The 72,089-nt window shown below is 36.4% G+C and overlaps 2 protein-coding genes and 1 long non-coding RNA gene across 3 annotated transcripts; 2 read left to right on the plus strand and 1 right to left on the minus strand.

Annotated features, from left to right (window-relative positions):
- Window positions 1-493: 493 nt before the first annotated feature.
- LOC127097155 (uncharacterized) lies at window positions 494-8,060 on the minus strand. Its single transcript, XM_051035665.1, has 13 exons — window positions 7,853-8,060; window positions 3,420-3,704; window positions 3,028-3,333; window positions 2,820-2,936; window positions 2,379-2,684; window positions 2,027-2,284; window positions 1,866-1,937; window positions 1,538-1,785; window positions 1,258-1,446; window positions 1,057-1,167; window positions 891-972; window positions 707-802; window positions 494-607 (listed from the first exon to the last, which is right to left on the minus strand). The coding sequence occupies exons 2-13, from the start codon at window positions 3,702-3,704 to the stop codon at window positions 509-511; spliced, it is 2,169 nt and encodes a 722-aa protein (XP_050891622.1). The 5' UTR covers window positions 7,853-8,060; the 3' UTR covers window positions 494-508.
- A 41,602-nt stretch (window positions 8,061-49,662) lies between these two features.
- LOC127097510 (uncharacterized) lies at window positions 49,663-51,254 on the plus strand. Its single transcript, XR_007793056.1, has 2 exons — window positions 49,663-50,523; window positions 51,064-51,254. It is a non-coding gene; the product is annotated as an uncharacterized LOC127097510 (long non-coding RNA).
- A 3,740-nt stretch (window positions 51,255-54,994) lies between these two features.
- LOC127096989 (UTP--glucose-1-phosphate uridylyltransferase-like) lies at window positions 54,995-56,533 on the plus strand. The gene is made up of 4 exons (XM_051035510.1): window positions 54,995-55,101; window positions 56,023-56,075; window positions 56,160-56,235; window positions 56,382-56,533. Exons 1-4 carry the CDS (start codon window positions 55,033-55,035, stop codon window positions 56,460-56,462), a joined length of 279 nt encoding a protein of 92 aa, XP_050891467.1. The 5' UTR covers window positions 54,995-55,032; the 3' UTR covers window positions 56,463-56,533.
- The last annotated feature ends 15,556 nt before the right edge of the window (window positions 56,534-72,089 follow it).

A 72,089-nucleotide genomic window follows, 5' to 3' on the forward strand; every position in this document is an offset into this window, starting at 1 on the left:
AAAATTAAAATGCCTTTACCAGCGCTTTTTGCCTAGAAGCGCTGTCTAAGACTCCAAATTTTGGAGGATCTTTTTATACGTTTTCACCACATTATTTAGCACCTGTAAATTGCAAATTTCAGCAGATTTTCATAAATTGGAGCTTGAATCCAATCTATATGCACCTTATAGTTCAACACATTGTAGTTCTATCTTCTGAATATGCACATATACTTGAAAATCTATATGCATTATAAACACATTATAGTTCAACACAATATACTTCTAATTTCAGCAGTTTTTTGAGTATTTATATATATACTTGAAAATGTTTGCCTTTACAAAAAATCTACACATTTCTAATAACCTCCAAAAATGCTAATCAAAATGTATTTCAACACATTCTAGTTCTATCTTCTAAATATGATATATAACCTGAAACAACACCAAATAAAGATTGTAGTAAGCAAATGGAATTCACTCAAAGTTATTCAAATCACATTCAAAATTAAAGTAAGAGTTCAATACCTCACAAAACCTGTAGCTCGATAATGAATTGACACAATTCCTCTTTAATTTCATCCAACTGATCTTTTGAGTAATAAGCACATCTATATTCATCAAAGTACTACATAATAATATAACATAGTATGATTTAGTTAAATCTATTTAATTATGAGAAATATGTGTTAAATATGAAAATAACTCATAAGTTAGAAATCCATACATCAGATGGAATATCTGTTCGATCCATAAGAAGAGTTTCTTTCATAAACCTCAACGTGTAATATCCACAATCTATATTATTACGCTGTCGAGGACACTACACATGGAAAAACAATATGGATAAATATCCTAAGTTTTATCATGTGTCATCACTAATATAATCAAAATTGTGATAATTAATATACCTCCACTCTATTCCATGTAATGTTATTGGCTTTTCTCTTTGGTACTTGAATTTTTCTTTGTGCTCGAACAGTTTGTATAATGCTATAATGAAATATAAACGAATATTTAGAACAATTCACATAAATAAATAAGTATACACACGAATATTGGGTTATTTGCACTTACGTGTCAACTATCGTCTTCATAGCAGGGTATGTTGTCCAATCCTTGTGTAAAGAATCCAAATAATACACAATTTCTTTAAAAGGATTTATCGCGACCAACAACCAATGTCCACTGTAATAAAACAAATGTTAGATGGAAACTTTCTACACGACGTCAAAATATGAAAAATTATAACAGATGAATTTAGATTGAAGAACTAACCCGTCGCCGGTATTAAACGGTAAAAAGAACAACTTTTCTCTATCTGTGTCGGCCATAAAGCGCTCGACTACATACGTCCTGACTTCATCTGGTTTTCTTATCATTTCGGTTAAGTTCGTTTTCATGGGATTTAAGAATGAGAATCTTTGCTCCAACCCACGCGGACCCATCAATTTGTCATATAAATACCTTATATAAAAACATCATTAACATTTAGACTATTCATATGAAACGAGTAAATAACTTGTTCAAGAATTTAAACAAAGTAGATCGGATATACCTCATGTATGTGTTGATAACACCAACGCTTAATTGCGTATGATACAAAATTTGATCAAAATCCTCTTTACCCAATGGCTCTGCATACTCAAAACCAAAAATAGCTCCATCCATAGGTATTAAACGAACACATCCATCCGAAATATCTGTCGTTTCTAAATATGTATGGAGGCACGCTCTATACTTGGAAGGATTTTTCTTTTTAGCCCCGGTCCTCTTGGAAATTTCAGTCTTCTTAGCAACAGGAATCTAAATATCATATAATTAGTAAGGTGAAGTGTAAGATGACGAATTAACAGGAATCTAAATAGCATATAATTGTGATGTACCTCTTTTTGCGATGCAACTGACTCGATTTCCCGCGCAATCCCCTTATCTTTTGCTTTGGATTTTGTGGGAGTCTAATTAACATTAACATGTAAAAAATGTGTACGTAAAATGCGCGTAAAAAATTTGAATACCTAAAGGTTCATAATGGTTTTAAGCATACCTCATATCCTACGATAATGAGGTCTGTCGGCCATGCAACAAATGAACCTATGGCATCTCCCAATAAAGTTGCATCCGAAACATCGTCAGGATGTGGTAATAACGCATCCTTCTCCAAAGCAATATCAACCGAGACTTTCAAAGATCCAGTAGGGAGCGGTTTAGTGTGAAGTAATTCACCCAAATTGTTATGAACTTTCCCCTTGCCAACCATCCGATAAGTCGGTCTCGCTAAGTAGAGGTGACAAGGTGAAATGCCCTAAAACCAATAATAAATATGACATTTTTAATGTGTATATATGACAATTAAATAAATTAAGCTAATTTAATTTCATAATAAGATATATAATTACCTCTGGAATAGTCGGTTGAAAATTACAATTGATACTATCTTTGTCACTAGTATCTTTAAAACCCGCTGCTCGATCTCTTTCTCTTTCCTTTCTTAATTCAAGAACTTCAGCTTTTAATGCTTCCAAAGTTTGCTGCAGTTCTTTATTGCTAGGAGTCTTTTGTTTTTTAATATTCAAGGATTTTTGAGTGATCCCAAATCCCTTGCCCCTCACCCGACCAGAATACTCGGGAACATCTAATGCTCGACTCAGTATGCTCCTGCAATCAGTGTCTTCATATGGAACTATAGATTGAGATAGAGTCTCCTGAAAATCATATGAACATACACACAATAGTAATGTTATTGTCTTAAGTAAGTGTCAAAGTCAAAGTGTTCGAAATTGGACGATTCAAAAGTGTCAAAGTCAAAGTGTTATTGTCTTAAATAATGCTATACTTACACATTTCTCAAATATTTGTTGAACGTCTTCTTTAATCTTTCCATCCTTACCGACACGGGCTTCCTTCCACAAAACATGTGCCGGAAGAGATGTTTCAGAACTATTCTCCTTTGTTAACTACACATTAAGCATAATATGATCAAATATAACTCATGACAAAATATGATCAAATATAACAAGTATATCAATGCAATTTATAGATACTTACTATAGACTGCTCTAAGCGTCCATATCCAACACGCCCTTTTCTATAGGGATACGCCGGACTTGATGCTCTTTGCCGGTTTGTTTCACTTACACTCTTAAATTCTTGGGTTTTTCGTTTGGATTTAAACGTTTCCCATTCTTTAGGTGAAATCAAACTTGCATATTTAGATGGAAGCTCTGCATCAACAAAAGTACCTTCCGTATCCCTAAGAAAGGTGGTTGATAAAAAGGTTCTAAACCCTCTTAGTAACTTTCCGGCCAATTTGAGACAATGATCTCTTCTGTTTTCTTCGATGTCGAAACACCTCTACGAAAAACATACACACATTGCGTTAGTACAATTAATTTAAAGACATAATCGTCATTAAAAACAAATAACATCACATATGGTACCTTTATCTCACTCCATATTTTGTCTTTAGCTTCGTTCAATTGTTTATTTCTCCAATTATCACAAGTAATTGGAACTTCATTCCTTACCAATGCACCAATAAAACTTGTCAATGTTGAACCGTTAGGCTCAATTAGTTGTCCACCTTCGTTCCAATGCACTTTTATTAAAACGCCTCGATCTCTATCTCGAATAACTTTCTTCATAATCGTTATTCCACGTTTAATTTCCCTTTCCGCACCACCAACGGTCTCATCACCATGTGGGTGATCCTCGTTACTAGCCATCTGTAATAAAGAAAAACATAAACACAATATTAAGCAAATATGAATACAATTCAAGTAAGTGTCAAAGTCAAAGTGTATTGAATTGGACGAAAATTACATGGTAGCCTACAAACGGGCCAAAGGACTCAAAAATGAACTCGATTCGTCCAAATTCCGAGTGGAAGCATGTTTTTTGTAACAGTACAGCAACAGTAAAATCAGGGAAAAAGTTGTCCGAATCGAAAAACAAAGTATACCATTGGCTCCGGAATCGTGGAGAAAGTCTATTTTCATTAATCACATGCATTAAAACTCATCACGATTCAAAAATATAAAGAAATCATGCATTATCAGATATAACTTATAATCAAAGCAATTGAAAACAAAAATATAATGAAATCATGCATTATCAGATATAACTTATAATCAAAGCAATTGAAAACAAAAGAATAAAGAAACCATGGATAATTTACCTAAGTCACTAACATCTCTTTCTTTTCTTTGTTGGAATATTAATCACTTGTTTCTTAGCAATGCGTACGGATGAATTGATCCAAATTCCCTCATTATGATCGTTTCTTATATATGACTCATCCGGTATAAGATCATCAACTTCATCATTTCTATTCAACTCATTCCGTCTAATGCATGACTCATTCTCAACATCAATATCACATTGATCGACACCGCTATCATCAGTGACTTTGTTAGAGAAAAGCACTATAGACCATTTTGTACTCTTCGGGTCATTCACATAGAACACTTGTTTAGCTTGAGATGCTAGAATAAAAGGTTCATCTTTGTACCCCACCCTAGTAAGATCAACTTGCAAAAATCCAGACTTATCCATTCGTATGCCACTACTATTCACCCACTTGCAACCAAAGATGGGAATCTGAAACTTCTCGTAATCAAACACCCAAATGTGCTCAATAACTCCAAAATATGACAAATTTGCATATTTGGGGTTTAAGTCCTTCATACTTGATATATGCATTGCTTCAGCTAGCACGGTGACACCACTATTTTGCATAGTACTCTTATCATCTTGTTCTTTGGTATAAAATGTGTATCCATTAATTGAATATGCGCTATGAGAAAACACATGCAAACTTGGACCATATGCCAAACATCTCAACCTTTCTGTTACCGAAGAAGGATCTGAAGAGCGCTTCAAATAAATATGATCCTTCAACCATTGTATGAAACTTTGATTGTGCTCTATAACTATCCAATTTTCATTTCTGTTCGGATTTAACCTTCGGAGTACATCCTTGTGCATTTCAACATATGGCTCAACCTCATTATTATTGTGCAGAACATACAAATGAACTTGATCCCGTTCATCCCTTGATATTGTCACAATTTTATTCCCAATTAATTTTTTACCTTCCATTTTGTCGAAAATCTGAGCTCTAGGGAGTCCAATCGATTGAACGTTAGACAAATATTCAGTACAAAACTCAACAGCTTCTTCAACAATGTATCGTTCAACAATACAACCCTCTGGTCGACTTCGGGATTTCACGTACCCTTTTAATATTTTCATATACCGTTCAGCAGGGTACATCCATCTCATATAAGCTGGTCCACACAACTGTGTCTCTTTCACAAGATGAACAACTAAATGAACCATTATGTCAAAAAAAGACGGAGGAAAATACATTTCAAGCTCACACAAGGTAATTACAATCTCTTTTTGTAGTGTTGGTAAGATCTCGGGATCGATCACCTTACTACAAATTGACCTAAAGAAAAAACACAATTTAGTTATGGCACTTCTTACTTTTTCTGGCAAAATAGAACGTATACCTATCGGTAGAAAATGTTCCATTATAACATGGCAATCATGTGTCTTCAAATTCTTCAACTTGAGGTCTTTCATAGAAACAAGTCTTCTGATATCAGATGAGTAACCTTCTGGAACCTTAACTTCACTCAGAGACTTACACAAATTTTTTTTCTCCTTTCTAGATAAAGTAAAAGCGGCAGGTGGTAGATATGTTCGTCTTCCTTTCTTCACGGGTGCTAATTCAGTTCTCATTCCCATTTTTAACATGTCCTGCCTTGCTTTAAGGCCATCCTTAGACTTGCCTTTTATATTGAGTAATGTACCGATAACACTTTCAAATACGTTTTTTTCAATATGCATAACATCGAGAAAATGTCTCACGTACAAAGACTTCCAATATGGCAATTCAAAAAATATCGACCTTTTCTTCCACCCACCTTTCACAATCTTATGTGCAAAAGGCTTGCCAAACTCAGTACGCACATCTTTCACCTTTTCAAAAACTTGTTCACCTGACAATGCGGGTGGAGCTCTACGATGTTCGGTGTCTCCATTGAATGCTTTTCTCCACCCACGGTAGTGATGTTTAGAATGTAAGAATCTACGATGACCGAGAAACACATTCTTCTGGCAAAGTTCCAATCGAATCGTATCGGTTCCGTCTTCACAAACAGGACACGCACGTTGACCTTTAATGCTATACCCAGATAGATTCCCGTATGCTGGAAAATCATTAATTGTGCCAAACAACATCGCCCTCAAATTGAAACTTTCTTTCCTATATCCATCATAAACCTCCACACCGTTCTCCCACAAAATCTTTAAATCTTCGATCAGAGGTGTCAAGTATACGTCTATGTCATTCCCTGGTTGTTTAGGCCCAGAGATTAACATAGATAACATCATGTACTTACGCTTCATACATAGCCACGGAGGTAGGTTATAAATCATAAGAATCACAGGCCATGTGGTATGTGAGATACTTTGAAGACCATGTGGGTTCATTCCATCAGTAGATAATGCCAATCGAAGGTTTCTTGCTTCTGATCCAAACTCAGGATAATCATTATCAATCTTCGACCACTGTGGTGAATCAGCCGGATGCCGATACTTTCCATCAATAATTCTTTCATCTGCATGCCAAGTAAGATGTCTTGCATCGGTTTCACTACGAAACATGCGCCTAAATCTCGGAATTATCGGAAAATACCATAAGACTTTTGCGGGAGATAATCTTTTCTTATATCGAGACAAACCGCATTTAGGGCACTCAGTTAACATTGCATATTCGTTACGAAACAAAATGCAATCGTTAGGACAAGCATGTATCTTATCATAGCTCATGCCAATAGAGCACAACATTTTTTTTGCCTCATAGGTTCGATTAGGAAGAACATTATCATCCGGTAGCATTTCTCTCATAAGGGCCAACAACTCTGTGAAACTTTTATCCGACCATCCATTGCCCGCCTTTAAGTTGTACAACTTTAATACCGCAGAAAGTCTTGAGAATTTAGTGCAACCTTTGTACAACGGTTTCTCTGCATCGCTTACCATCCTCTCAAACATTTCAGGACAATCATGAAGATCTTCATCCAGTGCTTCTACAATCTCTTCAACTCGATCACAATCGTATGTTTCCGTGTCTTTGTCGTATGAAGCATAGGTCGTATTACTTTTCTCCCTCTGTTCAACATTCTCGTTAATTTTCTCACCATGAAATATCCAACACGTATAACTTCGATCAATTCCACGCATCAGTAAATGCGATTTCAATCCATCTGCGTCAACCCGACCCATATAACAACAACCCAAGCAAGGACATTTCATTCGACTGGGGTCTTTGACATGTTCAACAGCAAACTTAACGAATTCCAATACCCCATTCTCGTACTCTTTCGACAATCGATCGGCAGACATCCATTTTTTATCCATGGTTTTCCTAAATTATTCACGCAACTATTTCAAAACAACATAAAAGAAGAATTTCCTAAGATAAACACTTTCGCGTCACAAAAAGAAGATTATTACAAACTAATAAATTATATATATATATATATATATATATATATATATATATATATATATATATATATATATATATATATATATATATATATATATATATATATATATATATATATATATCTATTCTTCTACTAACTATGAAGTGAAGTAACTATAACTATGTTGTAGTTATGCTATTAAAATCATGACAATTTGGATATTTATTATGATTGAATGTCAAATGATTGGAAATAATTTAGAGGACTAACACCCTATATGAATAAACAACTTATTTCCGCGTTTATCATATAATTGCTTATATTATAAGTCATTTCTATGAAAAAAAGAAGAAGAGGCAATAAGTTACTACCTTTTAATTGTGGATGTCAACAAAGCTTGTTAGCAATAGTCCTCAATTGAGTCCTAAGGAAATGAACACCCTATAAAATAAACAACAGCTTATTAGACATTAAACAGATCAAGCAATGTATCAATCAGTCAGTAAAGTAATCAACTAAAGTACAAGCAATTCAAGTAGGGTAATATGTCAATCCAAAACTAGTTCAGCATTGTCAAAAACCAATTTAATACCAATCCAACTTAGCAAAATATTTTCCAAACCAGTCCAACACATTCAAGCAAATAACAAGCGTAGTTCAAATGTGCAATATTTTCCAAACCAGTCCAACACCATCTCCCTTTAACAGTTCTATCTAATCCTATCCAACTTACACGCCAATGCTAACAATCACATTTAACACTTGCTACAATTCATCATCAGTATAATAGAAACCTAATGGAAGCTAACACAAACCATCTCCCTTTGACATGGTGATTAATATCAAAAATATATACATTTGTTAACATACCACAAAAGAATCAACTGCCCTAACACACAAAAGAATCAACTGCCCTAACACAAGAGAATCAACTGCCCTAACACATGAACCACAAAAGAATCAACCCAGAAGCAAACCTTTATCACTAATAAACTGCCCTAAATAAAGAAAGATGAAACGAACAGAAAATGCACTTACAAAAATGTAAACGGTGATGAACGAAGTGAGTGATGAACGCAGGAATCAAGAATGGAGGTTTTGGGAGAAGCAGTGATGATGAACGCAACGAGTATGAACGCAGTGAGAAGAAGGTTGTGGGAGCGAGGGAAACAAAATGGGTCTTAACGTACTGAATGAATTCATATATTATAATTTACTAAAAAAAAAATTTGGTAAATAAGGCCTTAGACAGCGCTTTTATGAAAAGCGCTGGCTAAGCTCACAAATTAAAATGGCCTTAGACAGCGCTTTGAAGGAAAGCGCTGGCACAGGAGGGGTCAATAGCAGCGCTTCTAAAAGCGCTGTATAAGGTAGGCCTTATACAGCGCTTTTTTTAAAAATTTAAAAGGCCTTAGACAGCGCTTTTGGGAGAAGCGCTGTATAAGGTGACCTTGTCAAAAGCGCTGTATAAGGTAGGCCTTATACAGCGCTTTTGTTGTGATTAATTTAAATAATTTTAAGGCCTTATACAGCGCTTCTCCCAAAAGCGCTGTCTAAGGTGACCTTCTAAAAAGCGCTGTATAAGGTAGGCCTTAGACAGCGCTTTTGTTGTGATTAATTTAAATAATTTTAAGGCCTTAGACAGCGCTTTTGGGAGAAGCGCTGTATAAGGTGGACCTTCTCAAAAGTGCTGTCTAAGGTAGGCCATTTAGCAGCGCTTTTAAAAAGTGATGTCTAAGACCATCCATTTAGCAGCGCTTTAAGCCATCTACGTATTCAGTTTCCTTATTTTTATTTTTTTTTACCGTGTAGCAGCGCTTTTGGAGAAAAGCGCTGTCTAAGGGGCGCTGCCAAAAACCTGTTTTGGCGTAGTGTTGACTGCATATGAATTCACAAGACGAGTGAAATACTCCCCATCCATAGTCGTAAGTATCAAAGCACCTCCTGAAAAGGCTCTCTTAACAACATATGGACCTTCATAGTTTGGAGTCCACTTGCCCCTGGAATCGGGAGCGAAGGACAAGACTTTCTTGAGCACAAGGTCACCTTCTCAGAACACACGAGGCTTGACCTTCTTATCAAAGGCTTTCTTCATCCTTTGCTGATATAACTGGCCATGGCACATGGCAGTCAATCTCTTCTCTTCTATTAAATTCAGCTGGTCATAACGACTCTGAACCCATTTAGCCTCAGTCAACTTGGCTTCCATCAAGACTCTCATTGATGGGATCTCCACCTCTACTGGGAGCACAACCTCCATGCCATATACAAGGGAGAAAGGGGTTGCCCCTGTTGAAGTGCGGACGGATGTACGATAGCCATGCAAAGCAAATGGCAGCATCTCATGCCAATCTTTGTATGTAACAACCATCTTCTGGATAATCATCTTGATGTTCTTATTAGCAGCTTCAACAGTCCCATTCATCTTGGGTCTATAAGGAGAAGAATTATGGTGTGCAATCTTGAACTCGCTACACAGCTCTTTCATCATCTTGTTGTTCAAGTTAGATCCATTATCAGTAATGATCTGATTCGGCACACCATAACTGCATATGAGATGATTCCTAATAAACTTCACAACCACCTTCCTGGTCACATTCGCCTACGATGCCGCTTCAACCCACTTGGTGAAGTAATCAATTGCTACGAGAATAAATCTGTGACCATTGGACGCTTTCGGCTCTATCATGCCAATCATGTCGATTCCCCACATGGAGAAAGGCCATGGTGATGAAATCACATTCAGAAGTGTCGGGGGAATATGAATCTTATCCGCATAAATCTGACACTCGTGGCATTTCTTCACGTATTTGCAGCAGTCAGACTCCATTGTCAGCCAATAGTAGCCTGCTCTCAACATCTTCAGCCAATAGTAGCCATGTCAAAATTCCTCTTATACAACACATCACCATTGAGGTAGAAACTTCCAGATAATCTCCTCAAAGTCTTCCTATCTTTGACAGATGCCCCAGGTGGGTAAATCTGACTCTGAAGAAAACATTTGATGTCATAATACCATGGCTTATAATCTTTTACTTCTTCTACTGCAAATACATGAGCTGGTCTATCCAAGCGCATCATAATAATATTGGGGACTTCATTCCAGAACTTCACCATAATCGTCGAAGCAAGCGTAGCAAGTGCATCTGCCATCCGATTCTCATCTCGAGGAATATGATGAAAGTCAACCTCAGTAAAGAAAGTTGAAATCCTCCTTGCATAATCTCTGTTTGGGATGAGGCCAGGCTGATTCGTTTCCCATTCACCCTTAATCTGATTAACAACAAGGGCCGAATCACCATAAACATCAAGATGTTTGATCCTAAGATCAATACACTCTTCCAAACCCATAACACATGCCTCATACTCTGCCATATTATTCGTGAACTTGAAAGTTAGCCTCGCTGTAAAAGGAAAAGGTGTGCCCTGAGGAGTAATAATCACTGCCCCATTACCATTTCCATATTGATTTACAACGCCATTAAACACCATGCTCCATCAGGAACCGGGCTCTGGCCCTTCATCGAGCGTAGGCTCATCGCAATCTTTCATTTTCAAATACAGAATCTCCTCATCGGGGAAGTCGTATTGAACTGACTGATAATCCTCAATTGGTTGATGTGCCAAGTGGTCAGCCAAGACACTACCTTTAATAGCTTTCTGAGCTCGATACTCAATATCATACTCAGACAACAACATCTGCCAATGGGCAATCCTCCCAGTTAAAGCAGGCTTCTCAAGATATACTTGATTGGATCCATTTTGGATATCAACCAAGTCGTATGATTCAACATATACTGGCGCAAGCGCTTAGCAGCTCAAGCCAAAACACATCATGTTTTCTCAAGCATTGAGTATCGAGACTCACAATCAGTGAACTTCTTACTCAGGTATTAGATTGCATATTCTTTCTTCCTTGATTCATTTTGCTGACCAAGGACACAACCCATAGAGTCTTCAAGAACAGTCAGATACATAATTAAGGGTCTCCCTTCCACAAGCGGAGACAGAATCGGAGGCTCGGACAGATACTCTTTAATACTATCAAAGGCCTTCTGGCAATCCTCAATCCAATCATGACGTTGATCTTTCCGGAGGATCTTGAATATAGGCGCACATGTGGCAGTCATGTGGGATATAAATCTGGAAATATAATTCAAGCGGCCAAGAAAACCTCGGACTTGCTTTTCAGTTTCGGGCGCAGGCATCTCTTGTATTGCTTTGACCTTGGCAGGATCAACCTCAATACCTATCTCACTGACAATAAAGCCCAATAACTTGCCGGAACGGACTCAAAATGTACACTTCTTAGGATTCAGACGAAGCTTATACTTCCTCAAACGCTGAAAAAGCTTCAACAAGTGCTCAACATGTTCAATTTCCATTCTCGACTTTGCAATCATATCATCAACATATACTTCGATCTCCTTGTGCATCATATCGTGAAACAAGGTAGTCATAGCTCGTTGATACGTGGCTCCGGCGTTCTTCAAACCGAAGGGCATCACTCGATAACAGAATGTTCCCCAAGGTGTGATGAATGTTGTCTTCTCCATATCCTTGGGTGCCATTTTGATCTGATTATATCCGGAAAATCCATCCATAAATGAAATGACATTGAACATAGATGTATTATCTACCAACATATTAATGTGTGGTAGAGGAAAATCATCCTTCGAACTAGCTTTATTCAAGTCTCTATAGTCCACACACATTCGGACTTTTCCATCTTTCTTAGGCACGGGCACAATATTGGCCACCCATTGAGGATATGTAGAAGTCACCAGAAACCCCGCATAAATTTGCTTCTGAACTTCTTCTTTAATCTTCACTACCATATCTGGATGAGTTCTTCTGAGCTTCTGCTTCACATGCACGCACTCAGGCTTCAAAGGCAGGAAATGTTGCACGATATCAGTATCCAGACTAGGCATGTCTTCGTATGACCAGGCAAAGACGTCGACATATTCTCGTAGCAACTCAATCAACCCCTTCTTCAAAGATTCTTCCAGGAGTGCCCCAATCTTCAGCTCACGAACACAATCCTCAGACCCCAAGTTGACTATTTCCAGATTCTCAAGATGCGGCTGAATAATCTTCTCTTCGTGCTCAAGTAGATAGGTAATCTCATCTGGAATCTCTTCAACATCATCTTCTTCGGTCTCAAATACAGGGAACTCAAAGTTGGGAGATGGTGTTGGATCATTATGTTCAATGAGTTTGATCAACCTGCATAATGATTTTGGATAAAAAAAGAGATTTTAGAATTCAAACAAGGCAAATCATTATGCAGATAAAAAGATTGATTTTATTTTATTTTTAGGGTTTTATGTGATCACCAATTTCATGCAAAAAGCAAAAAAGTGAAAATAATTTGGAAAAAACAAACATTTAACATGAATTTATTGAATGAAATATCATTGTATTTATGTGCCAACAATGTCATCACTTCTCCTTTTGGCATGAGAGAAAGGTTTTTAAACAGAAATGAACATTACGTTGACTTATTGTCGCAACCTGAAAAATACTGTATGCGAAAAAACAACCGGCGAAAGAGGAATGACAGAAGAGTCTCCACCGTGCGTTATTTATCCCAAAGGAGGGAAAGGAAACGCTCGAAGTAAACCTGGAGAAAGGAAAGGAAAAGACAAGGTCTCGCAACCAAATCTTGGGTTCGGGAGTCGATTATGCGAAGGGAAGGTATTAGCACCCCTACACATCCGTAGTACTCTACGGGATCCACTCTTGTTGTTCTCGTCTAAAGGGTGTGTGTTTATCTAATGTATTATTTACTAAAAGAAAGGGTCAAAGAAAATGACTCGCACGGATGTCGCATCCACTGCATACGTATCTCATCTGAATATGAGAATCAGAGTCTTCGTAGCTCGGCTACCTAAGGGTTAAGGATAAGTGTGCTCGCTAAGACATCGCGTCTTATGCCTACGTATCTCATCTGGAATGAGAATCAGAGCAAAACGTAGTTCAGCTAACTACGGGAGTAAGGGTCTCGATTGCAACTAGGGCAAGAGAAAGGGAATGTCTCGATCGCAACGAGGGCGAGAGAAAGGATCGCAACAAGGGCGAAAGCAAACAAGGATTAGTTGTTAGTTGTTAGTCAAACTCGACAAGACATCGCATCTTGTGCCTACGTATCTCATCTGAACATGAGAATCAGAGTTGCCGTAGTTCGGCTACATAGGGATTGCCATCTGAACATGGACTTACAAAGGAGGACACTAGTTGTGTCAAAGGAGAGTGGGCAATGTGTTCACGTCCTAGCAGTAGGTGTCGCAGCTCGCTGAATCGAGTCTTAGGCAGTTACCTCTTTGCAATAGGACGGACTACATGCCACGAGATCGGAGACGCACGGAAGGTCTAAAAGAATGGGGGAAGCTCTGCCCTAGAGTTGTCATGCAATATGTACTTAAGTGTTAGGATTTACAAATGGGAATATTTACCTAATGTTAGCATGCAAAGAATATGGGAATTCTAACTATGTTATCATACAAAAGAATATGGGAATTCTAACTATGTTATCATACAAAAGGATATGGGAAACCTACCTATGTTATCATACAAAAGGATATGGGAAACCTACCTATGTTATCATACAAAAGGATATGGGAAACCTACCTATGTTATCATACAAAAGGATATGGGAAACCTACCTATGTTATCATACAAAAGGATATGAGAATCCTACCTATGTTATCATACAAAGGGTTCTATCTAATGGGTGCTACCTAATCGGAACAAGAATTGACGAGTGGAGCAAGGAGAAGTGTTAGGGATAAGGGTAGATGGCGATGCATGAAGCAATCGACTTACAAGGTTGATGGCGATGCATAAAGCAATCGACTTACAAAAGGGTGGATGAATACGTGCTGGTTCTGTTAGGTTTTGAAAAATGATTACTCGACGTTGGATCGAGGTTTTGATCTTGCTTTGAAATGGTTATCGAATGTTCATTTTAATTCTTGTATTAACAGATGAATAAAGAATGAAAGAATAAATATTATAAATTTCATGGGAGAGGGATACATTTGTTATGAATGGGGGTTGTCAAAAATCATGAAATAATTAAATCGGGCCCAAACAACAAAATGATACGAAATATGAGTGTAAGTGCAAGAGAACCGGCTCATTGTAAGAAAGCCCAAGAGTAAGCTATGTGAGGTTGATGGCGATGCTTAAAAAGCAATCGACTTACAAGGGTGTGGAAAAATGGGCTCGATATTAAATCGAGAAAAATATGATTTTTATAGTTTAAAAATGGTTTTGAATGAATGATGAAATTAAAAGACAACAAATCTATGTTATGATAATGAAACTATGAAAATAATAAAGCATAAACATAACAAAAAAATGTTAAAAGAAATAAAATACTAAAAGAAAATAAAATGCTAAAAGAAAAATAAAATACTAAAAAAATGCTACACATGAGTATTGAACCCACCCCGCTCAAGACTATGATACTACCCTTCTCCACCAGACCACTCATGGTTATTTATTATTTTGATGTTACTTTAAATATATAAACTAAGATAAATTAAAAAAGGAATTAAAATAAAGAAACTAATAAAAAAAAGAATCTGTTGGACTATCCTAATAAATGATGGGGAACCAAAAATTAAAACCCAGCCGCCTGGCTGTTGGGTTCTTCAACAGAATATGCATTGAAAATGTGTAAACATTTACTAACTAAAATTTAGGAAGCTTAAACAAATTTTTTAATATTTTCAAAAGGACTTAATCTGTTTAAAATGAATTAAATAAAAAACAAATTGGAACAGTAACAGAGTCATTCTCTCCCAATCTCACTCACACTCTCAACCTCACGTCTTCAACCTCTCGTCTCTCTCACACTCTCACGAGCTCCTCTCACAAACTCCCAAACACCAAACCTCTCTCTCTCAAAAAACGCTCATCAACGCTCACCCATCTCTCTCACACTCTCACGAACTCCTCTCACAAACTCGTTTCTTACAAACTCACGAATCCCTTTCAAACTCTCAGTGAAGCTCGCTCAATCGCTCTCAACCTCACTCAATCGTCCTCAACCTCACCCAATCGTCTCTCTCGCGGACGAGACTCTCTCTACTCTCATCACCCTCAACGAATCTCTCAATCGCATCTCAACGAAGTCTCTATCAACAAACAATATGAAAATGATAAAAGGAAAAAGGAAAAATTCTCACAAAGTGTCACGGCGGTGGTGAAAGGCGTGAAGAAGTTGGCCTCCCAATCCAGGTATTCGATTTTGGGATTTTAGGGTTTCGTTTGAGATTTTCGCCTCCAAGTTTTTTTTTTCGTCCCTCACTGATTTCTTTTTCTCCTTTTATGCTCACAGATTAGGGTTTTCGGATTTGGTACTCAAAAGCTCAAAGAAGAAAATTTCCAGAAGTCTTTTTGATGCTCAGAATTGGACTACCTTCTTTGATGCTTGGCCTTGGAAAGGTAATCTGAACCATGCTTTCTCCAATTGTTTTGTCTGGATGCCAAATTGGGAATTCTTTGAAATTTTACTGCTTGGTAATTATTTTGCAGCTTTGGTTGTCACAGGGGTTCTGGATCGGTGAGGATGAGAAGACGGGGCTCACTGTTGAAGTTCCGCATCCCTCGACCACCATTGTTCCAAACCATGAGCCTCGAGAAATTTCTGTTTTTCCTTCGACACAACTAACAGTTTTGCCGTAATTTGTCCGCCAATATTCTCTTTGTCAACAACTTTCTCTGCTGTGCCGGTAGGATCATTGTAATAGCAACATATGATTAACTGCAAGCCAAAACGGGAAGCGCCAGAAGAAATTTGAAGTGCAGCTTGAGCCAAGTGGCCAAACACTCAACGGAGACACAAGAGCCAAAAGTTTCCACCAAAGCTCAAGTACAAGCTAGCAAAACGCAGAGACTCAAGCCACAATGCCGGCATAAACGATTAACTGCAAGCCAACAAAAACCAGCTAATACAAGCTAAAACAGCTACCACAAGAGCTGCTACACAAGCTACTGCAGAACACCAACAAAGCTTAAATCACAACATACACACCACCAGCTATCCAAATGCCATGCTAAAACCAATTACAACTTCAAAACGACGATAGCCAACGGCAAAGCGGTAAAGTCACAGCAGCAACAACGAAGTTGCGATGCATTCGAACCAACTCACAACAACTGCATAGACAAACAACGTTTCCAACCGCAGCCGGCACCGTGAGCCAAGCTGCAACTTACATCATTAAGCCACAATCCAAACTCCACGCTAGTGCATAAAAGCTAATGAAGCAAGCATGGTAAGGAGCCGAGCCAAAGTCAGAAGACAAGGCAAGGTATGCGCCACGACCTATTGTGCAGAATCAGTAGAAGCCAACAACTGCATCAAGCTGAATGACAAGTGAACCACATTCTTCTAGCGAAACCAACCATATCCAATCAAACCAAAGGGAGCATGAACAAAAGCAAGGAAATGTAAGGAAAGCTGAGACAGCAAGGACCATGGTCACCTCACTAAAGCACAAGCCAGCCGAACCTTAACAAAGAACCAAGACCGACGTTCATTACTAGAGTTTCTAACAAGCCTGACTTTGAACCAAGGAAGACCGACAACCAGCCGAGACAAACCTCAAGCACACCTACAATTCGACATCCTTTTAGAGCAAATTCAAGCTTGTAAGTCAGAACCTGCCAGGAAACTGCGTAAATAGTTCGAAATAGTCCCAATGGCCGATGACAACTCTTCACCATGACAAGTCAAGAAATCCAATGAAAGTTGTGCAAGTCTCAAGTAGTCCTATTGCAATCCATGGTGTACATGACAACTCTGCATATTCCTCAATGAAGCCAATGGTCTTTCCCTTTGGACAACAGTATTCATCCATGAGCAACTTGCAGCAAGGCGTTCATCAATTATGTATCATAGCAGGTCATGTTTGGCAATTGAAGCAAATACAGCCTACTTGTAATGATAATGCCATCCCTATTGATGAGGACACCAAGGAACCATCACTTAGTGTTAATAAGTTTGAACCAGTTTGTAATGAAGAGGAACGCGAGTTTGCTAAATCAAAAAAACAATCATGGTTCTCTGGTTATGACAAATGCAACACATAGAAAATATCCCACTTGTAAATGAATGTAGAAACATTCTATTGGTCATAATCGGGAAAGGATTCCATGACTGTTGAGTGAATGCTCATACCTTTGGTGTAATTTGGATATTGTATGGAAATGGTTCTGTATTGATTTGTATGGAAAGTTATGAATGAAAATGTAGTTGATTGTATGGAATGTATAACTATTTGGATGGTTATGGTTTAAATTGGTTCCAAATGGATAATGACAATGGATATGGATTTTGGATATGGAATTAAAAATAGAGTTAGGTTATTGGATTGGAAAAAATGGATTTAATTGTGGGTTCAAGGAATTTGGATATTTGATTATAAAAATGGATATGGATTTTTTAGGAATAATCCAAGACTAATCTAAATATCAATTTAAATAATAATAACAAATCAGCATAAACCAAATTAAAATCAAATTAATCTATAATTCGTTAAAACTACTTTGATATCAACTCCAACATTCATTTGGAAATTAAAATCAATTAGAGTTTGAATCATTAGTAAAATAAACAATTAAGATTAAATTGAAATTTGGAATAAAACTTAATTCGAAATTAAAATCAAATTGAAAATTAAAAAAAAGTCAAATAATTAAAATCCATTTTATAATCAAAAAACACCATGATCAAGAAGCTAGATAATGACCAATGTCTATCAATAAAAAAAATGGATTTGGGAATGAATGTATGCAAATGAATTTTAGGCCAAGTGCCAAATAAAAATGAAAAAATGGAAAGAAAATCAGGACCAAAGTCGGGGTATGACACTTATGGACAACTGTTGGAACATCAACAGCGACCCAGTTATTGCAGACCCCTCCAGGGATGACAAAGTTGCCAGAATCTTCCTCTGCATCATCTTCCACAACAGCAGCAGCTTCCTCGTCTTCGATAGTATGGATGAAACCACCACTCTGAAACAGCCCATGCTTGTTGAAAGTGCCTGAAGAGTACCCTATGCCAGCTCGGGATTTATTGTCTTCCAGCTTAATCATTTGTCCTAAACCAGTAGTTGCGCCATGCTCAATGGCCAACTTCGCATCATTGTAGGACGCAAATGAAGAAGTTTCTTTCTTAGAAGGCTCGGCAATAGACAAAGCTTGGAACGGCATCCCAACTTCGTCCTCAGCATCAATATAAGAAAAGGAAGACAGATGGCTAACCAAGAGAGCCTTCTCTCCCCCTACCACCACCAACTTTTTGTTCTTAACGAACTTCAACTTTTGGTGTAGGGTGGATGTCACGACGCCTGCCTCGTGAATCCATGGTCTGCCCATCAAACAGCTATATGAAGGGTGGATATCCATGACCTGAAAAGTGATATAGAAATCACTAGGTCCTATCTTGACTGGGAGCTCAACCTCGCCAATCACAGTCTTGCAGGATCCATCAAAAGCCTTTACGACCACTCCACTCTGCCTCATGGGAGGCCCCTGGTATGAAAGTCTGGCGAGAGTGGATTTTGGCAACACATTCAGTGATGATCCAGTGTCTACCAACACATTAGACATGGCATCATCCTTGCAATTCATGGAGAAGTGAAGTGCCAAATTGTGGTTCCTTCCCTCCTCGGGGAGATCAGCATCACAAAAACTCAGATTGTTACAAGCAGTAATGTTTGCAACAATACTATCAAATTGCTCTATTGTGACGTCATGATCTACATATGCCACGTCCAACACCTTCTGCAGAGCTTCACGGTGTGGCTCAGAGTTCATTAACAAAGATAGCACAAATATCTTTGAAGGCGTTTGTAGAAGCTGATCTACAACGTTGTACTCACTCCTCTTGATGAGCCTCATCATCTCATCACATTCCTCTTTCATCATGCCATTCTAGCCAGCAGGGACAAGAGTTTTAGCAACAGCGGCGGCAGGTCTATTAACAGCATGTGCCGGATTCAGAGAAGAAGAAGAATTCCCAACCGGACGGGTAGCACTATCAGCAACATCATCTCTTCTGGTGTTAGCTTGGGGTTTCGGCGGCGCCGAAAAAACACGACCACTACGGGTCAAACCGCTGACACCAGCAATGTTCGCAACAGAAGTAGAGGGTAGGGGCACCTCCTTCCCATCTTCCAATGTCACAACATTATTACGATAGGGAACAACTTTGTCAGAAGAATATGGCACAGGGCCAACTAGCTTGATTATGAGAGTAGGAGAAGCCTTCTGCTTGCTGCCATCGTATCAAATGACAACAGGCTCAGGTATCCTAAATACAAGTGATATCACATTAACTTCATCATCCTCATCACGATTATGAAGTATCTCTATTACACCTTGATCCATCATTTCTTGGATGTCTTTTCTAACTTGACGATATCCCCTCTCATTGACAATGCAAACACGGCAACTGTCATGGTCATGCTCATAGTGACTGTATTCACACAACAGTCAGTGCATCTCGACCAAAGATTGTCGGATATGGCTGACATATCAGACCTTATATTTACCAGGGCAACCCTGGACCATGTTGACAGCAGATTTCCCATGCTCAGGCAATGGGTTCTTCTTCACGTTAGGACCTACGTCCTTGAAAAACAATATACCGGTTCTAACAAGGTCTTGAACCTTGGTCTTCAACGGATATCAGTTCCCCACATCATGTCCGGGAGCACCGGAATGATAAACATAATGAAGCTCAGGCTTATACCACCACTGAGGGTTGGTAGGTATAGCAGGTGGGTCACGTGGAGTGATCAGTTTCCTTTCAATTAAAGAAGGATATAGCTTTGCGTAGGTCATGGGAATAGGATCAAAAGTGACCATTTTCCTATCATAGCTTGTACTGGTCTGATTGTTGTTTCGAGGCTGGTAGGCCTGCTATTGAGGACGGTGTTGTTGTTGCTGATATTGTTGATGTTGTTGTTGCTGGTTCTGATTATGATGTTGATATTGTTGATTTTATCTAAAAACAGGTGCTATATGAGCCGCCTGGTGCAGATTACCGGCGGGACGCACGGTCTTCCTCTTCATAGAAGGTCTTCTAGATATTATATGGGAGGTCACAACATGTGCCTCACCATCTTTCTTCTTGGCAAAGGCCCCATAATGTTTGGCAGAAGAGACTTCTTCTCTAGCCAGGCGCCCTTCCCAGACTCCTTCCTCTAGACGCATCCCCATATTCACCATCTCGGTGAAGTCAAAAGGAGCGCTAGTAAACATCCGCTCATAATAGAATGAACTCAAGGTCTTCAGAAAGATCTTGGTCATTTCTTTCTCTTCCAACGGAGGCATAATTTGTGCGGCCAATTCTCGCCACCTCTGGGCGTACTCCTTAAAAGTTTCCTTGTCCTTCTGGGACATGGCCCTCAGTTGGTCCCTATTGGGAGCCATATCAACATTATATTTGTATTGCTTGACGAAGGCTTCGCCAAGGTCGTTGAAGGAGCGGATGTTCACGCTGTCCAAACCCATGTACCATCTCAGGGCGGCACCGGATAGGCTGTCCTGGAAATAGTGGATTAGGAGCTGATCATTGTCGGTATGAGTCACATATTTCGTGCATACATAACCAAGTGGCTGAGTGGGAAAGTGTTTCTTTATACTTTTCAAAGTCAGGCACTTTGAATTTGACAGGAATCTTGACATTAGGAACAAGGCAAAGCTCAGCAGCAGATTTGCCAAAGAGGTCCTTCCCTCTGAGAGTTTTGAGTTCCTTGCGAAGCTCAAGGAAGTGATCGTTCATAGCATCCATCTTCTCATACACGTCTGGGCCCTCAGATGACTCAGAGTGGTAAATGGTGTTATCTACTCTCGACAAAGTATGCACGACCGGAGGTGGCACAACAAGGACCGGGCTAGATGCAGACAAAGAAGAAAACGTTGGGGCGAGACCCTCAGGAACAAAGTTAGCGGGCATCCCCCAGGGAAACCCGGTTGGCATAGGAGTAGGCGCGAAGTGAGCGCTGGCAGCAGGCACTGCTGAGGAAGCAATCTCAGAAATGACTGTCCTCTAGGGAGGAGTTGAAGGCGTTGGAGAAGACTGGCTTTGGGCGGCCAAGAAAGACTCCATCAGGGCAGTCAATCTTTCCACTTCCTCCTTCAGTTCCTTGTTCTCTTGCTCTAGGTGATCCATTAGTCTTGAAGAGTTGGCTCTGGTGTAGTACCAGTGCGTCAACTTGTCTTCAAAATAAATGAAGAACACAGAGTTAGACCACTGAACAAGAAGCCCTGGAGCAAAACTTGCTTATGCACATGATGCATGCAATGCTTGTGCATATGATTTTATTTTATTTTAATCAGAGGAACTTTAGAGTTCTATTTGCAAATATTGAAAATATTAATCATTTAGGCATATATGGAAATATCATATCAATAATATCTGGAAAAAAAATTTACACCAAAGAAGTACAGTCTTGGTAACCAAAATACAATACAAGAGAGAAGGAAAATGAACATCCTATGGAACCCTAGAAACAATCGTCCAAAGCTCTCGAGACTGGAGGTAAGCTTCACGAAGCCTCTTCACTTCTCTCTCATAGGCTGCCTCCATATCTGCCTTCTCTTTGGCGAGTGGATCGTACTTCCTCTTCCAAAACTTGGAAGACTGAGGAAGAAGAGAAGTCACCACATCATCAGGCTCGTCGATAACCTAATGCTCAAGAAACTCTATCAACGCATCCTTATCTCTAAGCTGCTGAAGTAGCTCCTCTCGCTCACGAACCCAAGCACACGAACGGTCTTCATCTCTCAACTCCTCTACTCCTTGGTTAGGGAGGGTTGAAGGCCCAGCCACAACCATAGGTGTAGGTCTCGGATATTCATAAGGCATAAGGTATTCATAAGCTCTCCTCCTCACCCATGAGGTATAGGGTTCCAAAGCAATATAATTCTTCGTACCAAGCTCTTTCCTTCCCTTCCTATGAATCTTGCGCCAAGCACGGACCATCCCGTCCTTCAAGTTTTGGGGATCTTTACCCTCCTGAAAGAACACACCTTCTAAAAAAAATGTTATTAGGTTTATCCTTTAAGGGGAACCCAAGCTGACGACGTGCCAAAACAAAGTTGTAGTTAATCCCACCACATGTACCAAGAAGAGGCACATTGGAGAATTCACCACAAGAAATCAAGTTGTGCAAGCTCAAGAACATGAAGATGGAAGTGGCAAATTAATCAAGATCTAGTTCGTTTCAAGCTTCAATTTCTACATCAAACTTCATAACAAGGTTGATAGAGCAGATTTGAACACTTGCCAGGCTTTGAATCCACAGTTTCCATTGACTTCTCTTCAAGAGGTGTGAAATTTGAACCTCTTAATTCTCTTTTTTATGCAAATGTTTAAATAGATCTTTCCATGCTGATCATCCTGATGCTTTTAGAATTTGAATTGGTTGAATATTGCATGAGATACGATGACTTGAAGTTTTATGGATCAAACTGTTTTGCTTCGATCTGCTTGATACGTGATGAATTAGACTTAATTAAAACTGGATTCGTGTTGTGCTTGATGAGAGCTTTCCAAATATATATATATTGCCTATTTCTGGAAAAAAAATTGGAGCTTGCTACTGTAGCGCCACCGTCTTCATGAAGAAGACGGTGGAAACCACCGTAGACTGCCGCGCCTGTACAGGACTTAGGGTTTGTCTGGTTCATGCATTTGAATTCACTGTGCAAGCGCCTTTCACACGATGAACCTGCGTTCGATTCTTGCATTTGGCATTTGTTTGTTTAATTCTTTTCCTTGCTGGCGCTTGCGTGTGCGCTCCGTTGGCACATCCATTGGACCTCGCTTCTTTGACCATTCCACGCATGCATTGACCGGTGATGTGGCTTGCCACATCAATTAATGGAACACTGCGTTTTGTACGCGCTTCCTTGAGCCTTGAAGCTCCAGTTCGATCCTGGCCTTGTGCAATCTCCATTTTCTCATTTCATTTTCATTATTATTTCATGTTTTCACATTTTATTTCATTATTTCATGCCAATTTCAAAAATCATAATAAATTGAAAATTAATCCAAATCACCTCCAATTTTTTGCTATATGATCATGTGTTTGTCTATTATTCTGTGGTTATGATTTCATGATTTTATCATTTTTGGAATTTTAAATGTGATTGATTCTTTGAACATGTATGCAAATGTGACATGCTTCATTCATTCTATTGTGAAATGCTCATACATTGGCCAATTGATTTGAAATTTGGTATGTGGATTCCTAACATGTTGCATGATTTTTTAGGCTTGGTTGTGCATTTTTAGCATTTTTCATCTCTGTTTTGGATACATGATTGTATGGTGTGACAATGTGTGTCACACAATTTGATGTCATACTTGTTCATTTTCATTTCTATGTCAATTGAGCTCTGTTGATTCTAATTTTTGGCATGATGATTGTGTTTGACATGTTGTGTGCACATAAAAATTTTCATGATTGTTTGATTCATTTCTGTTTTAATATAGAATTTTCATTCTTGTTATCCAATTGTGTGCTTTGTAATTGCCTTTGCCTTCTCTTGCTCATGTAATGACTTTGCTTAATGCTTTTGACTTGGTCCTTTTTAGGACATGTTCTTGCTTGAATAAATGAGCTTCATGTTGAATATTGGTTGCTGTTTTGACTTTTTGATTTACCTTTGACCATAGGCTTTGCCCTAGGGGTTTGAACTCACAATTTGAGCTTTGTATTTCAGGATCAAGCATTTAGCTCCATGGTTGATGTTGCCTCATCATTTGAGCTTTGCTATTTGCTTTGTTTGCTAACCTTTGGTTATTTTGTAGGTCCTTTGGTAGTGAATCACTTGAGTGTTTGCCTCTTATGGCTTACATGTTGTACATATTGGGATTGTCTGACTGTTGTTAACTATTGGTTGTTTGTCTGAACATAATACTGATTGTTTAGCTTTTCATACAGGTACCTTAGCTGCTTTAAGTTCATTATTTGAAATTTGCTTTGCTTGTGGTTGGCATACCACTTAGGTAACCTCTCTAACTCCATGTAGTCTGGAAGCCCTGTCGTTTATGTTTGACAGGCATTTGGCTGAAGTCCTCCTTAAGAGGCAATATCTGTGATTGTTTATATTTGTGCCATGCAGCTTAAGTCCTTCTAAGTGAAGAGGCAATTGGCAGATAGAAGGGATTTGCAATCAATCCCTTGCTAATCATTTGAGTCATTCATTATGCTCGCACTACGTGCTGAGGCTTTTGAACCTAACCCCAAAATCTTGTATATAGAGTCAGTCATATGGAGTAGAGTTCCTCATTCTGGACTCCCACACCTTCTTTGATTCAAGCTCACCCCGGCCAGGGTTAAGAGCTATGAGGCATAACCCTCATTCCCTTTCATCTGCTCACCCTGACGGTCAATGTTAGAGGTTAAGATCCTGAACACCCAAAACAGTATTGGCTTGTTTGTCAAGGTCGATATGACCCCTTGACTAAAGCCCAACTTTGATTGAGCCTCTTGATTGTGTATAGAGTGTGCTAATTGATTGCTTGATTGCTTAATTGTGCATCTTTCATGTTTGCTTTTGCATATCTGTTTGCATACTGTTTTTGCATTTGTTATGTTGCTTTGTGGAGTTGGACGTAAGACCATTGATTGGCCATCTGTTTCCTGTTCCTTTTGGGGAGCTGGATATAAGACCATTAATTGGCACTCCATTTCCTATTCTGTTTTCTTTAGTGGAGTCAAATGTAAGACCATTGATTGGCTATCTATTTCCTATCTGTTTTCTTTAGTGGAGTCAGATGTAAGACCCTTGATTGGCTATCTGTTTCCTATCTGTTTTCTTTGTGGAGTCAGATGTAAGACCATTGATTGGCTATCTGTTTCCTATCTGTTGCTTTGTGGAGTTGGACATAAGACCATTGATTGGCACTCCATTTCCAGTTTTGGTGCTCCTTTGAGCTTGTTTATTTGCTTATTGTTTTTTGTTGCTAATTCCAAAGGAACTTACTTGAATCATTTCTATGATTTTGAGAAAGCAATCCTGCCTGTGGCTTTATCCCTTAACCCTCACCCTTTTGTGCTTAACCCTGATCCATGTTTTCCATCTTTAACCCAAACCAGAAAACTTTTGTGCAAACAGTTTCACTTGTTTTCAAAACTAGAAACCTAGGCCTTAGGCCTTTGATTTTCAAACTTCATTTTCCTAATACTTCTTCTGAATTGAACTTAATGTCACACTTTGACTTCATTTTGTGAATACTCTAATTGGTTAATTCAACCCACTCAATTGCTTTTTGTGGCCCTTGTCCACTTCTTAATCATGTTTTCATGCATTAGCCATAGATCTGAATTATCATAGTGGTTGATGTAAATCTCACCGCATCGTTAGTGATCGAATCGTAAGTCTTCCATACTGATAACAGGGTTAACCCCTCTAGTATGTCGAAGCTATTTCTCACATGGTGATTGTTGGTTCAGGTCGAGTGTTCTCCCTTTGATAATGAAAGACCTTAAGGCTTTTGTTTAAAATCAATCCACTCACTTTTGGAAATCTTTTAGCCGAACTACGGTGTTTTGATCCTTATCTTTCATGAAAGGTACGTAGGCAATGGATTCATCCATCCAAACACAAAAATAATAAAACTTGTATATTCTCTTCTCACCTCTTCCCTCATGTTTGCACAATTAATATTTTCATAAACAATAACCTGATACAACGAGTTGTGAAAAGGGTTCCCTAGGAGTACCTAGGATGTTGTGGGTGTCTAACACCTTCCCACAACATAATTACCCCCTTACCCAGATCTCTGTACCCTTTTTATTAGTTTTCTTTGTAAAACTTCTTAGGCTTCTGTTCGCTTTCTAGCCATTCCTTTGGATAAATAGAAGTGCGGTGGCGACTCTATCTTTGTATGCTTTGCTTTTGATTTAGTCAATAAATCTAAAGGAGATGAATACACCGCTACACCAATGAAATAGCTACTAATAAAATTCTGAGATGTCTTAGCAGGGAATGGCAACCTAAAGTAACAGCTATTAAGGAAGCCAACGATCTAACGACACTTATGATTACAACTCTGTTTGGAAAGCTGGAAGAACATCAGCAAGCATTAGAAAGTCTTGAAAAGTTTGAGAACAAAAGTAAGAAGGAAAAGGAGAAGAAGAGAGACAAAGAGGGAGAGAAGAAGCCAATAGCTCTTGTGGCCTCTAGCTCTAAGTCCTCACGAAAAGAGCAAAGTGACAATGATTCTAGTAGTGACAAAGATTCGGATGATGAGGAAATGGGACTTTTTGTAAGGAGATATAATAGATTCATTCGAAAGAATGGAGTCAAGCATTCCGACAAAAACCTCATGAAGTTTCGAAGACAATCTATAGATTCAAAACAGGAAGAGAATAAGAAGAGTAGAGGAAAAGGATCTTGTTTCAATTATGGTAAATCTGGACATTATAAAACAGATTGTCCTATGAAGTATAAGGATCAAGGAAAAGCTCCACCAAAAGGGTACAGCAAACAAAGAAGAGCTTACATTGCATGGGAAAGTGATAGTGATTCATCAAGCACACAAAGTTCAAGTGGTAGTGATGAAACCGCAAATCTGTGCCTTATGGCTCACACCAAAAATCTGTCCTACCACAAGAAGAAAATCAATGATAAAAAGGTAAAACAAGCCTATTATAATAATTTCTCTTCTATGTCCTTTTCTGAACTGAAAATAGCTTTTGAAAAACTGCATAACGAAGCTGTAGATGCTTTTAAAAGATTATCTTCCGATAAACAATTTTTTTCATTTCTGGAAGGTAAAGTATACAAAGCTGAAAAAGATTTAGAATGGTTAAAAGCTAGTATTGCAGAAAATTCAAAAAATATTGACATTGATGGATGTAGTAAAGTTGGGTATTGTGAAGCTTGTCATATTTGGCAACAAGAGGTAAACACTCTCAAGGTCAAATTGGAAAAAGCTTTACAACCTAAGGTTACTTATGCCGTTGACTCTAGGTTGTTTAAGAAGTCATTAAATCCACCATATGCAAAATACTCTTTTATTACAAAGGATTTAATGAACAAGAATAAACAAACACATCATCATGGTTTATGTCATTATTGTTGTCGTGCTGGCCATACCATTGCGAAATACAAGTTTAGGAGATTTCTTGTTCCTAAAGGTATTTATCAATGGAAGCCAAAAGGCAACCATGTTAGCACTTACCCACTTGGACCCAATGAAAATTGGGTACCAACTTCTCTCTTTTGATATTGTAGGATGAGTGCCTTGCTTCCGTAGATAGGAGATGGTTTCTTGACAGCGGTTGCTCAAGGCACATGACCGGTGACATATCGCTTTTTATAGACTTCAAAGCAAAGAAGAAGGGATATGTTACTTATGGAGACAATAACAAAGGAGCTATACTTGGCAAAGGTAGTGTAGGTAATCCCTCTACCACTACTATTTCTGATGTCCATTTAGTAGAGGGGCTTTAACACAATTTGTTAAGCATAAGTCAATTGTGTGACAAGGGTTATAAAGTTTCTTTCACAAAAACTTGTTGCATAATTGAACATGCTGAACAGAACGTTGTGTTTAAGGGTGTAAGAGTAAACAATATCTATATGCTTGACCTTTTTGATGTATCTTTAACAAGTACTAAATGTCTAGTTACCTTGAATGATGATTCTTGGCTTTGGCATAGACGTTTAGCGCATGTTAATTTCGATTTGCTTAATAAGGTTGTATCTAAGGATCTAGTAGTCGGTCTTCCAAAAATAAAATTTTCAAAAGACCACCTATGTGACGCGTGCCAAATGGGAAAACAAACGCGGGTCTCTTTTAAATCTAAAAATGTAATTTCAACTTCACGACCCCTTGAGCTTCTCCATATGGATCTCTTTGGACCTTCTAGGACAAAGAGCTTAGGTGGAAATTATTATGGTTTTGTAATCGTTGATGACTATTCTAGATTTACTTGGACTATATTCCTTCATAGCAAAGATGAAACTTTTTCTGCTTTTAAGAATTTTGCAAATCTGTCCCAAAACAAAATGAATTCCAAAATAGTTACAATTCGTAGCGATCATGGTGGTGAATTTCAAAACTATCACTTTGATAAGTACTGTGACAAGTATGGTATTGAGCATAACTTTTCAGCTCCTCGAACTCCACAACAAAATGGCGTTGTGGAGCGTAAAAATCGTGTTTTAGAGGAGTTGGCAAGAACAATGCTAAATGAGGGTGGGTTACCAAAATATTTTTGGGCTGATGCAGTTAGCACAGCTTGTTATGTTTTAAATAGGATCTTAATTCGTCCTATTTTAAATAAAACTCCTTATGAGCTTTTAAAAGGAAGAAAGCCAAACTTGTCACATCTTCACGTATTCGGTTGTAAGTGTTTTGTTTTGAATAATGGTAAGGAAAATATTGGGAAGTTTGATCCAAAAGCGGATGAAGGTATCTTTCTTGGATACTCACAATCAAGTAAAGCATATAGAGTATATAATAAGCGTTTACTTACTGTTGAAGAATCTGTCCATGTTTCTTTTGATGAGTCTTATCCGAAAAGTGTCGGAAAAGGTATTTCTTTTGATGACGCAGGTGTATCTACAGAAGACATACTCAAGGAAGCTGTTACAGAAACTGATCAGTCCAGAACAGTTGCCCATGAGAAGGAGGAAGATACTAGTCATGAAGAAGATGAGGAAGAAAGGACAGCTGAAGTGAATGACCTTCCACCAGCTTGGAAATCTTCAAAAGACCATCCTATTGACAACATCTTGGGAGATATTTCAAAGGGAGTAATGACTCGTTCTAAGATAAGTAATTTTTGTTCTCACTTCGCTTTTGTCTCACAAGTAGAACCTAAAAATGCCAGAGAGGCCTTGATTGATGAATGTTGGCTAATGGCCATGCAAGAAGAGCTTAATCAATTTAAAAGAAATGACGTTTGGGAACTTGTCCCTCGTCCGCGAGATCATCAAATCATAGGTACTAAATGGGTTTTTAGAAATAAGCTTGATGAAAATGGAGTGATAACTAGGAACAAGGCACGTTTAGTAGCACAAGGGTATAACCAAGAGGAGGGCATAGACTATGAGGAAACTTATGCTCCAGTTGCTCGCCTTGAAGCTATACGTCTCTTGCTTGCCTATGCGTGTTCTAATAATTTTAAGCTTTACCAAATGGACGTAAAGAGTGCGTTTCTAAATGGTGTCATAAATGAAGAGGTATATGTCTCACAACCTCCTGGTTTTGAGAATGCTGAAAATCCAGATTATGTTTACAAATTAAAACGAGCTTTGTATGGTCTTAAACAAGCCCCTCGGGTTTGGTATGAAAGGCTTAGCAAATTTCTAATTGATCATGGATATTCAAGAGGTAAAGTGGATAATACTCTCTTTATTAAACACAAGGGAAAGCACATTCTTTTAGTTCAAGTTTATGTAGACGATATAATTTTTGGTTCAACTAACACACACTTGGTCGAAGAATTTTCTAAGGTTATATAGGGTGAATTTGAGATGAGTCTTATGGGGGAGCTGAATTACTTCCTAGGTCTTCAGATAAAGCAACTTGATGAGGGTATAACAGTATGTCAAACAAAGTACTGCAGAGAACTACTCAAGCGCTTTGGAATGAACGACTCAAAATCAATTGACACCCCTATGCCTACCAACGGAAATCTAGATAAAGATGAGCATGGTAAGAGTGTAGATGTCAAAAAGTTTAGAGGTATGATTGGGTCTCTTCTGTATCTTTCTGCTTCTAGACCTGACATCATGTTTAGTGTTTGTATGTGTGCACGATATCAATCAAATCCTAAGGAATCACACCTGAAAGCTGTTAAGTGTATATTTAGATATCTTCATGGAACATCTAAATATGGGCTTTGGTATTCCAAAGGAAGTGATTGTAGCTTAGTAGGTTACTCTGACTCTGATTTTGCTGGCTGCAAATCAGATAGGAAAAGCACGAGTGGTACATGTCACTTGTTTTCAAACTCCTTGGTAAGTTGGCATAGCAAAAAGCAGGTATCTGTGGCTTTGTCAACTGCAGAGGCTGAGTACGTTGCAGCCGGTAGTTGTTGCGCTCAGATTTTGTGGCTAAAGCAACAACTACAAGACTTTAACATTCAACTCAAACGTATTCCAATAAAATGTGACAACACTAGTGCCATAAACCTTACTAAAAATCCTGTTTTACACTCACGCACTAAACACATAGAGATTAGACATCACTTTCTTCGTGATCATGTTGAAAAAGAAGACGTTGTATTTGAGCATGTTGATACTAAAAACCAGCTTGCTGACATTTTCACTAAACCTTTGGCAACGGAACCGTTCTTCAACATTCGTCGTGAATTAGGGATCTTAGATCTCTCTCCATTGTTGTCTTAAGCATGTTTGTTCTTATTTATATTATGCCTCACCTTGGTTGATGAGATTTGTTTTAGATTTCATTTATACCTCACAAGGTTACATCAACAGAGGTAATATCACTCCTTTCTATATCTCTTTTAGAACTATGTGATTGTGCATGTTAGAACAAAATTCCTTATTTTCGTTTATGTGAATTTCTTTGTGAAGGTGAGAAAAACAAGAAAGGGGGGGTTTGAATTGTTTGGAAAAATAAGCGCTTTTCAAAATGAAAACCACACAATGATTTTATACTGGTTCGCTTATAACACAAAGCTACTCCAGTCCACCCAGCCAAGGTGATTTCGCCTTCAACAAGGACTTAATCCACTAATCTTGAAAGATTACAAACAACGTCTAAGATAAAAATCTCTTAGCCCTCTCAAGTATACAGACTACACAGAGTCACTTGAGGAAATAAACAAACAATAGATAAAAGATTTATGTAATCTAGAGTGCTTCTAAGATAAGCAAGTATTACAATAGTATGAACAAAGTGATTCACGTTATAAGCAAAAGCTTCGTGAAGATTTAGAGAGCAAGAAGGTTTTCTTGTGTTGATGTTTCAGTAATTTTCCTTGTATGTGTAGTTGTTTTTGAATGTTGATTTGCAATCCTTTATATAGATCAATGAGGTAGTAGTTGAAACTGATGAGTAATAAGATGAATTTACGCCATAACATAAACAGCTTCTGCAGGATAACTTTTTCTCCTTGAAATGACTACTTACCACAAGTAGTATCTTCTTTATTGAAATTGGAGATTAACGTCTCTTTCTTAATTAGGAAAACCATTTGCAAATCTTTACTTGACTTTAACGTTACTCTTTCATGATTAGCAATTCCATGCTCAGAGTATTTGTGTTTCTGGAGAGTCTTAGAATTTTGCTTCTGACGTTTAATCTCTTGTGAGTTCAGATAGTTTCTTCAGATAGCGCTGATAACTTCTGGAGCTTTAGAGATAGCGTTGTTCAGAGTCAGAACTTCTAGAGCTACTTCTTGTTCAGATGCTTCTAATACTTGTTGTTTTGCTCAGAGTTAGACTTTCTTGAACTTGTTTTCACTTCAGATGCTTCTGATCATTTGATGATTTGTATCTGATCTGGTTTTGTATCTGATGACATCATCAGATTTCTTCCTTCTTTCTTTAGAACCCTGCACACTTAGAAACTTTTCGTTAGGGTGCCATTTTTGGTTTCATCCTTTGTTATCATCAAAATCAAGGAATCTGTTGTAGAACAATTTTTGTTCTTACAATCTCCCCCTTTTTGATGATGACAAAACAACCTTAATTAGCAGATGAAACATGAATAATATTAGATCAGATAGACAGAAGCTCCCCCTGAGATAATGCTAGGGAGTTCACAAGTTCTTACCAGAGTTTCTTAAGTACAGAGGTTTCTGAAACTTTCTGCAATTTCTTAAGTCCAGGTTAGATAAATTTATTTTTAAGAAAAATATGTTGCAGAATGCTTAAGGTATTAGACAATGTTTTCATCAGAGCTATTAATGACTTCTCCCCCTTTTTGTCAGAATCAAAAAGACATAGTAAAAAAAAAAATAAGTAAAGAGAAAAACTTGTATTCAGATAAAAGCACAAAGGCAACAAGAAAACATCAGATTCAGAGAAAAGCAAAAAGAAACAAAACAACAGTCAAGCAAAATAAATCCTAAGTGCCTAAGGGTTCGGAGGCGGAGGCATTCTATGAAGCAACATTGCAAGCATGTTCTGGATGTTGTCGTTGACAGTATCTTGCTTGTCCATTCTGGCCCGGAGTTCATTCTGATCTTGCTTAAGTTCTTTCAGAGTCTGAAGAACCATAGGGATCACAGAAGAGGACTCCCCCAGAGTCAGAGCCTGCTGAGCTTCAGCTTCAGCAGCAGCTTGTGCTTCTGCATCTGCCAGAGCCTTAGCTTCAGCTTCCTTTTCCCTTAGGATTTCAGCTTGACGAGCTTTTTCTTCTTCTTCTAGTCTTCTTGCTTCTTCTTCAGCTTCCTTGGCCAATCTCTCTTCCTCTAGCCTTCTGGCTTCAGCTTCTCTGGCAAGTCTCTCCTGGAGTCTTGCCTCAGCATCTCTGATGTAGCCATTTCTGACTTGTTCAAATATGCTCTTCAGTCTAAAAGACTCAGAGGTCATCCAGCCAATGACTCTGTTCCAGTGTGTCCTTACAGATTCAGGATCATCACTGACTTCAGAGTTAGTGGTCAGAGACTTGACCTTTTGTACTGAAGCTTCTGCTACCTGCATGATGGCTTCCTCAAGGGTAGGTGTAGAAAGTTCAGGTTCAGGTTCAGGTTCAGAGGTATGAGGTGGAGAGTTTGGAGGGCTGAGATTTAATGTGTGAGGTTCAGATTCTGATTCAGGTTGGGGTTCAGATTCTGCTTCTAGTTGAGGTTCAGATGTTTGGGGTGAAGCGTAAAGAGGGTTTAAATCTAAGGGTTCAGTTTCAGCTTCAGGTGCTGCGGAGATGTTTGGTGGGGTGATATCAGAGGTGTGGGGTTCAGAGGGTTGAGTTTCAGAAGGTATGGTGGTTGTTTGTTGTGGTGGAGGTGAAGTTGCTTCAGATTGTGTTTGTGTTTGTTGTGAAGCAAGTTTATGAGCATAAATTGTGGCTATGGTTGGGGAATCAGGGTCAGGATATTCTGGGTCAGAAGAGATGGAAACATATGGGGGTGATTCTGGTTCTGAGGATGATGAAGAGGAAGTGCTTTGGTGGGTTTGTGCAGGTTTAGAGGGAGGTATGAATGTACGGGCTACATTTAGAACTGGTGAAGGTTGGGAGGTTCTGGTGGTTGAAGGTGGGATTTCAGAAGTAGTAAAAATAGGTTGTGAAGAGAGAGGATTAGAAGAAGCCATCAGAGGATTAGTGGTAACAGAAGGAACAGACGTACCAGTAGATATATTCAGAGGAGCTGAAGATCTGCTTCCAGAAGCTTCTTCAATTCTTGCCTTCTTTGCCGGAGGTGCTATCTTCTTCTCAGAGAGACCTCTCTTGTATCTGACGAAATCTGCTTCTGAATCTAGACAATCGTCGAGGCTGAAGTCAGAGATATCAACACCTTTATCCAGCAGACGATTAAGATAGATGGCCACCGCATCTCTGGGTTCGTTCTTGAAGAACCTGGCAAGGCCATGAGGCATCTTCCTCTGATCTTTCAAACAATCCCAGGATGTGTCCAGAGTGGGTCTGACTTGAATCTTCTTAATTATCCCCAAACTCTTGAGATTTCTGGCATTCAGAGGATTCCCAACATCTATTGCCAGATCTAGCATCAGCTTGGTCTTCTCCAGATGATCCACCAGCCCATTCTCAATGAAGACATCAGATAGCAATCTTCCCAGAGGAATGTAGGATCTGGGCTTCATATTGTTTCTGGTTTCTCTGACAGAATCTCTCAGATATCTGAAAAGGAGAGCAGGGAGGCAGATCTTCACACCCTTCTGAATGCAATACAGAATGCATTTCTGGTCTGCATTAATGTAGTCAGAGGAGTTAGAGGCTGGACGGTGGTGAATAGTTCCCAGAATAATCTTCAACCACACTCTGAGGTTCTGGTGCAGCTCTTTGTTCTTTGAAGGATTTCCTTCAGTGTTGGGTTTGAAGATTGTTGGGTTGATTACATCAGTGATGCGCTTTGACCTAGGAGGGATGTTGTAAATCCTTTTTCCTCCACTTCTTTCCATGTTTAGTAGAGAGGCTATTGACCCTTCAGTGATAACAATCTTCACCCCCAGAACATATGAGACGATGAAGTGGTCATCTGCATCTGCAAACCTCCAGAACTCCTTGATGAGAAGAGGGTAAACAGGACCATAAAGCCTTTGGAAATAGTTTTCCCATCCTTGTTTACGAAGCTCTTCAGTAAGATCAACGCCATTTCTCTTCAAGTTGTCGAAATCAACTAGTGATTCACACAACACGTCCAGTCCTTCAAAAGGGGTTGAAAGGTTAATATGGCGTTCACGGTCAAGAATATGGGGTTCTTTGTAAACAGGGGTTATGGTGACGCCTGTAACCGTTGGTGTTGGAATGCTTGAGGTTTGAGCAGTAGAACTTGATTCCATTTCTTGAGAGAAGTTAAAGACTTGTTGTTGTTGAGCGTCCATGGTGAAAGAGAAGATGAAGATTGATGAAGATGAAGAACTTGCAGAGAATGCTTCAGAGAGGGTTTAGGGTTTTAGAGTGAGTGAGAGTGATAAGTGTGTGAAATGTGAGAAAAGTGTTTATATACTCTAAGTGAAACACATGCAAAACGACACATAAAATTGCGTTAGCACAACGCTCAAGTAAGCACGCTTGGGGGGAAAAATGATTACAGCTAATTAATGAATGTCTAATCCCACAGTACGCACACTGCTCAAGGAGATTTCAAACGTTTTGACCTTTGAATTTCTTTTGACAGCTGTCTAGAAGTTCTAGGGTTAGACGCTTAGTGCTCCACGTGTTGATGTATCTGATCTTCAGGAATACCAAAGGATAGGTTTCTGAAGATTTCTAACTCAGATATCTTCTTAACTTGGTAGAAGTATCAGAGTCAGAGGCAGAAATACATTTGTTTACATCAGAGTCTCACTTTACTTTTTCAGAGCCATACTTCATTCAGGACAATTTTTAATGTTCAGATGTTCTAAGATAAAAAGAAATCTATCTTCAGCTAGAGGCTTAGTAAAGATATCTGCCCATTGATGTTCAGTATCAATGAACTTCAATGTTACTATCCCTTTCTGAACATAGTCTCTGATAAAATGATGTTTTATTTCAATGTGTTTGGCTCTGGAATGTAGAATGGGATTCTTACTTAAACAAATAGCAGCAGTATTATCATAAAAGATAGGAATGTTACTCTCAAAGATTTGTAGATCTTCTAACTGATGCTTCATCCAGAGCATCTGAGTTGTGCACAGTGACGCTGAGATATATTCTGCTTCTGCAGTTGATAGAGCAATTGTTGATTGTCTTTTGCTAGCCCAGGATATCAGATTGTTTCCCAGAAGCTGGCAATTTCCAGAAGTGCTTTTTCGTTCTATTCTATCTCCTGCATAATCTGCATCACAATAACCCGAGAGTCTATACTCTGATGTTTTCTCATACATCAGGCCCAGGTTAGGAGTTCCTTTCAGATACTTAAGAATTCTCTTAACTGCTGTTAAATGAGATTCTCTAGGATCTGATTGGAATCTGGCACAAAGACAGACACTAAAGAGAATATCAGGACGAGTAGCAGTCAGATAGAGAAGAGAGCCTATCATACCTCGATAGAGCTTCTGACAAACCTTGTTGCTTACCTCTTCCTTTTCCAGAATGCAAGTTGGGTGCATGGGAGTTTTTGCAGAGTTGCATTCAGTCATGTCAAACTTCTTCAGAACGTCTTTAATATATTTACTTTGATGGACGTACGTGACTTCTGAAGTTTGATTAATTTGAATTCCCAGAAAGAACTTTAGTTCTTGCATTAAACTCATCTCAAATTCTGCCTGCATTAACTTAGAAAATTCTTGGCAAACAGAGATATTAGCAGAACCAAAAATAATATCATCAACATAAATCTGGCATATCATGAGATCATTATTAAGGTTTTTACAGAAGAGTGTAGAATCAACTTTTCCTCTGATAAAATTTTGTTCCAGAAGAAAATTGCTTAATCGTTCATACCAAGCTCTGGGAGCTTGTTTAAGTCCATATAAGGATTTCTTAAGTTTAAAGACATGTTATGGAAAATTTGAATTTTCAAAACCTGGAGGTTGGTTGACATACACTTCTTCTGATATATAACCATTAAGGAATGCACTCTTGACATCCATTTGATATAATTTGATAGAGTGATTAATAGCAAAAGATACAAGAAGACGAATAGATTCTAACCTCGCGACTGGAGCAAAGGTTTCATTATAGTCAATACCTTCTTGTTGACTGTAACCTTGAGCTACCAGTCGAGCTTTGTTTCTGACAACTTCTCCTTTCTCGTTCAGCTTGTTTCTGAAAACCCATCTGGTTCCAATGACATGAGTGCCTCTGGGTTTAGGAACGAGATCCCAGACATCATTCTTTGAGAATTGATCCAATTCTTCTTGCATAGCTGCCACCCAGTCGTTATCCTGAAGTGCTTCATCACAAGACGTAGGCTCAATCAGAGACACTAGTCCCAGAGTAGTATCTTCAGAAGTCCTGAAGGTAGATCTGGTTCTGACAGGTTCGTCCTTGTTTCCCAGAATCAAATCTTCAGATACATTGATACGACTTTTGACTTTCTTTGGTATTTCTGGAGATTTAATTTCTTCAGAGTTCTGAGTGACAGTTGCTTCTGGAGTTTGATTAGATTCTACAAGAGTGATTTCCAAATCTGCAAACTTTTCAACTAGCTTTGACTTTTCAGGGTCAAGCTTATCATCAAATCTGACATGAATTTATTCTTCCACAATTTTGGTTTCTGTGTTGTATACTCTGTAGCCTTTAGAGCGTTCTGAGTATCCTAACATAATACCTTTCTGTGCTTTGGAATCAAACTTGTTCAGATGTTCTTTAGTATTTAATATAAAACAAGAACATCCAAAAGGATGAAAATATGAAATGTTTGGTTTTCTTCCTTTACACAGTTCATAGGGAGTCTTTTCTAGAATAGGTCTTATAGAGATTCTATTCTGAATGTAACACGCTGTATTTACAGCTTCTGCCCAAAAGTGCTTTGCTACATTAGTTTCATTGATCATGGTTCTGGCCATCTCTTGGAGTGTCCTATTCTTCCTCTCTACAACTCCATTTTGTTGTGGAGTTCTAGGGCAGGAGAAATCATGGGATATTCCATTTGAATCAAATAATTCTTCAAAATCTTTGTTTTCAAATTCTCCACCATGATCACTTCTGACTCTAATAATTTTAGAGTCAAATTCTTTTTGCACTTTGGAACAGAAACTGGTGAATACAGAGTGAGACTCACTCTTGTGCTTAAGGAATTTTACCCATGTCCAGCGACTGTAATCATCAACAATGACTAGTCCATACTTCTTTCCATTAACTGATGCTGTTTTCACAGGACCAAATAAGTCAATGTGAAGAAGTTCCAGAGGCTTAGAGGTAGAAACAACATTTTTCTTTTTAAAAGATGTTTTTGAAAATTTTCCTTTCTGACAAGCTTCACACAGAGCATCTGAAGAAAACTTCAGTTTAGGTAGGCCTCTGACTAACTCGAGTTTAGTTAGCTGAGAAAGTTTCCTCATGCTAATGTGGCCCAAGCGTCTATGCCATACCCATTGCTCTTCGTGAACTGACATTAGACATTTAACATTTTGATCTTTTAAATCAGAAAGATTTATTTTGTAAATGTTGTTTTTCCTCTTGCCTGTGAAAAGGACAGAGCCATCGTTCTGATTAATGGCTTTACATGTTTTTTGATTGAAGATTACATCATAACCGTTATCACTTAATTGACTTATGGATAACAAATTATGCATTAATCCTTCTACATAAAGAACATCAGAAATAGAGGGAAGAGTACCATTACCAATAGTTCCGGAGCCTCTGATCCTTCCTTTCTGATCTCCTCCGAAGCCTACAAATCCAGCGTCTTTAAGTTCCAGACTTTGGAACATAGACTTTCTTCCCGTCATGTGTCGCGAGCATCCAGAGTCCAGGTACCATGACTGGTGTCTGAACTTTGCTGCATAGGATATCTGCAACATACACAATCTTATCTTTTGGTACCCAGAATCTCTTGGGTCCTTTCAGATTAGTTTTCCCAGAGTTTCTTATAACTTTGGTTTTTCTAGAATTTTTAAATTTTTGTTCTTCTGTGTGTGTGTAATGATATGAAAAGGGAGACTTAAGTTGGTTACTGGTAGAAGTTTTATCTTCCTTAGAATCATACCCAATTCCCTTTTTATTGTTCTGACTAACTCCATAAATCATGGATGCCATAATACTCCTATCTATCCCATTTTTCAGAAATTCTTGAAAGGCTTCTTCGTATTTATAAATTATTGCATTTGAAGTTTGTGGAGTTTGAGATAACGCTTCTTCTAATTCTAAGCTTTTTCTTTTTGCTCCATCTCTTTCTAATGTTAACAATTTAATTGTATCTTCTTGTGCTAGAATTGTCATCTCAAGCTCGCCACAATCTTCAAATTTTTCTTTAAGACAGCCTTTAATGTTTTTAAACTTTTGTTTTAATTTCTGATATGAGCTAAGAGTTTCTGACAAACAAGATTCTAGATCAGATCGGGAAAGTTCAGAAAATACCTCTTCAGATTCTTCATCTGAGCTACTCCTGGATGTGGTAGCCATAAGTGCCACATTGGCCTGTTCATCAGAGTCAGATTCTGATGATCCAGATTCACTATCATCCCAGGTAGCCATCAGTCCTTTCTTTGTCCTGAAGGTATTCTTCTTGAAGCTTTCTTTTCTAGGGTTGTCTTTCTTTAGCTTGGGGCATTCATTTCTGTAATGACCTGTTTCTTTACATTCATAACATGTAATATCTTTGTTAGATTTACCTTTTGAAGTTGATTCCGATCGATCCCCTCTGGGTCTTGGCCTTCTGAAGTTGTTGTTCCTCTTTTTCCAGAGTTGCTTAACTCTTCTGGTTAGTAGGGACAACTCTTCTTCATCATCAGAGTCTTCTGGTTCAGAGTCGTCAGCATCTTCAGTTTCTGCCTGGAGAGCTTTGGTTCTATCAGGTTTCCGTCTTTCAGATCTGGACTTTAGCGCTACGGATTTGTTCCTTTTCTGAGGCTCATCTTCCTCTAGTTCTATCTCATGGCTTCTGAGAGAACTGACAAGTTCTTCAAGGCTGATATTGTTCAGATCCTTTGACAGCTTCAGAGCAGTAACCATAGGTCTCCATTTCTTTGGCAGACTTCTGACTATCTTCTTAACATGATCTGCAGTTGTGTATCCTTTGTCTAGCACCTTGAGACCTGCAATAAGAGTTTGGAATCTAGAAAACATAGCCTTTATAGCTTCGTCATCTTCCATCTTGAAGGCTTCATATTTCTGGATAAGCGCCAGAGCCTTCGTTTCTTTGACTTGGGAGTTTCCTTCATGAGTCATCTTCAGAGAGTCAAGTATATCTTTGGCTGTCTCTCTGTTGGTGATCTTTTCATATTCGTTATATGATATAGCATTTAGAAGTATTGTTCTGGCCTTGTGGTGATTTTTGAAGATACATTTCTGATCTTCTGACATCTTATTTCTGGGAACTTCAGCTCCATTTTCTGAGACTGGAGGTGTGTATCCATCTGTGACAATGTCCCAGAGGTCAGCGTCATAACCAAGAAAGAAACTTTCGATTCTATCTTTCCAGTAATCAAATTTCTCCCCATCAAAAACAGGAGGCTTAGCATTGTAACTATCTCTTTCATTTGAGTGGGCCATGGTTTTTCTCGAACTGGATCTCTCTACACTGTTAGGTGTTTGATTAGAAAATCAATAACAGAGCCGGAGCTCTGATACCAATTGAAGGTGAGAAAAACAAGAAAGGGGGGGTTTGAATTGTTTGGAAAAATAAGCGCTTTTCAAAATGAAAACCACACAATGATTTTATACTGGTTCGCTTATAACACAAAGCTACTCCAGTCCACCCGGCCAAGGTGATTTCGCCTTCAACAAGGACTTAATCCACTAATCTTGAAAGATTACAAACAACGTCTAAGATAAAAATCTCTTAGCCCTCTCAAGTATACAGACTACACAGAGTCACTTGAGGAAATAAACAAACAATAGATAAAAGATTTATGTAATCTAGAGTGCTTCTAAGATAAGCAAGTATTACAATAGTATGAACAAAGTGATTCACGTTATAAGCAAAAGCTTCGTGAAGATTTAGAGAGCAAGAAGGTTTTCTTGTGTTGATGTTTCAGTAATTTTTCCTTGTATGTGTAGTTGTTTTTGAATGTTGATTTGCAATCCTTTATATAGATCAATGAGGTAGTAGTTGAAACTGATGAGTAATAAGATGAATTTACGCCATAACATAAACAGCTTCTGCAGGATAACTTTTTCTCCTTGAAATGACTACTTACCACAAGTAGTATCTTCTTTATTGAAATTGGAGATTAACGTCTCTTTCTTAATTAGGAAAACCATTTGCAAATCTTTACTTGACTTTAACGTTACTCTTTCATGATTAGCAATTCCATGCTCAGAGTATTTGTGTTTCTGGAGAGTCTTGGAATTTTGCTTCTGACGTTTAATCTCTTGTGAGTTCAGATAGTTTCTTCAGATAGCGCGGATAACTTCTAGAGCTTTAGAGATAGCGTTGTTCAGAGTCAGAACTTCTAGAGCTACTTCTTGTTCAGATGCTTCTGATACTTGTTGTTTTGCTCAGAGTTAGACTTTCTTGAACTTGTTTTCACTTCAGATGCTTCTGATCATTTGATGATTTGTATCTGATTTGGTTTTGTATCTGATGACATCATCAGATTTCTTCCTTCTTTCTTTAGAACCCTGCACACTTAGAAACTTTTCGTTAGGGTGCCATTTTTGGTTTCATCCTTTGTTATCATCAAAATCAAGGAATCTGTTGTAGAACAATTTTTGTTCTTACACTTTGCATATATTGTTTGAACATTAATATCTGATTTGTGAATTATACTTGGGCATCATTATCATGACATACTTCATAATGCATAACCATACTGCATAAAAATTAATTAAAATTTGGTTTGGCATCAGTATGTATCGTTTCAAAGATGTATGTATCGATTCATGTCTTCTTCATTTCACATTTGTCAAAATTGGTTCAGTATGTAACAAAAAACTCATGACATGGATCGATCCATTCCCATATTTTGGATTAAATGCATTTTATTTCACTCATGGATCGACACATCAGCAACTCTTATCACATCTTTTCACAAACTTGGTATCCGCAGTTCCCCTACCTCTCAAAACCCGCGGTTAACCCTAATCTCCTTCATCATTATTCTCTCCAAAACCCTAAATTCATCTCACTTCTCTTCAATTTTTCATCACCATGCCTCCAAGAATCATTCCGGCTAGAGCAAGGGGAAAAGGAAAAGGAAAGGAACCGGTTGGCACTTCTCAACAGTTACCAGAAATTCCTCCTAATGCCTTAGATTTGCTTCATCCTGCAATTGCTACTGAGTTTGAGGATTCTTTCAAGACAAGGTTAGTTATGAAACCCCATGTCTTCGATAAACATGATGTTATTCATCTGCATCTTAATGATGTGGTTGAACTCCTTAATGCACAAAAACTTGGTTCATTTTTTACTACAAAGGATTATTACCATGAGGATTTTATCCGTGCATTTTATGCTGGCTTACAATCTGGTAAAGGATATATGTTTAAGTGTTCTATTGGTGTCAGAACCTATACTTTTGAGGCTGGTGATTGGGAAACAGTGTTTCAAATTCTGCTTCCGTTGCATAATTTCAAGACTTGGCATGACTTGAAGTTTGATACTGACTTTAATCTGAAGGAGTTTACTCTGTCTATCTTGAAATTTGACAGACCGCTGGGTGAGGATGAATAGGTTACGTCTGGTATGATTAAGAAAATTCCTCGTATACTTCATTGGATTATCTCGCACATTCTGCGTCCAGCAAACAATGGACATTCTAGGTTAGACAGGGCAAGCATTCATCTCTTGTATATTCTTCAAAATAAGGTTCCCTTGAATTGGGCAAATTACTTTGTGAAGCGTCTCTTTTTCGTGCGTAATAGTGCCAAGAATGTTGCTCTTGGTTATGCGTCTCAAATCATGAAAATTCTTATGTTCTGGAATGTTGAAATCCCTTTAGTTCCTCTCATATCACCATCTACTGCTCAAGAGTTTGACTCTTCCACTTTATCTCATATGGGATATCGGTGGGACAAGGAACGTCAATGTTTCTATAACTTTGAAAGGAAATCCAAAACAAGTATCTATAATTTTGATGTGCCTTCTGAACGAATTCATGTAGTTGAAGACCACCTGATGAAGAAATGCATGATGTGAACGAAGCAGATGTGCCTGCAGCTGATGACAATGCTGGTTGGGGTTGTTGGGTGCCACAAAGGTGGTCTCCAACCAACTATGTACTTGAACCAACGGTTCCTCCGTTCTCCGGCGGTGCTTCATCTTCAACACCTACTGCGCACCTAACTCAAATGCTTCAACAAATGGAGCTTGCCAACCAAGAACGTCATGAAGAGGCACGGTCTTGGCATGTACAACAAAGTGAGTGGCATAAGGAGCATCGTGAGTGGCATGACGATCATACACGGATGTACCATAACCAACACTCTTGGCACACGAACTTGGTTAAGTGGCACCAAGTCTTCTACAATGAAATGTCTAGTTTTATGGACGACTGCCGTGCCAATCCTGGTATTATGGACAGATTCAGAAGTGTTGAAGTTCAGGACCGGTTCAGGCACTACACCTTCATGGGCCACAATCCAGATGAAATGCCTCCTCCTCCGCCTCTGCCAAGCTTCAGAGATCCTGATAGAAATGACGAGGAGTCATGTGGTGGCTATAATCCACATTAAACCATCATCATTTAATTTCACTGCATTTCATTGCATGTTGATTGAGTTTTTTTTTTCTTGTCAGATTAGTTGCACCTTATATGTCTTGGCTTATGTAATTTTAAAATTCTTTCTACTAGCTAAATGCTTATTTCCTTCTGCTTACTTCTGGTGTTATTGCCCTTATTTTTCATTCTTTGTGAGTGATTCTTTACTTTTTAAGCTTCCTTCTTTGTGATTGTTAGCTTCTTTATCATTTTCGCTGTGTCCTGCTACAACATGTTGCCTTGATAAAACTATTTTTTTTCTTCTTTTTGATGTTGACAAAGGGTGAGAAATGCAGATGTTGACAGATATGCACAAACTCAGGGGGAGTATCACACATCTTCCTAAAAATTTGCCATCATCAAAAAGGGGGAGTTTGTGAGAAAATTCTTTACTTTGAATAAGTTTTGAATGATAGCAAATTGTGTGATCATTGTCTAATTATTGGTTGTGCATTATTTTACATGTTTCATTTGTGTTTTTAGCCTATACTATTGTTTCGTGTCTATACATAAAGATCCACATTGATACATTTCTTAAAAGAACTCATAAAAATTGTTTTGTGTCAGTATATATCGATACATGTTCTTCTGCATCGATACATAAATTTATCTTAAACCACAAAACGTTTTTTGCTTCAGTATGTATCGATCCATACGAGCCTTGTATCGATACATGCTTAGTTAAAATGTTCTATGTGTCGATACATACGAGCTTTGTATCGATACACGCTTAGTTAAAATGTTCTATGTATCGATACACACGAGCTTTGTATCGATACATGCTTGTATTAATTCTCTAAATTAATCAAAGCTACAGTATGTATCGATGCATAATATTTTGTATCAATACATAATTCTGTTTTGTCTACTAACAACTTCTGTCTTTCACATATAAGAAGTATTTTGACAGCTAAGTGTAAAATAACGAATTCAGAGGTGAAAAACAGTTGTAACACAAATCAAAGGAGTGTGTAGCAGCAATTGTTTGAGCAGTTAGAAACCTGAAAGAGACTTCATCTTCTTCATCTTCTCAATCTCTTTTCTTCAAGAACATCAACACATAATCATTCTTGTTCTTTGGATTAAAGGATCAACGAGATAACGTTCAGTGGAACGATCAAGGATCTAGCTGAGGTGTTTAGCGGAACGATCGAGGATCTAGCTGAGTTGAAGGTTGAAGGGGGTTTCGAGGAAAAACCAAATGGTTTGTCCTTCAAGAAATGGAGTGTTCTTGCGGGTTTGTTAGTCACGTTTGCAGAACAGATTCAGCCGTAGCGTAGGGTTTGGAAATTGGGTAATTTCGCAAACAGGTCGTGGAACCGGTGAATTGTTTGCAATTTCTTGCAGGAAATTCTTGACCGAGCTCAGATCAAGTGGAGATTTTATACAAGAAGAAGATCTTGGGATTTAGATTTCTGTCTTTATATTGAAACCTTGTATCAACGAATTCGACATTATTGATAATTATAGTTCTCAATTTCATTTGAAATTGAGAGGGAGACGTACCCACACGCGAGGACGACAGTGGGGAACTTCCTTACCAAATCTCTGTGTATCGTATTCTTTCCTTATCTCTCTTTACGTTTTCAACAATTTTGTGATTTCAGTTGGGGTATTGTGGCTGCACATTTCGTGATACAATAGTGGCAAGAAAACTTCTTTATCTAAACTCCACCATTGTTCATCATTGATCACATACACACCAAATGTTTGACAAAACTGTCAGCTGAGTTTTATTCATTGGAAATAGAATTTAGTGATAAGTGCATTCGATTAGATAATATTCTGGTGTTAATATTCTCTATCGTTCTCATTCAAATCCAGCAATAAATTCGCGTGTCCGATATTCTAGTAGCGGTTCAGATTAGACGGAAGTCGATTCGGGACTGTAATTTTCTGCTAAGTTTCAATAACTCTGATAAGATTTTTTTTTAATCCGTTTATTCAAAAGAGGTGATCTATTCACCCCCTCTCGATCACTAGCCACACCGTCTAACATTATGAAAATTTGTTCAACATAACAAATTAATTAGACATCTTAAACTTTCTAATTCATTTGATCCCACCTCAAAATCATGAAAAATGAGTGAGTTAGGTCCTTGGGAAGTTGACCCAAAATTAGGGTTTCAGTCAAAATGACCTATAACGTTTTGAAATGGATGATCACGTTCCACGCTTCAAATAAATTTTTAATGAACATGAAAGTTGTTCATATGGTTCCTAAGAACATTGTTTCTCTTAAGGTCATCTCCATTTGACAAACACATCAAAAGTTAGGTCTTAGTGGATTTCAAAATAGTCAAATGAATTGACTGATCAACTTCTCAAGTCCAAACTTTAAATCTTGATGAATTGATGATTGAGGACACTTCAAATAAGCTCAAATATGCATGAAATGATGAATGAAATAACTTTCCTTGATTGTATTTGATCATGGGTTGAGGTTGCTTCATGAGCAAGACACAGTTGATGCACATATGGATTTGGCATGGGAGGCCCAAATCCAATTGATTTGGCATGCTGAAATGTAATTGAGTTGGTTTGGACGTGCACATGTAATTGAATTGGAGTGTGCATGAGGTTTTAACAAAGTTTCCATAACTGCACCCAAACTTTCTCCTCTTCGAAAATGCTTCTTACAAAAATGAAACATGGCCTTGTGGGTAATGGTTGGAAAGGTCTTGAGATGAGGAACAATTGTTATGTTAAAAAAAATCCATTTGAATTGGGAAATAAATGAAAAATGGTCATAAAGTCCAATGTACAAAACATGCATATGTGAATTTTGCCAAAATAGACCAACTTCAAGCCCTTCTTTTTAAATGATGAAAGCTTCCAATAACAAAACCTTCAACATAAAAGTTGTAGATATTTTCAAGAAAATAAATTTGGACTTAAATTGTGCATTATTTGGATTTTTGATGAGAAAGTTATGGGCGCTTGAAGTTAGACTTTTTCACATTTCAATGACTTTGGGCCAAAGTGACCTATAATGTTTTGTATTATCACATGTACTTCTTTTAGAATTATGAAAATTTGTTCAACATAACAAATTAATTAGACATCTTAAAATTTCCAATTCATTTGATCCCACCTCAAAATCATGAAAAATGAGTGAGTTAGGTCCTTGGGAAGTTGACCCAAAATTAGGGTTTCAGTCAAAATGACCTATAATGTTTTTGAAATGGATGATGACGTTCCATGCTTCAAATAAATTTTTGATGAACATGAAAGTTGTTCATATGGTTCTTAAGAACAGGTTTTCTCTTGGGGTCATCTCCATTTGACAAACACATTAAAAGTTAGGTCTCAGTGGATTTCAAAATAGTCAGATGAATTTACTGATCAACTTCTCAAGTCCAAACTTCAAATCTTGATGAATTGATGACTGAGGACACTTCAAATAAGCTCAAATATGCATGAAATGATGAATGAAAGAACTTCCCTTGATTGTATTTGATCATGGGTTGAGGTTGCTTCATGAGCAAGGCACAGTTGATGCACATATGGATTTGGCATGGGAGGCCCAAATCCAATTGATTTGACATGCTGAAATGTAATTGAGCTGGTTTGGACGTGCACATGTAATTGAATTGGAGTGTGCATGAGGTTTTAACGAATTTTCCATAATTGCACCCAAACTCTCTCCTCTTCGAAAATGCTTCTTACAAAAATGAAACATGGCCTTGTGGGTAATGGTTGGAAAGGTATTGACATGAGGAACAATTGGTATGTTGAAAAAAATCCATTTGAATTGGGAAATTAATGAAAATTGGTCATAAAGTCCAATGTACAAAACATGCATATGTGAATTTTGCCAAAATGGGCCAACTTCAAGCCTTTCTTTTTCAATGCTGAAAGCTTCCAATGACAAAACCTTCAACACAAAAGTTGTAGATATTTTCAAGACAATCAATTTGGACTTAAATTGTGCATCCTTTGGATTTTTTATGAGAAAGTTATGGGCGCTTGAAGTTGGAGTTTTTCACATTTCAATGACTTTGGGCCAAAGTGACATATAATGTTTTGTATTATCACATGTACTTCTTTTAGAATTATGAAAAATTGTTCAACATAACAAATTAATTAGACATCTTATACTTTCCAATTCATTTGATCCCACCTCAAAATCATGAAAAAATGAGTGAGTTAGGTCCTTGGGAAGTTGACCCAAAATTAGGGTTTCGGTCAAAATGACCTATAATGTTTTGAAATGGATGATGAAGTTCCAAGCTTCAAATAAATTTTTTATGAACATGAAAGTTGTTCATATGGTTCTTAAGAACATTGTTTATCTTGGGGTCATCTCCGTTTGACAAACACATCAAAAGTTAGGTCTCAATGGATTTCAAAATAGTCAAATGAATTAACTGATCAACTTCTCAAGTCCAAACTTCAAATCTTTATGAATTGATGATTGAGGACACTTCAAATAAGCTCAAATATGCATTAAATGATTAATGAAAGAACTTCCCTTGATTGTATTTGATCATGGGTTGAGGTTGCTTAATGAGTAAGGCACGGTTGATGCACAAATGGATTAGGGTTTCCTTGGGAAACAATCCTCAAGCCCTTTGGTTTGTCTTGATCAAATTGACAAATTGAGATACTTGGGAGGCATATATGATGAATTAGAGCCTTGGGAACCGTTGTCATGCTTGCTTTCCTCTTCATCTGGCCATTCTTTGAGCATAGGGCCTCCTAGGAGCCTTAGATCTTATGATTGCTCAAGCTACAAAACAAAAGATGTTAGTGACATGCTTGGTGGTCTCAAACCACTCTCACAAGTCCCAACCCAAAGGTTAAGGAGCTAAGATGCTATGATCCTTGAGGCAAATGCATTGTGCAATGATATGATGCCATGAGGGATCTTAGGGTCAAAATTAGGGTCTTATAGCATGTTCTTGATGTTGCAATTTCGTGAAAGTGGTGATGACATATGCAGACTTCCATGAGTAGTGTCAAGAGTTATAAAAAACGCCAGTTTTCTTCCGTATTACAAACATGATCGAAAGTGACATTTTTGGGGGCATTTGTTAGCTTGTGATTTTTCACTTAAGTTGCAATGAAACCCACTAGGTCTAATTTGCAAAAATTCAAGAACATATCCACAAGATTAGGATTACTCTTTCTTATGCCTTGTTTGGAAGAATCTCAATAACAAATCTCCAAGATTATGATCAATCTCTCTTTAAAACATGTTTAGAATCTCAAAAAGGAATATACATAGTCAAAATTCCATTATTTACCGATGAGAAAAAAAACATAATGTGACTCATTTATATGAGATATTAATCTGAACCCTTTATTTTAATCAAAGGGTTGTTATCTCTTTCTCTCACTCTCATATAACCATTCTCATTAGATATACTTCTTTTATATATATGTGTCATACCCCAATTTTGTCCGGGTCATTTTAAAATTTTCATAAGTTTGATTTTATTTTCAATTTGCATGAGTTGTATAGCTTACCATGCATTTCATCATGAATAATACCTAAAATATCAGTCGGAATAAATTCTCGAATATACAGACAAATTGGTTAAATCATTCCTCAAGTACGTGCAAACTCAGCGGGTAAAAAGTTTTGAAATCAAACTTGCAGACGCCAGTATTATTAATCTACGGTTCGCGTAGTTTAACCTGATATGCTCGTTATATTTTTCGACGACTTTTTCAGTTGCATTTTGATCCGTCTGAATCTTTTAACCGGTTAAAAATTATTTTAGAATTAAAAGAAACGATGTATTTTTCCAATAAGTTTATTTCACACTAATCATTTTAATGCATTCAGTTTAACTTTTCGAGCACTTTGACGCCCGATTTTTATTCATAATCAGTCGTTTTATTTTTATTCTTTTGTCAAAGTATTCAAATTAAATAAATAGAATTTTCCATGTTCTTATTTTATTTTTATCATACTCATTTTAGAAGTTGAGAATTTTATTTGATTCAATTGATTTAAATTGTTTTAAATCGATTAAATCATCTAGAAGAGGCAACTTTGACATTTTGAATTAATTTGTGTTTCTCTGATTCAATCTTAATCCTTGATTCAAACTAATTAATGGTCTTTATTAGCTATCCATGTAGTTATCTACTCATCCAATCAAAAATTAGATAATAAATAATATTAATAAAGAAAATCAGAAATAAAAAAAATATCTTTCTCCCCTCCAATGGTTCCTCTCCGCGCGCCTCTCTCTTGGAAAATTGTTGTGAATAAAACAAAGATAGTAAATGAGCCAATACTGGCCTGACCCGTGGCACATGGGATTCTCCCATTTTGAAGAATTACATGTTTTAGCTTCTCCACTCAGCAAAAGTAAGAACGACTATCAATTGATGATGCTCTCCATTCACCAAAGGAGGATTTTTCTTCCTCCACTCCTTCAAGGACACAGGTCCTATCTCCTTAAAAAATAAACTGTTTCTTTTTGCATTAACGGTGATCCAAACGAGGCCAAAAGGAAAAAAAAGGAAGAAATCTTCATTTGAGGAAAAAAGTCAGTAACACAGAAAAATGTTTTTCCACTTCTTCACACATCTAACTTCACTGTTACAACCTTTTAACCCCATTTTCCGGCGACACCCCTTCCTCCCCTAAACCTTGCACCACCACATAACTCCACCACCACTTCTTCCTCACCCTTACAACAACACCTCTATTATTCTTCGATGAACCACCACATAACAACCATTTCACCTTCGCCGAACTCCCTCGCTGTCGACACACCTTGTCGCGACGTCGCCAACCTTAACCTCTTCTTCTTCTTCACCCACGAAACAACCACATCACACGGTTTCAGACCATACTCTAATACACCCTCATCTCCGATACAAACATAACTCACCCCAAACGTTTCGACATCATTCAGCTTTATCGATCCAATTTCGATCCATCACCATCAATTTCACTTTCACGATTAAAGTTTGGTGGTTCTGTTTTGATTTCCTCTCGATGTCGTGTTGTTGATTTCCAGTATCCAATCATCGGTTCAACGATTCAGATGGAGGTTTTTCAGTATTGAGTGTTGCCGCTATTATGACGTTTGTGTTACTGCTCTGACTTGGGTCAATCTGAGTCTTCGTTTTGATTACGGTAATTTGTTTTTACGATTTATAATGACGAACATTCTGTGATGTGTTGATATTATAATTAAACCTCGATTTTTTCCATGGATTTTGTGATATGGTGATGACGATTTAATCTCAGACTCAATTATAGAACAAGTTCCCTGCTATTTGTAATTTGATTCCTTATAGTGTACATATAAATTGCTGCTTGTGTTATTTCAAATTTCTTCTTCTTTTTTCGTTCGAGTTATATGCTACAGGCCCTTCGGTTGCATCATTTTCGTTGTGGCTAGTGCTTGTCTCAATATTAACAATTGTTTTGTTAGGCTAAGGTATTGAGTTGTGTCAATTTTTGTGGTTACTGATATTAGATTTTGTTAAAGACTTAAAAGCATGTGAAGCGATTTCTTTTTCGTTTCAGAATTGATGTTCGTGTTTTTTATAGTATTATTTATTACTTGTTTCTTTTGCTCCATTAAAATTTTAAAAAAGTTAAACAAAGTTTCTATTAGTCTCATTTATTTTAATCATAATATGATTAACATATTGGGTTTGGTCTTTACAGATAAGCTTAGCCCCATGAGTTACTCAACACCTCTCATATGTTATAATTCATGTGACATTGTAAGTAAAATAATTAGATATTGATGTTTTATTTTTCATTGCATGTTAACTCCGATTTTTGAACAATGGATTCGGCAATTTCATGCCGATATTCCGCCAAAATATCAGTATATAAACGGAATATTTTCACCATATTATGATCTGGAATATTTTCACCATATTATGATCTTGCGTATGATATTAATCATGTTGTCACCACGCGCAAACCGCTTTTGAGGACATTACGATCAATTCAGTCCGAATCATTTTAAATTGATATTGCCACTTATTTATTCCTCTTTTAATAAAATTAATTAATTTGTTAAAGTTTTGATTAATTAATTTTAATTAACTTAGTTATTTGATTTAATTCAATAATTTGATAATTAATTTTAATTAGTTCAATCAAATGATTTAATCGAATTATAATAATTTAATTTTGATAATTAAATGTTGATCGATTTATTACACATTCATTTCATAATACAAACTCGATTTCATCATCAATTTCAAACCACTTTAAATCAATAAAATCACATGATTTTCGATTTAATGTCGAACCCATTTTCCACACCTTTGTAAGTCGGTTGCTTTTAGCATCGTCATCAACCTCACATAGCTTACTCTTGGTATTTCTTACAATGAGACCTACTCGATTATAATTAAATCAATTAGATGATTGATACACCAAGGACTTCTATATAAATTCGATTAACCGTGAAAATTCAAATCATTTTTCAAATCAATATAACTTCTAAGGACTTTCTTTTATAACTTAAACGTTGGATGAAAAAGAGAATGGGAGGCGTTCATTTCACTATCTCTCGAATATTTGAATGCAAGGCGCTCGCCATATTGCTCAAATTCTTGTCGTATGATTAAAACATTTTAAATAAACTTGGATAAAGGAATGGGTGACACTCACATCATTATTCCTTGAATAAGCAAGTCGGAGGTGTTCGCCTCACTACCTCGCATATTCGATTTTCGCAAACAATTTTTCAATAATAATTTGAAAGAAAAGGGAGTAGAAGGCGTTCGCCTTATTATTCCTCGAAAGATTGAATGATTGGTATGAACCATTTGGCTCAATCTTTTGTCGTTATTCTAAAAAATACCAAACACATTAAATCTTATTTCTCTCCTTTATGCGATCGACAACTTAACTCTTTTCAAAAAGAAAATTTCTTGATCCTTTATAGTGTGTACACAAACTAGCACTTAAGTCTCCACCACGAGCATGCAAGCCAACATTTAACCACTAGGACGCAATCTAAGCACTTGTTCATTAAGACACAATCAACCAATCAAGTCTCTTTTCTTTCCCCCATTCGATCGAAAACTTTTCAAAAAGAACACTATTTAATCCTTTCTAACGCGCACAACAAACTAGTGCTTAAGCCTCCGCCGAGAGTAGACAAGCCATTTTTTATGCCTTTAGAACACGATCTAAACAGTCATTTATTAAAAAAAACACCAAAAAACTGTAGTTCCCTAAACTACGAATGCTCCAATTTCCTTATTGAAATATAAGGATGCGTAGGCACGAGTTTGCGAGATCTTGGGGCACACTAATAAAAAACCTCCCTCCTCCTCCCCCCCCCCCCCCCCTTCTGAGGTTTCCATCCATATCTATTTTAATCTTTTATTCACTCGAAGAAAATAAATAAGATTCAGCTAACAGTCAAATCGCAAATTAGAACTAAAAGGTTCTCGTTGAGTACAATAGATGTGAGGGGTGCTAATACCTTCCCCTTACGTAATCGAATCTTGAACCCGAATATGGTTGCGACGAGCATTATTCTGTTTTCAAAGGCTTTATTTATATTTTCCTATTCCTTCATTGGAATAAATAAAGTTCGGTGGCGACTCTGTTTGAACTAATTTTTTCCGCGACCATCGTGAGGAATCGTATTTTTGAGATGTGACGGCTGAAAACTCTACTGGGGACTTTATGCTCCAAGCTAGAGAGAGTCAATCCTAATTTAGTTTAATTTGCAATGAATGTTAAAATGTTGTTTATTTCTTCCATGTTGCTTCTATGTATCTTAATGTATTATTTATGTTATATGTGATTTACTCTGATACTGTGATGGGTGGTCTATGGCGCATCATGCATGTTGTGAGATAAGCTTTGTACCCCAGCTCTGAGAAGAACTTAGAACTAGGAATTGTGTAGTATTGAACTGAGGGGTATACACCTCGTTGGAACAATACGAAGACTCCACCTAGAGTAGATCTGTTCGGAATTTCCATCATAATATGGCTAGCCCACTATTGCGAGGAAACTTTGAACATGGTCTGTGACTCTAGGAACCTTGCCTTATCCTAAAGCCTGTCACTAAGGTCGGTGATTTTGTAGTATTGAACCAAGGGGTATACACCTCGTTCGAACAATACGAAAATCCCACCTAGAGTAGATCTGTTTGGAGTCTCCGTCACGATGAGGCTAGCCCGTTTTTACAGGTCCTTCGGTTGCATCATTTTCGTTGTGGCTAATGCTTGTTTCAATATTAACAATTGTTTTGTTAGGATAAGGTATTCAGTTGTGTCAATTTTTGTGGTTAATGATATTAGATTTTGTGAAGGACTTAAAAGCATGTCCTGCAATTTCTTTTTCATTTTAGAATTGATGTTCGTGTTTTTGTATTATTTATTACTTGTTTCTTTTGCTCCATTAAATTTTTTAAAAAGTCAAGAAAAGTTTCTTTTAGTCTCATTTATTTTAATCATAATATGATTAACATATTGGACTTGGTCTTTACATATAAGCTTAGGCCCATGAGTTACTCCCACACCTCCCATATGTTATAATCACTACGCCAAAAACTGGAATAGACAGCGCACCTTAGATGACGCTTTATTACAAAAGCGCACTCTAAAGTGAAGCGAAAAAATAAGGAGCGAACAACTGGAATAGACAACGCACTTTAGAGGGCGCTTTTGTAATAAAGCGCCCTCTAAGGTGAAGCGAAAAAATAAGGAGGAGATAGAGGGACAACAATACAGGGCGCTTTTTAGAAAGCGCCCTCTAAGGTTACCCTTAGAGGGCGCTTTTAAAAAAGCGCTCTATAAGTCCATGTGCATTTCCAGTTTATAAAGCGCTTTTGGAAAGCCTTAGAGAGCGCTTTCATAAGCGCCCTCTTAGGCCCCCTTTAGAGGGCGTTTTTTTCCACAAGCGCCCTCTAAGGTCCCCTTTAGTAAGCATTAAAATTATAACATACTGCGCGTTTTGTTATTTCACTCTCTGTTATTTTCGTTCTTTTTCACGTTAGGGTTCTCACTGCTACGATTTTCGCTACTTCTAAGGCGTTCTCCTTCCACCTCTGTTAGATCTACGATGTTTCCTCCTTCTATTAATTCGTTGTTAGCTGTTCGATTTTGACACCATAGGTATTTTTCTAATCTTCATATGGGTCTTTTATAATTAATGCATCACTATCTTTTCTTTTTTTACTCTCTTACAGGGTAAGGAGTATGTGTTCGTTGCCAATTCAGATAACTTGGGTGCCCTAGTTGATTTGAGTATCCTTCCTTATGTTTTATTTTCTATTACATTTTGGTTGTATTGCTTGTTTGTTATTTATACATGCAAAGGGTATCTCAAGTACAGCGGTATCCTTGACTGGTTAATCAAGAAATCTTAAATCATTTGATCCAGAACAAGAATGAATATTGTATGGAGGTAAATAAAGATAGATGTTATCAAGAAACTTCCATTTAGATTTAGACCTACATAATATTGATTTTTTTTCTTGGTGCTTGTAATACAGGTGACTCCCAAGACATTGGCTGATGTGAAGGGTGGCACTCTTATTTCTTATGAAGGAAGGGTTCAGGAACGTATCTGTTGCTCAATTCATTTCTTCTCAACCAAAATTTATTTGATTAAGTCAGTAAACTTATGATCAATTAGAATCTTAAGGTATTGATGCTAAGTGACATTATCTTTGATTGTTTAATGCAGCTCCTGGAAATTTCCCAAGTCCCAGATGAACATGTAAGCCACTAAATCTGTCTTGTATTCATTCTTAGATCATTTCCCTTTCCCAAGTGTAGGCACTAGATAATTGTTTTTGTAAATTATAAAGCATAAGGATCTGGGTTAACTATGCGGGTTTTTATGACTAAGAAGGAAATGACTCGTCTGCTTTTAAATAGCTATATTTGGTTGGCTGTCAAGGACCTTTAAGTTGAATTGGTGCTAAAAAGTTGTTAAATACTTGTTTGACCGTAAAGCTCATGGCTAGGCAAAACCAGTTATTAATAATAGATCAGGAAAGTTAAAAGACTCACTGCTGTCATTTTGAATAAAATAACACTATTTATTTAATGGAAATTTTGAAGGTCGGAAATCATATATTCAACATAAGGAACTATGGAGAGTTATGAAGCATCATTTATTCACTAAACCCTTTTACACTGTCAGCTCTTGTTTTGATAATAGCTCCTATGTTGAGAAAACAAAAAGCCTATTGAATTGAACGAGACTTGGCGACATCTTATGAACTATAATCATGAATTGTCAATATTCTATTTTAAAGTTTTATCCACCGTTGACATTAATGATGACTCCTTAATTAGGATTTAGAGTGACAACTGGGAAGTGAGTGATATGATGTTCAAACACATATTTGCAATTTTTTTGGGGTTTATTTGTTACCATGAGAAGTAATAAAGTGGATCTTTATCATAATATTGTTAACAAAATCTACCCTACCCTCTCCATTTCCTCTCAGTTTACCATCCTCAAATTGATGCTCACTTGATAAAAGTGTGCAACACTTTTTTGACCATGATATTCTCATATTTGATCATAATTTATGGTAGCTGTAACATTCTTGTAAATTATGATGGCAAGTTATTGGCAAAGATGTTGAGAATTTTTTAGCTTGATCAATCAATGCCTGTTTTCTTGCAGGTCAGTGAATTTAAGTCGATAGAGAAGTTCAAAATTTTCAATACAAATAACTTGTAAGTTTTGTTGGTTTGCTCCCTGATTATTATAGATTATATTCACATTTGGCGTGCTTACTATTGACAACATATGATTTACAGATGGGTGAACTTAAAAGCAATTAAAAGGCTTGTTGAGGCTGATGCTCTGAAGATGGAGATTATTCCCAATCCTAAGGTTAATATCGATCATTTTCAATAGACAGGCAATAGCTCATCTTTTCCGTTTGTTTTATTTTCTTTTATAGGGTTGCTATAGCGTTGGCTAGTCGCCCGACTCTTTGACATTAAGATCTAAATTGCTGACAAAATTTGTGAATTTAGGAAGTTGATGGAGTAAAAGTTGATCTGAAGTTAAAGTTCCAGAAGGGTACTCTTCAAATATTAGAAGACTTGTGTCTATGAAAGACCTCAAGTTAAAGAGTTTAAAGACCCATGATTATATAAGGGGATTACGCAGCAAATCGAGTCAGTTGCATAAAAAAGAAGGTATAAACACAATTATATGATATTTATGCATAGAAAATATTAATTCTTGATCTTATACTTCACCTAACTAATTTTATGATATTTTAGGTTCATGCTATTGATATTGAACAAAAAGAGGTTGTTGCTAAGAATACTGCGGCTAGCAAAAAAAACATACATCTCAGAGATGCTTTTGCTACTTAGTTTTATTTCTTTTTAAGTTATGAATTGGTTGTATATTTAGAATCTTTAGAAGTTAAACGATTATATATCAGTGGATTGTTGTATATGTATGGATTGTTGTATATAAGGCTTGTTGAATGCAATGTGTGAAAAAGGGCTTCAAATTATACAGTTTTAGGTGTACTGCTTCAATATACAGGTTGTCTAAAATAAATAAATAAATATAGCGCTTTTTAAAAAAAAATAATTAAATAACCACCCACTTTAGAGGGCGCTTTCCAAAATAAGCGCCCTCTAAACCCTTTAAATTTCCACTTTAGAGGGCGCTTTCCAGTAAAAGCGCCCTCTAAACGCTTAAAATTTTCCACTTTAGAGGGCGCTTTCCAGTAAAAGCGCCCTCTAAACCCTTAAAAGTTTCCACTTTAGAGGGCGCTTTCTTTAAAAAGCGCCTTCTAAAGTGGCCCTTAAAGGGCTTAAAGAGCCACTTTAGAGAGCGCTTTCACCAGGAAAAAAGCGCTGTCTTTACCTATGCCAGCGCCAGATTAGAGGGCGCTTTAAAGCGCTGTTATAGGCCAAAAAAAGCGCCCTCTTTTCCCTTATTTGGCGTAGTGAATCCATGTGACATTGTAAGTAAAATAATTAGTTATTGATATTTTGTTTTTCATTGCACGTAAAATCCGATTTTTGAACAATGGATTCGGCAATTTCATGTCGATATTCCTCCAAAATTTCAGTATATCAATGGAATATTTTCACTGTGTTATGATCTTATGTATGATATTAATCGTGTTGTCATCATGCGCAAACCGATTTTGAGCACATTGCGATCAATTCAGTCCGAATCATTTTAAATTGATATTGCCACTTATTTCTTCCTCTTTTAACTAAATTAATTAATTTATTAAAATTTTGTTTAATTAATTTTAATTAACTTAGTTATTTGATTTAATTCAATAACTTTGATAATTAATTTTAATTAGTTCAATTAATCGAATTTTAATAATTTAATTTTGATAATTAAATATTGATCGATTTATTCCACTATCATTTCATAATACAAACTCGATTTCATCATCAATTTCAAACCACTTTAACTCACTAAAATCACACGATTTTCGATTCAATGTCGAATCCATTTTCCACACCTTTGTAAGTCGATGCTTTTAGCATCGCCATCAACCGCACATAGCTTACTCTTGTGCTTTCTAAAAATGAGACCTATCGATTATAATTAAATCGATTAGATGATTAATACACCGAGTACTTCTATATAAATCCGATTAACCGTGCAAATTCAAATTATTTTTCAAATCAATATAACTTCTAAGGACTTTCTTTTATAACATAAACGTTGGAGAAAAAAGAGAAAGGGAGGTGTTCACTTCACTATCTCTCGAATATTTGAATGATTGACGCTTTCCATATTTCTCAAATCTTGTCGTCCGATTAAATTTTTTTAAATAAACTTGGATAAAGGAATGGGTGCCGCTCGCCTCATTGAATTAGCAAGTGGGAGGTGTTCGCCTCACTACCACGCATATTCAATTTTTGCAAACAATTTTTCAATAATAATTTGAATGAAAAGGGAGTAGAAGGCGCTCTCCTTATTATTCCTCGAAAGATTGAATGATTGGTGTGCACCATATGGCTCAATCTTTTGTCGTTATTCTAAAAAATACCAAACACATTAAACCTTATTTCTCACCCCCATGCGATCCATAACTTAACTCTTTTCAAAAAGAAAATTGCTTAATCCTTTCTAGTGTGTACACAAACTAGCGCTTAAGTCTCCACCGCGAGCATGAAAGCCAACATTTAACCACTAGGACGCGATCCAATCACTTGTTAATTAAAACACACTCAACCAATCAAATCTCTTTTCTCGCCCCCATGCGATCGAAAACCTTTTCAAAAAGAACATTGTTTAATCCTTTCTAACGCGCACAACAAACTAGTCCTTAAGCCTCCGCCGAGAGTAGACATGCCAATGTTTAGCCTTTAGAACGCGGTCTAAACAGTCATTTATTAAAAAAACACCAACCAACCATAGTTCCCCGAACTACGAATGCTCTGATTTCCTTATTGCACTATAAGGATACGTAGGCACGAGATTGCGAGATCTTGGCGAGCACGCTAATAAAAAACCTCCATTTTCCCCCCTTATGAGGTCTCAATCCATCTCTATTTTAATATTTTATTCACTCGAAGAAAACAAATAACATTCAGCTAACATTCAAATCTCAAATTAGAACTAAAAGGTTCCCATTGAGTACAACGAACGTGAGGGGTGCTAATACCCTCCCCTTACGTAATCGACTCCCGAACCCGAATATGGTTGCGATGACCATTATTCTATTTTCAAAGGTTTTAACTATATTTTCCTATTCCTTCATTGGAATAAATAAAGCTCGGTAGAGACTCTGTTCGAACTAATTTTTTCCGTGACCATCGCAAGGAATCGTATTTTTCGAGATGCGATAATATGGAGTTAAACTTAATTTCTTTAAGAGTTGTTTTTATGGGATGCATGAATGAAGTTTTTTGACCATGTTTAGGGCTTCTTACACTATAAATCTGGTAGCTTTCCCTTTAAGTATTTAGGGCTCTCGGTGGATGCGAACCCTAAAAAAATAAGGGACATGGGATCCCTCAGTAAAGGTTATGCCTAAGAGACTTAATTCTATGAGGAATAGGTTTGTGAGTCTAGGAGGGAAGGTGGTCCTATTGAATTCTTTCTTGAACTCAATTCTTATTTTTCCTTTCTTTCTTGAAGATGTCGGATAAAGCATGAAAGAAGTTAGTTGGGATGTAAAGAAATTTTCTTTGGGGAGAGGTAGCTTGAGTGAAATGAGAAGATGAGTGAAAGCGTAAAAAGAAAGGTGACTTAGGGGTTAAGGATCACAAATGAGTAAATGGAAATGGAGGATTTTTTGGGACAATCGATCCATGTGAAAGAATATAGTCTCTTCTTGTTATGGATAACATGTGTGTGTTACCCCTATGGGGGGTTGTGTGGCTGGTTGAGGAAGACTTGCTATTCCATCCTAGAACCAGAAATGGATACAGTTGGTGAACTGGTTTCTCTGAACCTGTGGTGTTGATCTCAATTATGACGGCACGAGGTGGACTTGCATGGTTAGTGCTCTAACGCCCAAGTCAGTTCAAGACTCAAAATTAGCATAGTGAAAAATGATGATCATAGAATGTAACTTTTATTTTGCACGAACTAACTTTATACCTTAGGTCAAGTGGTGAATTTGATATGAATTAGGCCTTTTCAATTTGAACCTTTGGCCGACCTAGAACAATTGCCCCAAAGGCTTTGTCAGACACTGAGTGAGTCGGGGAAGCCTTCAAAGATTTGGTTGGCCTCCTGGATGTTGTTAGGTATAAGCAATAACTGAAATGTTTGAAGTCAGATGAAAAAGAAGTGGGAAACAAGCATATTAAATGCAATCCCATTATTTTAATGTTTCATTGCCTTATTTTGACATGTGTGCTAACACGACAAGTTAGGGCATGATGCGGCTTATAGTGAACTTCAGTGCACTCAAGATTGCGAATATTCCCAAGGAGAAATCCATTTGTTGATCTTGCAACTCCCCTCTCTAGTTGATCTGAGTCGTTCAACTGCCATCAACTATAAATAGGAGGAGTGAAGCGTTTTGGAAAAAAATTCGCGATCCCTAGCATTCAATTTATTCATAGTCACTTTATTGGGAAATGCCTTAAACTCTTCTTTCCCAAGAGTATTAATCAACACCATCACAGTTTCTTCATCAAAATCTCTGCTCTCTTCACTCAGACCATTTTTTACCACCCTAGACTCGGGCTTTTTCTTCAGCATTTCCTGATTTAAGTAAGGACTAGTGATAACACCATTAATAAAGTAAGTGACCCTGGAAGTCATACTTTTTTACTACGAGAATGGGAGAATCCCGTGATTCTCACCTTTCTCCGCTCGCTCATAATCGCATGGCCCCATAAGTGATATCCTTATACAATGATTTTGACTCAAAAGGGTATATGGGAATAACCTAGAGGAATGAGCTTATTCGTTCGACTCGTTAGAGACCCTTTTATCACATGTGAGTGGAAAGGTGAATTGTGTTGAGGTCTTTATGCCCCCTTTCGTCTTGATTGAGGAGGAAATATAGGCTATCCAATAGACGAAGGAGCGCGTCAATGACTTCATTCAACTTTCCATGAGAACCATCGGCACAAACCTAACAATGTTGAGGTGAAGTTGATTAGTTCATTCCGGTGCACATTCTTATACTATTGTACTTAGGAATTTCTATAGTTTGTTTTATTAATTTTACTATTTTATTGTGTTTTTAGATTTAAGTTTATTTTTGCCTTTATTTTAATTTTGTATTTTGTTTTCAGCATTAATAGTTATTTGAAACATATTCATTATGCATACCATAACATGAGCTACGAGAATCAGATTGATGCGTTCTAATATACGTTGGAAAGATAAGAGAAAGAAATACAAGTTTCATGTTGAAGTCAAAAGCAAATTCAGAGTGAAGGGGGGAGGGGTTGAATAATTCGTTGAAGTTTCAGACTTAATTAAAATAGTTAGTTTGGGCCGGTTTTTGTAATTTTAGGATCGGATCCCATAAGAGCCCGAATTTCCCTTTTGTTTTATAAGGATTGTCGCTGCTACTGTTCACTCTCTAATTATTTACTGTTCATGAAATATTTCTAAAGCTTTGTACAAAAACCTATGAAGAACTAATCACTTTTGTTGATCTGCTATATTCAAGTTCCGATACATGGGATTAATATAACTTTGCATTTTACTTTCTATTCCTTTCAATTCTACTATGTGTTTATCATTTTCCTAATTTGATTTATCACATAGTAATTTTGTTTGGTTCGATTGATTTATTGTTCCCTAATTTTGATTGTGTATTACTGTATGCTTAATCCATTAATTCGCTTTATTCTTAACGGATTGCTTAATTCGGAGAATAGGAAACATAATTTTTATAATTTAATTCGTGCTTGTTGATTGATATTATGATCGAACAGGGATGGAATCCTCTTAGGGCAATGAAGTTATAATAATCGATGATAGGTAGGATCTGAATCAGTATATCAGCTTATTTTTATAATCACTTTCCATAATCACTTTTTTATAATCACTTATTCTGAATCAAATATAAACCCCCCAAATCGATTCCAGTAGGTTAATAATAATCCAAGAGTTCTTACGATACAATACTCGGGTGTCGCCTCCCTAACTACAATTTTATTTACAGTTTTTTGACCCGTGTGCGACAGCAGATCAAATTGGCTCACTCAGTACAAAAAAAATGGAGTTTTGTGACACATAGGCTGCGACGGCCACTCACCACCGTTTCAACTGCGGTTTTGGATGTAACATCCTAAACCCTGAAACTTATATAAAAATAATTACTCAAAAATTTAAGGTGCCACCTCGACAACTAACCAGCAAAACTTTTAAAAACATTTAACAAGATGCAGCGGAAATTAACATAATAACAACTTCAAATTGAACTTCTGAAATAAAGTATTAAACTTTAACATCACAATTCGACACCAATTTAAAACATAACAATGTTTCTGATGTTACAAGATCAGAGAAATAAATTATTAAAGTACAATAGAATGATAAATAAACGAAGGTAAGATCCAAGAAGATATCTTCCACTCACATCAACAAAATTCTACTCTTGATTATCTGCAAGATGTCTAGGATGGACAATATAAAGCAAAATCGGTGAGAATAAACTTCAATATAAAACGTCGTAAAGAAATATGAGGGTAGGTAAACACACAACACATCACACATTCAATACATAAACCACACCATGTCAATCTCATACCTTTTCATCATAAAATATCTATATAGATATGCATGCAATGTGATCTCACGACATCGACATTATGCACGTGGTACCAATAAACGATGGTTCTTCATACGAACTGAGTCCTAACATTTGAACCCTGAGCCCTCCCATCCAAGCTCCAAACAAATCACTAGTCCCAACGTATGAACTTCTGACTCGCCTCTTTCACAACAATGAAAACATATGATGTAGAGCATATGATAATGCAACGACAAGAACACAACAATGATTATAGCCTCACTTCTAACTGTAAACAATCATGTATTTAAAAGCATCAACAATGGTTCTCACTCTTAACTATGCATCTTAACGATCATCAACAAGTACTGACAACACTTCGCAACATAATCCACACATCTAATAAACATCCACATAAGACTCAATTATATTTATTCAATAAAATGCACTGATTCGTATCAACAGAAACACATAATCTAAAATTGTACATGCAGTACCCATCTCCAAAATAGCACACTGTCACAAATTAACTCGAAATTACTCAATTTTGTATTGTCACTCTCGTTGGGCGAGCTACAGCTTGTTGTGCGAGCTCTTGATGGGCACGCATCATAGAACCCAAAACCCTTCACTCTGCATATCTTTTTGGGCGAGCTCTCGTTGGGCGAAGTTCATCCTCACTAGGCGAGATTGCACCGACTAGAAACCCTAAAACACAATTTTCCACCATTGATTCCCTATTAAAGCTACGATTTAAACACCAATCAATCCCAAACGCATGAAAATCAGTCATACATATTACTACATTATTAAAACACTCAAATAGGCACAAATTAACATATGTTACATCGACTTAATTCAAAATCATCATCTCCTTCAACAATAACAACATAAATCATAAGAACACCAAATTTCATAATTCAATCAGATAGATTCACACAAATTTGACATGAAATCAATACACAAAATTCACAATACAAGGAACATTCAAAACAGATTCATCATAATTTGTAACTAACATACATACACACCCTCAATTGGGAAAAATAAAAGAAAACTTAGAGGAGGAGGATGATCCTTCTCTATCCTTCATCAATTACACAGATTAATCATAATATGATGTGGCAAATGTGATTCTTTCTCAACCACCAATTTATCTTCTCTCAGATGGATCAATGAGTCTTCCCAGGTCATCTGTAATCTTAGGCCATTTACTACTGATTTGAATGAAACAATACCCTATTAACTAGTCATTTGCATTAGGCTTAAATGCATTTTTGGTCCCCTTGTTTGGGCGTCTTTAACTAATTTAATATTTTTAATAATTTTTTAAATAACTAATAATTTAAATTGATATTTAATTAATTAAAATTTTGAAAAATTATCTAGGACCTAAAGCCAATTTCATTGCAAGATATATTTAACTCTCAAATACCAATTGTCATTTCAACCCACTTATGCACTACACTATATTTGATCAAGCTTTATAACTATTTTCATAATACAAGAAGAAAACGATGTGAGACTTTCCAAATGTGTTACTACAACATTTCCAAGTATTTTATCAAGGTGGAATTTCTAACCATAGTCTACCAGTAAACTGACATTTCCCATAATACTTTTCCTATAGAACCACCATTAGTACAGAAAAGGAACAACGTTAAGTTACCTTAATCTAGAACAATCCATACTATTATTACCCAAAGTATGACAAAAATACTAAATGGAACATGGTTTCCAATGATCAACATTTTAACACTTTATTTCAAGGAAAAGAAACTTACAAAAAAAATATGGAAGATCTTCCCAAGACTTGATTTCAGTAATTCCATTTCTTAATCTGCAAAGGCCTACAACATTGATATCCTTCCCCAAGGGAAGAAGAATTTTCTCTTTATCAAGCAGTCCAACATGCAAAAAGAAAACATAATTAATATTTCAGTAAATCTCATATACCCAAAATCAACAATCTCACAAGGTTCATTTGTATTAACATATGTTAAAATATAAATCCCTTCCATATTTATATTTTTGCTTTGTATTGATGTTGTTAAGCTTAACTTGTTTAAGAATATTGTTTAATTCTTAGAGAAATGATTTACTAAAGCCATTTTATTTTTCTACTATAAATATATTGTTGGTTTAACGTTTACATGTTCCCAGAAATTGTAGTTGGAAATTCACTTAAGTTGAAGTTATCAGTTTCATAGTTTGTTCTTTTAATCTCTAAAAGATTGCACCGACGTGTTTATTACCAGATAAAGGGTGAACTTGATAAAAATACTTGAAAATGTTGTAGTAAAACATTTGCAAAGTCTCGTATCATTTTTTTATTGTATTATGAAAATGTTTATAAAGCTTGATCAAATATAGTGTATCGTATAAGTGGGTTGGAATTGAAGTGTGCCTTTGAAAGTTAAATATATCGGGTAATAAAATGGGTTTTAGGGTCCTAGATAATTTTCCAAAATTTTAATTAATTAAATATCAATTTAAATTACTAATTCTTTAAAAAAAATTATTTAAAATATTAAATTAGCTAAAAAGATTAAATATTAAAATATCCTAGTCATCAATCATAAGTAATTAAAAATAATTTTTTTATTCTACTCATCATTGCCACTTATGCAAAACTGGAGGGGACTATAAAATCCAAAGACCATCAAAATTAAGGGACTAAAATCGCTGGTTTTATAATTGAGAGACCAATTGTTTAAAACGCCTAAACAAGAGGGACCAAAAGTGCATTTAAGCATTTTCATTATTATAAAAGCTTCACTTTGACTGACCAAATTAATCCAGTCTGATTCTTCATTATGTGACTTAAAATTAATAATATTATTCCTACTAATTCAAAGAATATTATTGAAATTTTAATTTCTTATGTTAGTTGAAGTGTTTATGTGTTAACCATTGTGAGCTTGATAGCAAATTCAGCTACACATATAGCAATTATTTGATAACATTTTATACTAAATTCTAATAGTGTATCATTGAACCGTTAGAAAATTAATTTAAATTAAATGAATCGAGGCTAGAATCGTGAACGAATCACTTTCTTTATAGTATTTCAAGCATTCTCAAATTTTCTTAGAGTTTTTACACAAGAATACCCAAAGATAATTCAGCTTATACTCGAGTTTGCACAAAACCAATAAAAATTCGAATATAAAGAAGATGAAATCCAAATTTTGGTGTGAAGAAGATAGACTTTTCTAAATGTAATATTATGAATCCGGAATGCTTAATTTATAGACCAAATTGGTGTTGTTTCATAAGGTTGCGACCCTTGATATAACACACACTTTCAGCAACACTTTTGTTAAATGTTGCATTGTTTCGCCTACAACAACATTTTTCAAATGTTGTATTGTTTCGCCTACAACAACACTTTTCAAATGTTGCATTGTTTTACCTACAACAACACTTTTCAAATGTTGCATTGTATCGCCTACAACAACACTTTTTAAATGTTGCATTGTTTCGCCTACAACAATATTTTTACCAAGTGTTGAACTATTTGCCTACATCAACAGTTTTATAAGGTTGTATTGTTTCACATTATGCAACCCTTCACGAAGTGTTTCCTATTTCCAAATTCAAACATACTGCAACACTTTGCAAGTGTTGCCTATTTCTGAATTCAAAATTAATCTTCACTTGAATATTTTCTTGTCATTTTGCAATACACCCAAGATTATTAATTCTTAATAATTTACAACAATCCCCCACTTGTTCTAATAATGACAAGACCAATTCCAGAAAAGAAGAGGAAAAGAATGTTAATACAATTAAGTATCTTTCAATTTGAACTTAACATTAGTAAGGATAACGCAAAGTTTAATCAGAAGGTTATGTAGTTATACTTTGAACTGTTATCCCTTGTGATTATACCGGCATTGCCTTACACATTAATGGTTCTTCGCCTACATCTCTCGCCTAACACTATTTATGGCCATGTGCTTTTCCTATTTTCGTGAATTTTTTCATGAAAGAAACTCCAACTCTCACTTTGAGACGACACCATCTCACAATTCATATAAGTGAAGTTCATTTTGTATCTATTTCTTGAGATACATATCCTCGATATATAACTTCATTAAGAGTTTGAAAAAAGTCAACCCTCAATATGTAATAGTCAACATTGTCTCATAATGGTGCACAAACATCCAAATCAACGACTTATTGTTACCCATTGAATCTTAGGTTAAGGTTTGTTAACTTTAGGTTGGGTTTCTACCGTTGTCGGAACTCTTATTAAAGGAATTTCAATCTCATACCTCCCGATGTAGTCTTTACTAAATCTTTGGCCAATCGTTTAGTAAATGTATCAAGCAAATTATAGCTCGATCGTATATGAATAAAATGATTACATCTTTAATCATTTTTCTCACGAAAGAATGTCTAAGTCCTACTTGCCTAGACTTTATGTTATACACTTTTGTGTATGCTCTAGGTCAAGTGGTTTGACTACCACAATGTATCAACACCTTTAAAACATTGTCTTTAATCAATGGAACTTCCAACATAAGGTCCCTCAACCATTCAATTTTTTCACCAGGGGAAGAAAGAGCCTCGAACTCTAATTCTATAGTTGAGAGATTGATCCACATTTGTTTCTCGCTCTTCCAAGAAATTGCACCCCTAGCTAGTGTAAATGTCCACCCAAATGCAAATTTATGATATTTAACACTCGATATTCATCTCGAATTGGAAGGAAATATACCATGGAGACCAAGATTTTTGGTTTTTATAAAATAGCTGAAATTCCTAATGATAGCCTTCCAGTGCTCACCATTTGGATGGATAGTAAGATCTACTCATTTTACTAATTGAAAATTTTATGTCGGGTATAGTACATTGCATGCACTTGCATATTCCAATTAAGCCACAAGTATTCCATCATTCGTTTGAAGTTTGACACTAGGATCAAATGGAGTGGTCACTTCCTTAAAGCGTAAGTGTTTGAACTTATCAAACACTTTCTTAACATAGTGCATTTGACTAAGTTCATAATCCCCACTGTTTCACTTTACTTTGATCCCTAAAAGTGTGTCAACTAGTCCAAAATCACTCATCTTGAATGTGGAAGCTAGAAACCTCTTTGATTCTAAAATTGCATTCATCCCGTTGCTAATGATCAATCATATAATCAACATAGAGACAAATGAATATCACAATATTCTTACATAACTTTCTGTACAAATATTTGTAACAAGAATCAGATGAAGAAGGTTTTTAGATAATCATGCATGATGATGCAATAAGGTTTTAGATGAAGTGAGAGATGAAATTATGAGCAATTTAAAGTAGTATAGTATAAATTTGAATGCTTACCTTATTTATGTTTACTTGTCTCAAATATCCACTTGAATTTGTATGTTAAATCTTCTTGATCAACTTCGTAATTGATGAGTATGACACTTCTGAACCTTTTCTTCTTTGATAATCTTTATCTTCATCAAAATTGAACTAGATATAAGGTTTATTCCTCATAATTTCTCCCTTTTGATGATTAAACTCTTTGAATTTGTGTTTTGATACTGATTGAAAAGTCTATCCTAAGTTGTGTGTCTCTCCTTAATTGGTGAATCTTATAATGACAGAGTCAACTTTTGATGTCATTGTTTCGGTGTTTATTTTAATCCATACAAGGATTTGTCAAATTTGCACACCTTTTGTTCATTTCAACATAACCTTCTAGTTGATCCATATAAGTCTCCTCACCAAGATCTCTATTTATGAATGTTATTTTGACATCGATTTCAGGAACTATAAGGTTATGCAAAGAAGCCAATGCAAATGATGCTCTAATTTTTGTTGTGCTTGCTACTAGTGCATATGTGTCAAATGATAAACACATTCTCTTTCTTAAACCACAATTGATCATTAATCTAGATTTGTAGGTGTTTAGTGTACCATCACACTATGATTCTTTCTTCTAAACAAGAGAAGTCTTAGGATCATCTACCACTTGAAGAATAATAAGAATCTTATGAACAAAATTCTAACCATTTTCTTCCATTAAATAAAAGAAATAAATTGATTTTCAATTTTGTTCGGTCTTAGATCCTTAACATTTTAGACTCTCTTGTTTATTCTATGTTCTGATTGTTTTTCAACAATCAGTAAAGAACTTTTGATTTGTGTTTCAATAATCCTTGAAGAACCTTCCTCACGAGGTTCTTCATTTGTGGGAACTCGAATTACATATCCTCCATGATAAGGTTCTCAAAATTTCACATTTTGGGATTGAATAATTACATTAGACTCCAAATTGAAAAGTCTATATAAGACATGATCCCTCTTTAAATGATTTTTATATGTCTTATAATAATAAATTTTATAATATAATAAAAGTATGTTATTTGCTTAACATTAATATCATAATTGAATGACATCATTTAGAATCATAAATTTCAAAAAAATTTAACCACTTTAATAATTAATCATGTACAACATTTGAATATTCTTCCTTATTATGAGACTGTCCTTGAACAATCCATACATTTCTGAGACTATTACAAAGGCAAACTTTACTGTACATGCAATTGTAGACATACATATATAATTCTAAACCAATAATCCAATTATGGCATCGCATAAAAAAATAATTAATCACACCATATCATTTTGGCTTCATAGAAATTTGATATGATACAATATATAATAAGTCTATTAAAACTTAAACCTAAAAACAATTATTATCGGAAAATCATTCTTTCGATAACTATTTTTTTAATATTTCGAGTTGGAAGGTAAATTAAAATGTGTCCTTATTTGTTTTGACGCGAAGCTTAGGAGTGCCCTGAACTAGTTTATGTTTCTCCAAATATATTATTGCAACTTTTGAAAACATTTGTTTTGTCAGTTTTTTAATACAAGCCAACTAGATGTGGAGAATTATATTGTGGTTATAGTCTCTGCTTCGCTTAAGCCTTTGTATGAATGCTTTTTTTCTTCTCATACTGTTTGTAGCAAAAGATCACTGCACAATCTTTAGATGAGTGGGACTTATGAGACTCCATGTAATCTTTTGTTTTAGCGCTTTTTTTATTCATGATTACTTTACATTCGGACGATTTACTTTAGTGTGTTTTCGGTCCTTAATACACTATTAGAAAAAACACATTTAAAGTCCAATGCGAAATGTATTTAATTTTGCCTACAGAGACGAGATAACGAATGACGTTATGAAAAGTGCATATTTTACCTTTCAGTTTTAAAATAACCGACGAGTAAGTGAAATTGTCTCGATCCTCAAGGAGACCTTTTTGGAACTCTGAAATGGCGAAAACACATGTCCTCTCGATTTTGTAATTTCACTTACGGATATACCACACTTTAATCTTGGTTATCTAATAAAATCGAGGGGTAAAATAATTTTGAGTTTATTAAATCTAATATGGATTGCTTATTTCACTAAACCCGATTCTTAACATATAACTTCTAAAAATTGGTTAGGAAAATAATTATATGAACAATTGTGTTATATTTGAAGAATAACTTACATTGATTATGATTTTGATTCATCATGTAACTCATCATTCTTCTCACGCTGTTTTATGCTTAAAATCTCTCAAATGTTTCAAGTTCTTTATTCAACACTTCTTTTTTTACTAATTCATTCTTGAAAGAATAAAATTTGATGCTTTGAAAATTGAACAAATACAGAAGAAAGTTGAACAAAAACTAGAAGAATTGGAGAGATTTTAACTATAAGACAACGTGAGATGAACAATGAGTTACAAGATGCTAGAAAGACATTAATAAGTGTAGAATAAGTTTCAGATACAACATAAATTTGCATATGATTATTTCCAAACTCAATTTTCATATGTTCAAAGAGGGGTTAGTGAAACAAACAATCGATATTAGATATAACAAACTCAACTAGACGGAACAAGAAAATAACAACAACATCAAACACAACATCAAGAACAATAACGTTAATAAACAACAACAATATCAATAACAACAACGTCAATAAACAACCCTAGGGTTTAGGGTCTCAACAACAAAAACAACAACATCGAAAAAACAACATCATTAACAACAACAAAAACTCTAGGATTTCAAATCTCAACAACAACAAAAACAAAAACAACAATAACAATAAAAACAACAACAAAAACAATAATATGACGGAAATATTAGTAGTGATGTTTGACATACTAGATATATGAAGAAGAAGTAAAAGAAAATGATTTGAATCTCTGAAGAAGAAAAGAAAGCCCTAAATAGATAACATCTTCGTATTGAATATGGTATGTGCTTATGGCTCTTGTTGTTTATGTAAGTGCACCTTTCTATTAGAATTGTTTTGAGTGGTGTCAAAACCGGGACAATTTAGCATTTATGTATATTGTACGGTATCCTCTGAGTCTAAATTTGCATCTTAGCATTAGGAAGCATAACAACACGTTGAAAAAAGTTTAGAAAATGTTTCATGCATAAAAAACTGGTTTTTATGTAAAAAACAATCTATAGGTTGACACATAAGTGCTTCAGGTCGACACATAAGTGCTTCAGATAGACACATATGAGTTATAGGTCGACCTATGTAACTCATTTTTAAAGCATGTAGGCTATGTTTGATGTGCTAATTGCATAGGTCGACACATGACCTATACAGGTTGACAAATGCATCAAAAAGGTCGGCCTGTGACTTATATAGGTCGACACATACATCAAAAATCATGAAAAATTGCATCATTTTCTAAACCTATTGCAATCCTTTTGGTTCTATCTTGCAGACATATATATAATCCATACATGCATAATTTCTTTTAGTGATTTTGAGAAAATCACAAACGAAATCGGGAATTCAAAGAGTGCTCATCTCTTTAACCTTTCATTTTATGCATACACACAAACAAAGTACACATAATCATTCATCATTTGGATGTCAGCTAGAATTAGAGTTGATAACGTTCAATTTAGGTTAGGTTGGTGAACTGTAAATTAGGTTGGGATCTTTGAGGATTTCAAATAAGAAAATCAAGATGTGATTTTCCTTCAAGATCAATTGAGGATATGAAAGTTTTGGACAAGATTACGCAATTTGGATTCGATCGAGTGAAAGCTTTGAAGAATGAGGGTTTGTTGCAAAGGAGTAGAGTGACACGGTGAATCAAATTGGTAAATCTTGGGTTACAACAATTCATAACTTTGGATTCGATTGAGTGAAGGATTTGAAGAACATAGGTTTCTTGCAAAGGAGTAGCGTGAGACAGTGAATCAAATTGGCATTGTTGGGTGACTTGATCAAGCTGAGGTCAAGGGAAGATAAAGTGTCATAATCAATATCAAATATAGGGCCTGTAGGGTTTCATTGCTACATTTCTCTTGTAAACAAATTTTACAAAGTAAGGTTAAATTTCATATCTCAATTCGAGTTCGAATTGAGGCCAGACTTACCCATAGCGAGGCCAATTGGCGAACTTCCTAAATAAATCCTTATGAATTATCTCTTTCTCTTTCTCTCTCTCTCTCTCTCTCTCTCTCTCTCTCTCTCTTTATCTCTCTCTCTCTCTCTCTC

The sequence above is a fragment of the Lathyrus oleraceus genome, chromosome 6 (assembly GCF_024323335.1).
Source record: "Lathyrus oleraceus cultivar Zhongwan6 chromosome 6, CAAS_Psat_ZW6_1.0, whole genome shotgun sequence".
NCBI lineage: Eukaryota > Viridiplantae > Streptophyta > Magnoliopsida > Fabales > Fabaceae > Lathyrus > Lathyrus oleraceus.

Bases quoted from the DNA above. Each gene is read 5' to 3' on its own strand.
- LOC127097155 (XM_051035665.1), bottom strand. From the start codon at position 3,704: ATGGCTAGTAACGAGGATCACCCACATGGTGATGAGACCGTTGGTGGT. The intron at 2,937-3,027 runs GTAAGTATCTAT...CTTAATGTGTAG, and splicing joins GACGCTTAGAGCAGTCTATA to TTAACAAAGGAGAATAGTTC. The intron at 2,285-2,378 runs GTAATTATATAT...TATTGGTTTTAG, and splicing joins TTCAACCGACTATTCCAGAG to GGCATTTCACCTTGTCACCT.
- LOC127096989 (XM_051035510.1), top strand. From the start codon at position 55,033: ATGCTAAGTGACATTATCTTTGATTGTTTAATGCAGCTCCTGGAAATT. The intron at 55,102-56,022 runs GTAAGCCACTAA...GTTTTCTTGCAG, and splicing joins CCCAAGTCCCAGATGAACAT to GTCAGTGAATTTAAGTCGAT. The intron at 56,076-56,159 runs GTAAGTTTTGTT...TATGATTTACAG, and splicing joins ATTTTCAATACAAATAACTT to ATGGGTGAACTTAAAAGCAA.